The sequence below is a fragment of the Sturnira hondurensis genome, unplaced genomic scaffold (assembly GCF_014824575.4).
Source record: "Sturnira hondurensis isolate 20B ecotype Veracruz unplaced genomic scaffold, ASM1482457v3 Scaffold0009244, whole genome shotgun sequence".
NCBI classification, from domain to species: domain Eukaryota; kingdom Metazoa; phylum Chordata; class Mammalia; order Chiroptera; family Phyllostomidae; genus Sturnira; species Sturnira hondurensis.
The window spans coordinates 6938596-7003244 of record NW_028081875.1 but is presented as its reverse complement, the minus strand read 5'-3'; the positions used below and the strand labels follow the sequence as shown (position 1 = coordinate 7003244).

At 39.3% G+C, this 64649-nt stretch overlaps 1 protein-coding gene across 1 annotated transcript; it reads left to right on the top strand.

The window, feature by feature from the left end:
• Positions 1–10673: 10673 nt before the first annotated feature.
• On the top strand, positions 10674–45569 carry ZNF133 (zinc finger protein 133). Its single transcript, XM_037057039.1, has 5 exons — positions 10674–11062; positions 12319–12391; positions 31393–31519; positions 31648–31743; positions 43655–45569. The coding sequence occupies exons 3-5, from the start codon at positions 31399–31401 to the stop codon at positions 45253–45255; spliced, it is 1818 nt and encodes a 605-aa protein (XP_036912934.1). The 5' UTR covers positions 10674–11062; positions 12319–12391; positions 31393–31398; the 3' UTR covers positions 45256–45569.
• The last annotated feature ends 19080 nt before the right edge of the window (positions 45570–64649 follow it).

The following is a 64649-nucleotide window of genomic DNA, read 5'->3' as shown; positions in this document are numbered from 1 at the left end:
CCCTAGAAGAGACCCTGTAAGCCAATAATCTGCCTCTGTGCCAAAAAAAAAACAAACAACAACAAAAAAAACGCCTGCTTTATGACCTGTATATAAGGACTTAGCTGTAAGCGCTAGGCTCGAATCCCAGATGAGCCCCCAGTGGGCACAGTGTCTCTGGAGGGATCGCCCCTGCGCAGGTTAAACTTGGCCAATAAATTAACATCTTTGAATCCCTGAAAGTCTCCGATATTTGTTCTCGTGGTTGGTGGATCTAACATGCTGACATCAGAAAGTCATAGCTTTGTAACCATAACAAAACACATCATTGGGTCAATTGTCAAATTGGAATATGGGTGGCAGGTTATGTAAAAGCATTGCATTGGTGTTAAAGTCACTGAACCAGGTAACTAATGTGGTAAACACTGACATATCTAAGCATCAGTGGTGTGTGCCACCTACAAATGGTTCAAGAAAAAAAGTATATATATAAAATGAACAATATAAAATATATGTATAAATGGGGAAGAAATGTGGATAGGCAGAGGGAGAAGGAGAGAGAGAGAGAGATCGAAAGAGATGAAGAGAAAGCTTGCTCACCTGGGCAAATAAGAGAACCTGGGGGAAAATGTTAGCAATAGGTAAATCTGGGTAAAGTGTGTATTGTTGTTCTGAGTACTCCTTAAGATGCACCTAGGTTTTAGAGGAAAATAGGAAAAAATTTTTGAAGCAAAAAATGTGGTAAAATATTTAATAACATATATAACATAATATTGCACCAATGTAAATGTAAACAGAACTCAACAGCAGCATTAACAACCATTATTACTCCCAAACTGGCGGTGGGGGGTGTCTTATAGTCTGAAAAATATGGTATTTCTTTCCAAATTAAAAAATTCTACTGATTGGCATGTTTTTCTAAGCAAATCATACACTATCAGGAACAAAAGGGCAATAAAGCTTACAAAAAACAGCTGGTATAAGGCTGGAAATTAGAGAGGAATGTGAAAGCAGCTGTTGGGAACCACTCTGCCTGGTTTCAGAAGCTTTAATCCCCTGTGGCTAAGATTGAAAAAAAGACCTTGGGACCATAAGCCATTAAGGAGCCAAAGCTTATCTCTCTAGCAGGGGCTCAGCCTTTTCCCCCTGTACTTCACCCTGCTTGGCCCTGAGCCTGACTGATTAGCCAATGATGGGTAAGATTCCTCAAGGGAGGGACGACCTATGACAGGCACAGTCACAAAGGTACCCTAAGGGAAGAACTTGGGGGGCTATACCCAAAAGGAAATGATGGACCCTTGCCCCTCGGCTTTGACATAGCCTGAGTCCTCATTCTCTCTGCAATAAGTCTTCTAATCTTTTGGCTGCCTTACTTCCCCAGCCTGACTTAAGCCTGAAACAATGCCAGAGGTGGGTGCAGCCTTGTGCTGGAATGGGCAGGTTCCCTGGGGCAATCAGGCCTAAGAAAGAATGCATAAAATCTTATGAAACCTACTTTGCTAATACCCTCAATTCACACACACACACACACTTACTTATTTTTAAAAAAATTTTTAATTTTAATTGTTGTTCAAGTACAGTTTTCTGCTTTTTACTCTCATCCCAGCCCAGGGTTTAATCTCAATTTAAATGATAAGAGTCCAAGCATTGAATGAGTTTGTTTCCCCAAAGTTTTATGGCCCTTTAGCTATCTGACCCTGACTCAAAATAAGCCCTTAGAGTTCTTTGAATGGTATCTATTGTTTGATCATTGCTGCCCGATAATGATTGATGAGCTTTATGTATATGCCCTGTATTCCTAAGCAAATTAAGCCCAATAAAAGCCCATTGAGGAACAGGCTCCTGGCCTTTCTCCTTTGAGAGATCAGCCACCTTTCTTTCCCAAGCAGATCTGGTCTTGGTAGGCTTATTCTCATCCAGGGTGGCTGGGGTGGGTGCTTTGGGTGAAACACCCCCCTCCCCACAAGCAGCAATAATGAACTCTAGCTAACAGGTACTGAGCCCTCACTCCAAATCAGGCATTCTATCCACTTCACAAGTTTTATCATTTCACTGGCTGTTTTACTTGAAATTTATTTGTGACTGTTTCTTTTTGCTATTTTTTCTAACTTAGGTTGAAAGCTTCGTTTATTTTCTTATATTTTGTCCTTTCAGTAATAAAATCATTTAACACAATGGATTGCTATCATCAGAATCATGGTTTTCATATAAAATATTGTTTTGTTTCTAACACAAAACGAAAAACTACTAGGGCTTAAGGAAAAAAAAGCTGAGTTTGTTATATGCTGTACATACCATTGAAAAAACTTCCTAAATTGCTGCTCATTGAGGGAGAAATTTCACATGTTTTAGAATGTTACAAAGTAAAATAAGTGTTTTTTTGAGGCTATTCATCCAGGATTGAAAGTTAGCAGTCTGAATAGATTAGAATGGATCCATAGAACTGCTACATGATTAGTTAAGAGAGGTTCCCTTTTTAAGAGGTCAAGGTAAAATCTTGGGTTAAATTCTAGAAGGTTTTGGCCTGATGAAGTCATTAAAGTCCATGGTTCTTTAACAGATTTAGCTGAGTGGAGACAGAATTCAGTTTTATTATCTTCTAAGTAAGTGTTGGTGTAAATGAAATACTTTCCATTTACTGTTCCTCCTTTCAGTCCTTTCTTTTCTCAAAATGATGGTGTGACCACAAAACAATCAAAACAATTCAACAAAAATAGCTGAATTATCAGGTTTCAGTTCTACAGCTCCACACTGTTTTCAGTGTCATTCTCATTGGATTTCTTTGTTGTTGTATTTTTATCAGTCACTTCAACTTCCTTTTGATACAGAGTCACCTGTGGTTTCAACTGATAGGTTGGTAGCTCTGTCGAAGTATTTAATATTCTGGTAACAGTATACAAGACAGTAGCAACAATTAGGAATAAGGATAAAAATAGCCTAACTAACATTTGTAGAGGATCCTTCAGCCAACTTCCTATTTGGCCAAATCACATCATGTAAAAAAAAATTGGACAGTTGTGTTTTTCCTACCTGAGATAATCAATTGGTTTGTTCTTGAACTTTATCATTCATGAGTATTTATCCAAATACAAACAAAAGTAATAGCCAACACACAAATGTTAGATTGTTTGATCCATAAATATCCCAAAGCAATTCTTTGTCCAGCATCTTTGCAGCAAATGATTTAAAGCTGTTCTGTTGAATTTGTATAATAGACACTGATTTCATGGTCACAATTTCCATCAAAGGGACATGTGTCACATGTATCTTACTCAATGCAAGCACTCAAAAGCTAGGGACACAAAGCAATGGAAACCAGTGCCTCTGGTATGCACCTCTCCAATGCCTTCTCGTAAGACAGTCCTTCAACAGTTACATGGATGAGAGATGATTAAGTCATTTGAGATCTCAGCAGGTATAGTCATATTAAACCAAATAATGCCATAAAAACATTCTTCAGGGGTAGATTTCTTCCTGTCTCCAAAACTGGCATTGTGTGGTGATCACACCTTGGCATGAATATCTCAAGCCAGGAGGGATACAACCAGAGTAAATTTAGTACATTCTATAAATGTATTTATCAGATATCAGAAGTCAGTATCACAAAATATGCCTAAGGTTAGAATTTAAAGGTGTAATTAATTCAACCTGGACATTAAATATTATGTGTTATTAGTTATGTCCTATAATTTAACATCAACATAATTGTATATAACAAAGTTTTATGGAAAAAACTTTGAAAAAAAACCATTGAAAAAACTTTCAGCTATACTAAAACACTGTATAGCTGAAATATTCATGTTGTATTTTCAAGGAAGAGTAAAACTTTTAATCCATTAAATGAACTTATTTACCTCAAACTGTTATTAAATATCTTATTGTATTTACCTATGAGGTATATTTTTTGTGATTAAAAGACATAAATTAACTTTTTAAGTGGGTAAATCTTATCACAATAGCTGATGATTTTTAAAATAGAATATCCTAATAAAAAGTACCTACCTCATTGGTATTACAGAGAAAGTGTGACAAATCCAATGCTCACTTACAGTTCCTTATGCAGCTATGACCTTAATAATCTCTCCACTTAACTTTATTGAGGCATTATTAGTATACAGAAAACTGCATATAATTAATTAATACAATTTGGTGAGTTTGGATATATGTACACACTTACTATACCATCACCACAATTAGGTAATAAATACATTCATCATTCCCCAAAGCTTCCCTGTGTCCTGTGTGTGATTGTTTGTAACCTGAGATTTACCCTCTTGACAAATATTTAAATAGGTAATACCTTATTGTTGACTATAAGCTCTATATTATTTTGCAGATCTCTGGAACCTACTCATTTTATATAACTGTAATTTTATACCCATTGAACAACTCCCCGTATTGCCCTTCCCCAACATCCTGGTAACCATCATTCTATTGTCTACCACTATATTTTTGACTATTTTAGATGCCTCAGATAAGAGAATCCATATAGTATTTGTCCTTCTGGGACTGGGACTGATTTATTTCACATAGCATAATGTTTTCCTGGTTCATCCATGTTGAGAGAAGAGTTTTGGTTTGGAAAAATGGAATTCCTGCTTCTACATGAAGAAAAGGCAGTGAATGTATGATTTGGTTAAGGTGCCATTTCAGAACTCAGAACTAAACTGGGAGGGAAGCCCAGAATGTGGCATAAAGGACCTTCTGAAGAGAAAACCCTAACCAGTGGAAAAGGGGATGAGTAGAGGAAGAGGAGGCACAGATTAGCAAGACAACACAGTAAGTCTACTCCTTGTTGGGTGGATAAAAATCTCCCCCACTTGAAACAAGAATATCTAGGAAGAGAATTCAGCCTGAAGAACAGGTCTGAAATGTAGACACACACGCACACACACACACACACACACACACCTATTCTCAACTGTACCAAAAAAAAAAACAAAACCCCAGACTCTCCTAAGGGGGCAGGGCATATAAAAAAGGACATTGTTATTGTCTATTGTCAAGTTCACTCCAAAGGCAGAGCTGTCAGCTCTGCCTGGCAGCTGCTCCACCATTTGCCTTTTCTGCATTTAAGGTGCTCAGTGGGTCAGATTTTAAGTTCTGAGGGAAGCTATTGTTACCTAGTGAGGCCAGCCTGCTGTAGTCATCCAGCATCAACTCTTTGTATAGGTTCTTCTGTGCAGGACTCCATAGCCTCCACAGCCTCCACATTTCCTAAAATACATAGTCACATTCCTAAAGGCCATAAAAGCCTTCTGTACCAAACACAGCTCTACTCACTCTGTTGCCAGTTTTGGTCATGGCTTGAAGTAGGGGAGCAAGGAGGCTGCCCTAGAGAAGGGAAGGAAAATATCTAGATCCTACTGCTTAGATTACAAAACCATTAACTTGACCAACCTGGAGAGGGTGAGCACTTACCAATGATCATACAACCAACTGGGACCAAATGTCCCAAGCTAAATGGTCTCTATCGAACCAGCATAATTTGTCTAGTCTAGGCCCTGTTCTGGTTATTATGGGGTTTACAAGCAAAAATAGAGTTCCTAACCTATTTTTCCTCCAAGATTTTTATTTATTTATTTTTAGAGAAAGGGAAAGAAAGAAACATCAAATTAAGAGAGAAACATTAATTGGTTGCCTCTCTTATGTTCCCCCATGCGAAAAAAACCCACAACCCAAGCACATGCCCTGATAGGGAATGGAACTGGCGAACTTTCTTTTCACAGGACAGAGCCACACTGGTCAGGGCTCAAGATGCTTTGAATACAGGAAAATTACATATATAGAATATATGGTCATAGTCTTTCTCAGTTTTAGGAATTTGGAGTTAGTTGACCTACTATATTTTGCTGTGTATAATGCTTACTATTTTGCCTAAATTTTTGTGCAAAAAATAAGGATGCCCAGTATACATGGGTAGTACTACTAATTCCATATATATATATATGTTTTTAATTCTTTTATTTATGCTTATGCATTAAAAGTGTAACTCTAGAGGACAAGATGGAGGCATAGGTAGATACACTGTGCCTCCTTCCACAACCAAAGGAAGGATAACAACAAATTAAAAAAACAAACAAACAACCAGAATTGACAGAAAATCAAACTGTATGGAAGTCTGACAACCAAGGAGTTAAAGAAGAAACATTCATCCAGACCAGCAGGAAGGACGGAAATGGGCAGCTGGGCAGAGAGAACTCAGCAAGGAGGTGGCTGGAGGACTGGAGCAAGCAAGGCAGTGGCTGGTGGAGTGGGCAGTCCCACATTCACATGCAGATAAACTGGGAGGAACAACTGGGTAATGAGACAGACTGTGCAACCCAGGGTTTCAGTGCAGTGAAATATAGCCTCAAAACTTATGACTGAAAAAAACCTATGGGGGTTGTGGTGGCAGAAGAAACTCTCAGCCTCACCAGAGGCTTCTTTGGAGAGACCACAGCGTCCTAGAAAGTACACAAACCTACGCTCCTGGGAATCAGCACCAGAAGGGCCCAATTTGCTTGTGGGTAGTGGAGGACACCACTGAAGGCCGACAGAGAGCTTAACAAGCAGTACTATTCCCTCTCAGACCCTCCCCCCACATACTGCGCCACAGTGCAGTGACCATGGGCTGACCTGCCCTGGTGAATACCTAAGGCTCCACCCCTTACTGCATAACAGGAGTGCCTAGGGGGGGAAAAAAAGACCCAAGTGAAAGAATAGATCAAACTCCAGAAAAAATACAACTAGGCGATCAAAAGATAGCCAACCTGTCACATGCACAGTTCAAAACACTGGTAATCAGGATGCTCACAGAAATGGTTGAGTAAGATCGCAAAATAGAAAAAAAAAAGTGAAGGCTATCAAAAGTGAAATAAAGAAAAATGTACAGGGAACCAACAGTGACAGGAAGGAAACCAGGACTCAAATCAATGCTTTGGGCCAGAAGAAAGAAACATTCAACCAGAACAAAATGAAGAAACAAAAATTCAAAAAAATGAAGAGAAGCTTAGGAACCTCATTAAGAACCTCCAGGGCAAACTTTAAACGTTAAAATATCTGAATCATAGGGGTGCCAGAAGGAGAAAAGGAAGACCAAGAAATTAAAAACTTATTTGAACATATAATGACAGAGAACTTCCCCAACCTGGCAAAGGAAATATACTTCCAGGAAGCTCAGAGAGTCCCAGAGAGGTTGGACCCAAAGAAGCATACTCCAAGGCACATCAATTAAATTACTCGAGATGAAAGATAAGGAGAGAATCCTAAAAGCAGCAAGAGAAAAGGAGACAGTTACTTACAAAGGAGTTTCCATAAGGCTATCAGCTTATTTCTCAGAAGAAACCTTGCAGGCAAGAAGGGGCTGGAAAGAAGTATTCAAAGTCATGAAAGGCAAGGACCTTCACCCAAGATTACTCTATCCAGCAAAGCTATAATTTAGAATAGAAGGGCATATAAAGCGCTTCTCAGGTAAGGTCAAGTTAAAGGGGTTCATCATCACCAAGCCCTTATCACATGAAATGTGAAAGGGACTTATCTAAAAAAAAGAAGATAAAAATAGGAACAGTAAAATAACAATAAACTCAGAACTATCAACAACTGAATCTAAACAAATAAACAAACAAAAAAAAACAAACTAAGCAAACAACTAAAACAGGAACAGAATCACAGAAATGGAGATCACATAGAGGGTTATCAGCAGGGAAGGGGAAGGTGGGAAGTGGGGAAAAGGTACAGGGAATAAGTAGCATAAATTGTAGGTAGAATATAGACAAGGGGAGGTTAAGAATAGTATAGGAAATGTAGAAGCCAAAGAACTCATATGTATGACCCATGGACATGAACTAAGTGTGGGGGTAAGGCAGGTGGGAGGGGGTGTGCAAGAAGGGGAATAGAGGGAGAAAATGGGACAACTGTAATAGCATAATACATAAAATACAATAAAAAATGTAACTCTGGAAAGCAATAACAATATCCCTATGGTCAAAAATAAATGCTAAAATTCTTTTATGATATGAAAAACAAGTATTTAAATATAAATAAATAAATAAATAATTGAATTTAAAAATTAAAACACAAGATTTTTAAAATGAAGTTCTGGGCCCAAAACATGGGTGCACATTATACATGGGAGTGCATTATAACAGCAAAATATGATAACTATATTAGCTTCAAGGATATGAGTCCCTGAATGGATTAAATCTTTGCTACCTAGTGTGTTCTGAGTATAAGCTTAGTCGATATCATCTGGAAGCTTGTTAGAAATGCTGATGCTTGGGCTCCATCACAGGCATGCTGAGTCAGAATCTGTATGTTTTCAAGATCCCAGAAGATATGCACACATTTCAGTAATAGCAACACCTAATCAACAACTAAACTTCTGATTTTCTAAAGCAGGGTTTTCCTCTACATTATCATGTCACTTTCCTTTCTTGGGGTGAAAGTAGCTTTGTTATGAATAATGAATGCCAGGGCCCTCCCCCAAACTCATAAGTCTCTTGGAGGTGGTGTTCAGGCACTGTATTTTTGTGAATCGAAGTACCCGCTGAGCTAAAGCCAGCCCTAGTATTTTTAAAAGCTTCCAGTACACAGCTGCTGTTTCTTGCTTGATCTTTGGTTTGGCTTTGCTTCTTTTTCTTCAGAGTAATTAGCGAATCCACTGCCATGAGGGCGAAGACAAGACCCTCATAAATATCATTATCATCGACCATGTGGACTCCGGAAAGTCCACTACCACTGGGCATCTTATCTACAAGCATGGGGTTATCAATAAGAGAACCATCAAGAAGTTCAACAAGGAGGCAGCAGAGATGGGCAAGGGCTTCTTCAAGTATGTCTGGGTGCTGGACAAACAAGGCAGAGAGAGAGTGTGGCATCACCATGGACATTTCCCTGTGGAAATTTGAGACCAACAGATACTACACAATTTATCAATACAATCTTCACTGTGAAACGTTTTTTAATTACATTAAAATTTTTATTTATTTTTTATTTTATGTTTTTAAGATTTTTATTTATTTATCTTAGAGGGGAAGGGAAGGAGAGAGAGAGAGAGAGAAACATCAATGTATGGTTGCCTCTCATGTGTTCCCTGCCTAGGGACCTGCAACCGAGGCATGTGCCCTGACTGGGAATCAAACCGCGATCACGTGGTTCGCAGGCCCGAGCTCAATCCACTGAGCTACACCAGCCAGGGCTACATTAAAATTTTTAAAACAAAAATAAAGGCTTTCAGGTGTAGCCAGGGTCAGAGGAATCTCAAGAAGTCACCATAGGATAGAGCTCAGGGAAGCTTTCATAAAAGAGAGCTGGGAATTTGGTCTTGAAGGATTGATAGGGTTTAAAAGAGTCAGGGAAACAAGCAAAGTATTCCAGATGGGGTGTCCAGTGGGGTAGAGTGGGGTGGAACGTACTATAGGGAAGGAGGAGATGGAGAAAGAAGAAGGAATATTTTTAGAAAGGAGGCAATCTATATTTCTATGTGAAAACTCTTAATTATCAAATGCTGAGAACTTTCAGATATGAAACACAAGGCTGGTTAAGCCAAACATCTGTATGCCACATGTGTATAGCTAGAGGACATCCTCACTTCCGTGCATATAAGCACGGAAAATCAGCCAATCCAACACCATTTGCTACTGAAAACCGTTGTCACAGTGGCTCAGACCCAGAGACTGGCTTTTCTCCAACTTTTCTCACCCATTGTCCTCACTAGAACTCAGCTAGGCCTTTATCTTGAAAGTCTTCCTTGGTCTCCATTACCAGGACTTTGAGACCCCTGCATTTCACATACAATACAGCGCGCATCACTGGACATTTAAACACAGATGCCTCTGCGCTGTTACTCTGAACCCCTGTGGGCCAAGAGCTAATTTTTAGGCAAGTGACTGAGTCAGTTGGGGCTGTGAGAGAGGTCGTGTGACGGTTCTAAGTAAAATTAGGCATTCATCTATGGCCAGGGCGGAATTGAACTCACTACAAACAAGGCAGCCTGGGGGTAAGAGGGATTGGATTCATCCTGAGAGAGCTAAGAAGACATTTTAGAAAAAAATTCTTCTAAAATTTTCCTGGTCCTCTGGAACACGTAGAAATTTTTTTGCCCTAGAGAAAAGGTAAGTTTCAGAAAACCTACCTAAATAAGGTAAACAAAATTGAGAGGATGCCCTCCCACAATGAAATGGGGGTTTGCTCTCCAGCTCCCCAGTTGAGGTGTCCGGGATGGCACCAGCGCAGCCCTGTTCTCAACCAGAGCTCTCTCAAAAGACCCCCGACGGCCAAGTCGACAACGGGTTCAGCCTGTTCATATTTGCCAGGAGGGAAGTGAGTTTCTTCATAATTTTGCGGACTTCGACAGAAGAAAAAGGTCTTAAGGTACCCGCAATGGAGTGTTCCGGTTGAGGATATGTGTTCAGACTCCGGGTCTAATTTGCTCGGTTGAACTCCCTCTCTCAGCTTTGTCCTCGCCATGGGTTTAATGGAGTTAAAAAGATACGCGAATTGGACGAGACCACATCTGCCCGGCGCTCAAGGGATACCAGCTCTGTAACCTGCAGCAGGAGCTGGGAAAACTCACTGCCGAACTACCACAGACTCTTGTCAATCCCCAATTTGAAAAGTAGCCTCCCTTACACGTCATTTCTGCGCCCCGAGGGTCAGGCCCAGTACAGGCTGCGGAAGTCATTTCAGGCGTCACTGGGGAGTGAACTCTTAAGAGTGAAGGGGTAAGAGAAGGGCTGCAGGCACGACGAAAAGCTGTACCCATGGCCCCGTACATGTTTTGTGAACGCGGTTTTAAGAAAAAAGAGGGGAAATCCAGATGCCACAGTGGTCATTCTACTGTGACCGAACCAAGTTATCCAGAAACGGCTCCCTTAGAGGCTATTGGGAGCCGCCGGCTGTCTTTGCCCCTCCGGTTGCGCCAAGCATCCTGGGAAGTGTGGTCCTCGCGTTATACCGCGGATTTTGGGTAGTGTAGTCTCGCCGCGTTGCTGGAGTAGCTAGGTCCCCAGCTGGTGGCTGGATTGACCCCTTGTTCTTTGGTGGCGCTGGTGAGTGAGGCTCTCGCGGCACCTTTACCTCAGCCGTGCCCCGGCTCAGCAAGGTAGGTCTAAAAGGCCTGTCTGTGGGCTGAGGGTGAGGATGGTGCAGATGGCGGGGGTGTGTGTGTGTGTGGGGGGGGGGTAGTGTTGGGGACGCGCTGTAGTGGCTCAGGCCGTGCTCTACCGGATGTTTTATTTGGGGGTCTGGGCGCGCATCTCCAACCTGGGTGAAGCTCAGCCTCGAAGCCCAGTGGTGGTGGGTGCTGGGCTTCGGCATTTCGTGCTAGGGTTCCTGTGTGTTCGGCCTTGGCCGAAATAGCTATGCCGGGAGAGGAGGGAGGGGGTCTCTTATGTCACGAGTCCCGGGGTTTTGAGACACTAAGTAGGCTACCTCCCCCTTACCTTCACGTGGTGGAGTGAGGCCTTCCACTGGGGTTTTGCTGGGCAGCACCACTACCCCTCTGCTTTGCTGAGACGGGGTGAGGGGTTGGCAGGCTTGGTCAAACATCCCTGGCTTGGACCATGTATTAGAATGTTCATTTTGGCGCGATGTCAGGGTCTCAATTTGACAGGTTTGCCCCTGGGTTCGGGCCTTGAGGGAAGAAGTGGGACTGGGGCCCACTGCGCAGGTTTTTCAAAGATCCGGAGGACTGTCACTAACCACAGGAATCACGGATTCCCACATCTCACTGTGGGTAGGCTTTGGGATTTTAAGTTTCATTTTAACTTTTTATTACAGAGAAATTTAAGACAGAAGTAGAGAGAACTCCACAGACCCATTGCCCAGATTCAGTGCTTATCACCTTGTGACCACTCCTGGTTTCATTTCAAACTGGTACACTGAGGCCCCTTACAACCCATAGTGGTTTCTTATTACTGCCCTGTTGAAGAGCATGGCCTCCAGGCTCTGCCACTTTATAGCTTTGTCCCCTTGGTCAAGAGACTGACCTCAATGTGCCTCAGTTTTCTTATCTGTAAAATGAAGATAATCATACTTCATTGGGTTGTGAGGATAGAATGAGGTAAAACTTGTACAGTGCCTGAAACAGTCTCTTATGTACTAGATAGTGCCAGATCGGTATTAACTTACTTATTAAGAGCAGTGGTGAGAGAGGATCAGCTCAGGGTCAGTGTCAGTAGCATGTCTGGGCAGGCAGTGTTCACAGCCCAGATATCAGCTCTGTTCCCAGTAAGGTGCCAACAGTCTTTTCTAATGTGACAAGTCCATTCCTAATGCTTTTAGGGAAGAGGAAGCCCTATCCTAAGAGTTTCCATAGACTCTCTTGAAGCTTTTGGTTCTTGTTCTGCCCCACTACAGCTCCTGCCTACCTAGAGAGAATTGTGTAGTGGGCAAAGGGAGGACTCCTGAGCTCCTGACAGCTCAGCTTCAGGTAGGTTCCTACTTATCTTTTGCATGCTGAACTGCTGGTGGGTATCCTTTGCTCAATTTTGAAATCTTGTAGCCTGTTGTATCCCATCCAGTGATCAGAGCCTCAGCTGGTTTCCCCAGGAAACAAGGCCTGTTTGTAAGGGTGATGATTTTCATAGGGACTGTTCTTCAGACCTGGTGTCCTCATTCATAACCTCTTTGTCCTTGCTTCAGCATTTCTTCTGTCAGCATTTGTTCAGACTGCTCACTTCCAGGGCTTGTCTTCTTGTGAAGTTATCAAATGCTATATTCTGTTCTTTTTTCCACCCAGTGCCCCAGCAAATTGTCATATCATTTTACCTTGAAATACTTTAGTAGGCATCTCTAAAACTCAAGGACTTATTTTAACACAATCACAATTTTATTGTTACATCCAACAAAATTAATATTTATTTCCCCAATTGTTTGGATTTTTTTTTTGTCAGTCAGAACAGCCCTTCTCAGAGGTACAAGAGGAAGACACATCTGGAATTTAGCATGGTGGTTTTCTCTGTCTCTACCTCTCTTTCTTCCCATTTCTTCTGATCTAGCTGATCTAGATTAATAGCTGCAACTGCTATAAGTGGTGCAAGCTGGGCCTCTTGAATTTTCCTTGCCTCTTTTTTCCAAATCTACCTCCCATTTGTTTGGCTGTTGTGTCCTCTCAATTCCACCTAAGTGGTACCTCTAGATTCCTCCTCCTCCTCATCATTGTCTCCACTCCTGTACAGCCCTAGCTTCCTGTTTCTTTTCTACGTTCTTGTCCCTTTTTTCTCCCACCTGTTGAGTTGGGCTCCTAAAGTATAAATACAATTATGCATGCTTAATAATAGGGATATGTCCTAAGAAATGTATTGTTGGGTGATTTTGTCATTGTGTGAATATTATACAGTATGCTTACACAAATCTAGATTGTATAAACCTACCACACACCTAGGCTGTATGGTATATCCTATTTCTTCTAGGCTATAAACCTCTATAGCATGTTACTGTACTAAATACTGCAGGTAATTGTAACACAATATTTGTATATATGAACATTCTAAACTTGGAAAAAATACAGTAACAATATAGTAAAAAGATAAAAAATGGTGCACCTATACAGGGCACTTACCATAAACAGATTTTGCAGGATTGGAAGTTGTTCTGGGTGAGTCAGTGAGTGGTCACTGAATGTGAAGTCCTAGGGCATTACCGTCCACTGTTGTAGACTTTGCAAATAATGTACACTTAGATTACACTAAATTTATACAACATGAGAGTAAGTCAAGCACAAGAGAAAATGATGCAATCAAGAAATGCAGTAAGGCCCTGGCTGGTGTAGCTCAGTGGATTGAGCGCGGGCCTGCGAACCAGATGATCGCGGTTCGATTCCCAGTCAGGGCACATGCCTGGGTTGCAGGCCAGTTCCCGGCAGGGGCCAGTTCCCAGCAGGGGATGCATGAGAAGCAACCATACATTGATGTTTCTCTTCCTCTCTCCTTCCCTTCCCCTCTAAAGATAAATAAATAAAATATTTTTTTTAAAAAAAAAGAAATGCAGTAAGCATGAGAGGTATGAGGCTGCTGCTAGCATAATATGGCATACTGTTTCACAGCAAACTTTTTTTAACGTAAGTAGAAAGAGGTACATATGCTCTCAAACAACAATAAAAGTATAGCATAGAAATATGTAAATTAGTAATAGTTATTATTATCAAGTACTTGTACCATACATAATTATATGTGCTACACTTTTATATTACAGGCAATACAATAGGTTTGTTTTCACCAGCATTACCAGAAATACATGAGCAATGCATTGTGCTACAACAGTGTTGCTAGACAATAGGAATTTTTCAGCTCCATTATAATCTAATGGGACCACCAACATATATGTGGTCTGTTGTTGACTGAAATGTCTGCAGTACATGATGTACTAACTTGCCATTTAGCCTGCTAGAAAGAGACCTAATACTTTGTTTAGCTTCTGTTCAAACTGCAAAGTCAGACTGCCCGGGTTCAACTCACAGCTTCACCATATTCTAGCTTTGCAGTCATGAGCATGTTACTTTACCTCTGAGCCTTCTTTTCCTTACCTGTAAAATGGGGGTTATCAGTGGTGTCTACCTCACAGGGATTGGTTGTGATAACAGTTGGGAATTATCAGTGGTGTCCACTTCATAAGGATTTTGGTTGTGGTAACATTTGTGATGAGGTTAAAGTACCTGGTACGTAGGAAATACTAAATAATTGTTTGTTAGGATTATTATTATTGCTTCCAACTTCTCCAAGTCACCTTTTCAGTCTCCTGCCCCATACCCACTCTTGTCAGATCTTGTTTTACAGCTTCATGGAAATATATTCCATGGTATGCTTTTATTTTTCCATGTCTCTGCTTCAGCATAAACTCTTGCTGATTGAGCACCAGTGGGATCCCACTGTAGAACATTCCTGAATTTCCCTAGGTAGTATTCCCAGTCTCTCTGTCAGCAGCAGAACACTTGATGCATCAGGACTCCATGGCTCTCAAGCTGCATCATTACTGTCTAACTATCCTACTGAACTATGAGGTGGTTCTCTGTGAGTTGGGCACTTCATCTTGTTCCTTTTGGGCCATTAATACAATACCTGGGACCTGCATAGACTAACTGGGTGATACAGTGTGAAGACGTGAGTTATCTTTGCTGGTTGGGAGGGAAGGTCACATGGGGAGTCTGATTGGTAAAGTGTACACTTGGCATTCCTGGAGTGAGCCCTAAATCACAAGTTAGTGTGGACTTGATGTAAGGGGAGAAAGGATCCACTCAAGGGTTTTCAGGACAGCAGTAACCGTAACTTGCCCCTCCAACTCTTGCCTTGTGTCTTTCCTTCCTGTTAGAGCTAAACTCTTTGAAAGAATTGTCTATACTTGCTGTCTCTATTTCTGTCCTTCCACTGTCTTTTAAATATTGCAGTGAGACTCTTACCTCACCCACTAAAACATACTCTTGTTGAGGTCACCAATGCTTTCCCTGTGACTAGATGCCAGAGTCAGTTTTCAGTGACATTTTATGTAGGCAAATACTTCCTCCTTCTTAAAATACCCTTCACGCAGTTGCTCCTGGTTTCCAGCTTTTTCTGCCTCATAGTTTGTTTCTCCTCTGTCTCCTTCATGAGCTTCTCTTCTCCCAAATCCTCACTGTGGAAGGTACTGGTTTATTTCTTAGATCTCTCATCTTCTCCAGCTACACTCTCTCCTTGGGGTCTCTATTCAGTGTCAAGGCCTTAAATGCCATCTCTCTGAGGTTCAGTCTAGACCTCTCTACCTTCAGCTCCAAATTCTAGTTTCTTATTGTCTACTTCACATTTCTGCTTGGATATCTCATGGGTGCCTAATGTCTCCAACAACAAACTGATCACCTCCCCCAAACTTGCCCCACCCTAGTGGAGTATAGACAACTCTTTCAAGGAGTTTAGCTCTAAAAGGGAGCAGAGACATGGCACCTCCTTCCTTCAGATTGCTCAGGCTCAAAACCTTGGAGTTATACTTGACTTCTTTCTTGCTCTTACCCTCTATCCCCAATAAGCAAATCTGGAATCTGGACTCTTAATAATCTCCAACCTCTGGTCTTTCTACCACAGTCAAGGCCACCATCTTACCTGGATGTTTATAGCCTTTGCGTGGTCTCTGCTTATTCCCTTGGCCCCCAAGATATTAATCAATACAGCAACTGCAGGAATCTTTAAAATGTCAGTAAAATCATGTCATGCTCAAAATGTTCCTGTGGCTTCTTGTCTCAATCAAAGTCAAAACCAGTATCTTACAAGATTAGATAATATCTCCCCCCACATTTACCTTTGAACCTCATCTTTACCACTTTGTCTTAGATACACCACAGCAGCATAGTGAACTGTCTCTCTACCTTGACCATGCCAGGCTGACTCTTTCATCAGGGCATTTCCCTTGGCTGTTCTCTTGTCTGCATTGCTCTTTTTTTCAAAGTTATTCATTTGGCTTATTTCCTCACATCTTTCAGAATTTTACTCAATCACCTCCTCAGTGAGGCCTTCCCTAAATACTATTTAAAATCCCCAAAACCTACTCAACTTCTTTTACTTCTTTTTTGTCTTGCTTCTATATTTCTCATCTCACTCATCACTAACTGATGTATTTTATGTATTAATATGTCCATCTTCTTCCCCCTTGACTTTAATATCAATATCAATGAGGACAGGAGTTTTTATCTTTGTTAACCTCTGAATCCTGTCTAAAATGGAGCCTAGAGGCTTCTAGTCAAAGATGGTGGGTAAATGTGGTACTTACCTCCTCCCACAACAACATCAAAATTACAACTAAACTATAAAACAAGCATCATTCAGAACTACCTGAAATCTGCTGAATGGAAGCCTTATAACTAGGAAATTGAAGAAGAAGGCACACTGAGACTGGTAGGAGGGGTGGAGATTTAGAACAGGCTGGTCCTACACCCATGTGCAGTGGATAAAAATCAGGGTGCATATCTCGGCTGCAGAGGTCCCCCCTCTGGAGAGGGGCCCCAGCTCCACATCAGGTCCCACAGCCCAGGGTACCAGTGCCAGGAAGAGAAGTCCCCATAACTTCTGGCTATAAAAACCATCGGGGATTGAGGCTTAGAGAGACAGAGTCTTCTGGAATCCCAGGCAGTTCCTCTTAAAGGGCCTGGGCATGGACTTACTCAGACTCATTCCGTCTGAGCTCCAGTGCTCGGGCAGCAGCTCAGAAGGCACACAAGGCATACGAATAATCTGGTATCAGACCAAGAGCTGGGGGGACAGCTTTCTCCCAGAGAGAAGTACTGGCAGAGGCTATTGTTCCTTTGATGAGCCCTCCCCCGTTGGAAGGCAGGCAGGTGCTGTATCGGAGACTTCATCAACCTGGCTCACACTGTTTGCCCCAACCTGGTGATTCCCTAAGGCCCTATTCACCCAACTTTTAGGCCCACCCAAGCTGTTTCCAGTGGCTTTTCCATATGAATGGCCTGTCTTGACTTATGCTTTAATGTTTCCTAAAAGCTTTCAAGCAGCACCTTGCCTCATTGTGCCCCGTACCATTTGTTAAATGACCCTAGGCCTGGCACTAGCAACAGTGGGCCTTGGTTTACAGGCTTGGCCTTGCCTGGGCACCTCCAAGATCAGCACACGTAGCAACCATCTGCAGATCACTTTGTACTTCATGCCAGGTGGACCCAGGCAGAACACAAACAGCGGCTATGTTGGCCTGCACCTCCCTGGAGGCCCCAGAGCTAGCACACCCAGTGTGGACAGCTTCAGACCAGGTTGAAAGACCACTACCCAACCACTCCATAAGCAGTATACTCAAGGGGCAGACTTGGCACTAGAGCCCCACTGAAGTAAGACCTGCTCTGTGGGATAGACCCCTGCACAGCTGATCTTCCATGGTGGTTGAAGGTCTTTGGTTGGTGGTCATGGCTAGTCTTTGCAGCCATCCAGCTTAAGGATAAGTCCCTCCCAGTTATGTGCCAAAGGCAGTTAAGGCTCACCTGTAAGAGGAGGGTACACAGCCCACACAGAGGTACACCTCAAGCGCCCAGCTTGGGTGATTGGGGAAGCTGTGCCACTGGACCCTAGAGAATACTTACTACCTAAAAACACTCTACCTCCCTGGCTGGTGTAGCTCAGTGGATTGAGCGCGGGCCTGCGAACCAGGCGATTGCGGTTTGATTCCCAGTCAGGGCACATGCCTGGGTTGCAGGCCAGTTCCCAGCAGGGGACACACGAGAGGCAACCATACATTGATATTTCTCTCCCTCTCTCCTTCTCTTCCCCTCTAAAAGATAAATAAATAAAATCTTTAAGTGTCTTAAAAAAAAATAAAGACACTCTACCAAGCCCTGAAACGTAGCAGCTCTACCTAATAACATGGAAGCAAATATAGGTGGGTTGCCAAAATGAGGAGACAAAGAAACACGTTCAAGTGAAAGAACAGAACTCCAAAAAAAGAACTAAACAAAGTAAAGACAAGCAATCTACTAGATGCAGCGTTCAAAACAATGGTAATAAGGATGCTCAATGAATTTAGGAGAAGAGTTGATAAACTGAGTGAGGACTTCAACAAAGAGATAGGAATCATAAAAGTGGACCCAGACAACATATAAAGGAACCAGTCAGAAACATTAAGAATACATTAACTGAGATGAAGAATATGTTACAGGGAATCAACAGTTGAGTAGATGAAACAGAGGATCAAATCAGAGATTGGGAAGATAAGGAATCAGAAAAGACCTTTAGAATAGCAAAAAGAAAAAAGAATTTAAAAAATGAGGATAAGTGTAAGGAGTCTCTGGGGCAACTTCAAGCATACTAACATTTGCATCTTGGGGGTACTAAAAGGAAGAAAGAGAGAGCAAGGAATTGAAAACCTACTTGAAAAAATAATGATGGAATCTTCCCAGACTTGGTGAAGGAAATACATATACAAATCCAAGAAGCACATCAAACAAGATGAACCCAAAGAAGCCCATACCAAGACACATCGTAATTAAAATGCCAAAAATTAAAGACAAAGAATTCTAAAAGCAGCAATAAAAAAGCAATTTTGTCCACAACGGAGCTCCCAAGATAGTCAGCTGTTTTTCAACAGAAACTGTGTACCAGAAGGGATTGGCAAGAAATATTCAAAGTAATGAAAAACAGACCTAGAGCCAAGATTATGCTACCCAACAAAGCTATCATTTATAATTGAAGAACAGATAAAGAGCATCCCAGATAAGAAAAAACTAAACCACCAAACCACTATTTGAAATGAATAAAGAGTTTTTTGAAGGAGGAGGATAGGGAAGAGAAGGAGATAAAAGATAAGAACAACAAAATGGTAATAAATACATATCTATCGACAATTGAATCTGAAAAGCAAAATGAAGCAGAACAGAAACACTCAGATATGGAGAACATTTTGATAGTTTCCAGATGGGAGGGTGGTTATGGGATTAGTAAAAAGATGGAGGGATTATGAAGTAAAAAATTACAGAATAGTTGTGGGGATGTAAAGTACAGCATAGGGAATATAGTCAGTATTATAATTATATGCAGTGTCAGATGAGTATGGGATTTATTGGGATGATCACTTAGTAAGTTATGTTATGTTTAATCAATTGTGCGTATACCTGAAACTAATGTAACAATGCATGTCAACTATAATTGAGAATACTGGGTTGGCCAAAAATCCATATGGTTTTTTCCATAAAGTAAAAGACACATTTTTCATTTTCACTAGTTACTTTATTGAGTATGTCAGCTATCTTCTATGTGGTATAATAACTGCTCTCAATGTCTTGATTTATTGCTATTAACTTTAATTGTTGTACCCGACCATGGAGCATCATCCAGCAAGAAACTTCACAAACCACTTTTGATACATTCCATCAGTCACAGAACCTTCCCCATATACCACACAAATCTTTTTGTGTGTTTCAGTTGTGTTTTTACCTTCCTTGAAATAATAAAGCATTATATGCTGAAAATACTGTTTATTTTCTTCCATCTTCAGAATTAAAATGGCTACACAAAAATTCACCAATTCTGATAGTTTTAAATATTTGTTTATTTTATTCAGACAGTGGGAGAGAAATATCAATGTGTGGTTGCCTCTCATGTGCCCTTCACCCCCAACTGGGGATCTGGACCACAACCCAGGCACGTGCCCTAGACTGGGAATTGAACCAGTGGCCCTTTGTTTCCCAGGCTGGCATTGAATCCACTAAGTTACACCAGCCAGGGCTGATAGGTTTTTTTTTGTTGTTTTTTTTAATGCACGCTGATATTGCATCTGTCACAATAAAATCTAACAGTTGTTTCGAAAGAAGTTAGACAACTAAGTGCTACCAGAGCCATCATGTGGAAAAAAACTAATGAACTTTGTGAGCAAGTGAATTAAAAAAAAAAAAAAGAAAGAAAGCAGAACAAACTCTGAATTATGTTATCTAGGAGGAGATAGATATTGTGCATGGAATCACCAGTATCTTAACTAAACTTGACACTTGCTGTCATTTTGTGATCAGTAAGTGTGATAATAGCTATCATACTTCCTAATGATAGGAACTATGCTAGGTACCTTTTGCAGATGATTCTCATTTTCAGACAAGAAAACTGAGGTTTAGAAAGGTCAAACTGTGCCAAATTTCCTAAAGAATTTAAAGAATCTTCACTCAGTGATAGTAGAGAAATGTGAAAAAAGATGATGAGTCAAGTTTACATCTAGTTACCCATTGTTATACTACAAATATTATGATTAGGTATTTAGAGATTTAAAAAATGTTTAGTTAACCCTGGCTGGTGTAGCTCAGTGGATTGAGCATGGGCCTGCGAACCACACGATTGCGGTTCGATTCCCAGTCAGGCACATGCCTGGGTTGCAGGCCAGTTCCCAGCAGGGGACTCACAAGAAGCAACCATACATTGATATTCCTCTCCTTCTCTCCTTCCCTTCCCCCCTAAAGATAAATAAATAAAATATTTTAAAAAATGTTTAGTTAAATCTCTCCTAACCAAAGCAATGTCTCTTGCCATTATTTTTGGCCAACAGGGAGCTGCCTGTGGAAAGTGGATGGTTTTGCTCTGAAAAATCAAATGCAGTAGATTAAAACCAAAGCAAAAACAAAAAAAGCACCGCCACAAAGTTTGTCTTTATTTTCATTTCATTCAAATTGAACAGATGCAATGGGATCTAGACTTTTTCATATTCGTATTTTGCTTTGCTTCTTGGTTCTGGAGCAGGATTCCTGGTTCTGTTTGAATTTATTTTTCTCTTAGGTATCATTTGCAAGACTATATGGAAATTAATATAGAGAGTGTAATTCTATTCAGTTGAGCAGTGTAATTGTCCTAATATGACATAAAACAATGCTAGTTTAGCCCTGACCATGTGTCTCAGTTGGTTGGAGACACATGCACTGAAAGGTTACCAGTTCCATGCCCAGTCAAGGCACATGCCTGGGTTGCTACTTCAGTCTCCAGTTGGGGAGTGTTCTGGAGGCAGCTGATCAATGTTTCTTACACTGATGTTTGTCTATCTCTCTTCTCCCCTCTTCCTCTATCTCTAAAATCAATGGAAACCTGTCCTGGAGTGAGGGTTCAAAAAATGCTATTTTATTAGTATCATAAAAAAAACCTTTAAAACATGAGTTTCCTTAATGTCAGTGTACTTTTTTTAAGTCTAGAGGGAAGACAATTTACATTTAGTAACTGCTGTAATATTTAAAATGAAAGGTCATTTGAGGGTCTCACTTCTTTTCATCTCTTTCAATGTAAGGGCAAAGTTAGATGCTTGATTCATGTTTCATTTATGTGTAATAAAGTACATGAAATAAAAATAAAATAGAGCCTATCTTAAAGTAGGAGCTTAAAAATGGAAACTAATTCAAAATGTGAATATAGAGCTATTCTGGGAGGAATGGATGAAGCCAACTGGGATGTTGGGAGATAGTCCCCAGAGACTCTGCTGTCAGGAGGGACTATTGCTAGCTGATGTGGTGTGAAGGAATTCAGAGAGTTCTCAGAGGTGCAATCATTTGGCCTTGGTAATTGATATGATATAGCAAGTAGGCAAATAGGCATGGTACCTGATAAGGCATGTGGATGATAGGAAAGGTGCTTCTGTCATTAAGAAACCTGAGAACAGAGCCCTGGCTGTTGTGGCTCAGAGGATTGAGTGCCAACCTGCCAACCAAAGGGTTGCCAGTTCCATTCCCAGTCTAGGGCATATGCCTGGATTGCGGACCATGTCTCCAATAGTAGGCATGCCAGAGGTAACCACACACTGATGTTTCTCTCCCTCTCTCCCTTCCCCTGTCTAAATAAATAAAATCTTAAAAAAAAAAAAAGCAAGCAAGCATACTGAGGATAGAGGAGGCACAGTATGTCTGCAAAGATTCTGATTATTGATTGCTGCACAACAAACAACCTTAAAACTTAGTGGTTTATAAGAACCAGCATATTATAATCTCTCACAATTCCTTGGATTTACCAAGATCAGCTGGGTGGTTGTCCTCTGAGTTATAGATCTGGCTTATGGGTGAATATAAAATTTTTGGTTCATAATCTCTTTAAGTTTTGTACATTTTTAAGTTCTGATAAATGTAGCTGCATTGCTGCTTTGCTTTGAATGATATTTTGCCATATATTTTAAAATATGGATGGTAAAGTATATGCAACATAAAATTTACTATTTTTAACCATTTTAAGTGCATCATTTAGTAGCATTAAGTACATTCATATTTGTACGACCATCTCCACCTTCCATATCCAGAATTTTTAAAATCTTTTTAAACTGAAACTTAGGACTAATTAAACAATAACTTCCATGTTTCCCCTTCCCCTACACTCTCTCCATCATCATTTCTGTCTATATGAGTTTGATTGCTCTAGGTACCTCATAAGTGGGAGAATATAATATTTGTCCTTTTGTGTCAGGTTTAGTTTACTTAGCATAATGTCTTCAAGATTCATCCATAAATGTTTGTCAGGATTTCTTTTTTTAAGGCTAAAAAATGCCCTATTTTGTGTGTGTGTGTGATGTCACATTTTGTTTATCCGTTTATTTGTTGATGGATACATGGATTGCTTTTATGTTTTAGTTGTGTTTTTTTTTAAGATTTTATTTATTTATCTTTAGAGAGGAAGGGAAGGAGAGAAGGAGAGAAGGAGAGAAGGAGAGAAGTATCAGTGTATGGTTGCCTCTCGTGAGTCCCCCACTGGGAACTGGCCTGCAACCCAGGCATGTGCCCTGACTGGGAATTGAATCGCGATCGAATGGTTCACAGGCCTGCGCTCAATCCACTGAGCTACATCAGCCAGGGCTTTAGTTGTGTTCTAATGCTGCTATAAATATGTGTATACAATTATATTTGAATTTCTGCTTTCAGTTCTTTTGAGGATATACCCAGAAGTGGAATTGGTTTACCATATGATAATTACATTTTTATTTTTTTAAAAACCACTGTACCATTTTTAATACTGGCTGCCCCATAGTACATTCCTACCAGCAATACACAAAGGTTGAATGATGATCTTTTTTTCAATTACAGTTTACATTCAGTGATGTTTTGTATTACTTTGAGTTACATAGCATAGGGGTTAGACAGGCGTATACTTTACAAAAGGGTTCATCCAATATTTCAAGTATGTACCTGGCAGCATGTATAGTTATTACAAAATTATTGACTATGTTTCCTATGCTTTAATTTACATCTAAGTGAAATCCTATGGTATTTGTCTTTCTATGACTTATCTCACTTGGCATAATATCCTCTTGGTCCCCTTATGATGTCACAAATAGTAATATTTCATTCTTTTATGGCTGAGTAGTATTCTACTGTATATACATACCACTGCTTTTTTATTCACTCATTTGTTGATTGGCACTTGGTTTGCTTCCATATCGTGGCTATTGTAAATAATTTTGCAATGAACATAGGGGTGGATATGTTCTTTTAAATTAGTGTTTTGGGTTTCCTCAGATATATATCCAGAACTGGAGTCACTGGGTCATAAGGCAAATCCATTTTTAATTTTTTGAGGAACTTCCGCACTATTTTTCACAGTGGTTGAAGCAATCTGCATTAGGAGCAACAGTGCACTAGGGTTCTTTTCTATACATTTGCCAACACTTATCATTTGTGGGTTTATTGATGCTAGCCATTCTGAAAAGTGTGAGGTGATATTTCATTGTGCTTTTGATTTGCACTTGTCGGATAATTAGTGACAGTGATAATCTTTTCATATGTTTATTGCCCATCTGTATGTCCTCTTTGGAGAAGTGTCTATTCAAGTCTTTTGCCCATTTTTTAATTGGATTATTTGTTTCTGGTGCTGAGTTTGAGTTATTTATAAATTTTGGATAGTAACTCCTTAAAGATGTATCATTGACAAAATATTTTCCCATTACTGGTTGATTTCAGTCCCAAATTAGATAAACAAATGAAGGCTACACTAAGTGAAATGAAGCAAAATGCACAGGGAACCAATAGTGATGGAAAGACTCATCAATGGAGTGGACCAGAAGGAAGAAAGAAACAACCAAACAGAAAAGAAGGAAGAAATGAGAATTCAAAAAAATGAGGAGAGGCTTAGGAACCTCCAGGACATCTTTAAACGTTCCAACATAAGAATTATAGGGGTACCAGAAGGGGAAGAGGAACAGCCACAAGTGGAAAACTTATTTGAACAAATAATAAAGGAGAACTTCCCCGTCTGGCAAAGGAAATAGACTTCCAGGAAATCCAGGAAGTTCAGAGAGTCCCAAAGAAGTTGGACCCAAGAAGGAATACACCAAGGCACATCATAATTACATTAGCCAAGATTAAAATGAAGGAGAGAATTCTAGAAGCAGCAAGAGATAAGGGGAGAGTCACCTACAAAGGAGTTCCCATCAGACTGTCAGCTGATTTCTCAAAAAAGACCTTACAGGCAAGAAGGGGCTGGAAAGAAGTATTCCAAGTCATGAAAGGCAAGGACCTACATCCAAGATTGCTCTATCCAGCAAAGCTTTCATTTAAAATGGAAGGGCAGAAAAAGTGCTTCTCAGATAAGGTCAAGTTCAAGGAGTTCATCATCACCAAGCCCTTATTATATGAAATGCTAAAGGGACTTATCTAAGAAGAAGAAGATGAAAAATATGAACAGTGAAATGACAGCAAACTCACAGTTATTAACAACCACACCTAAAACAAGAACAAACTAAGTGGACACCTATAACAGGAACAGAACCACAGAAATGGAGATCACATGGAAGGTTAGCAACAGGGGAGTGGGAAGAGGTGAGAGGGGAAAAAGGTACAGAGAATAAGTAGCATAGACAGTGGGAGGAAAATGGACAGGGGGAAGGCAAGAGTAGTGTGGGAAATATAGAAGCCAAAGAACTTATGGACATGAACTAAAGGGGGCGAATGTGGGTGGGAGGCGGTGTGCAAGGTGGAGGGGAATGAAGGGGGAGAATGGAACAACTGTAATGGCATAATCAATGAAGTATATTTTAAAAAGTTTAGAACTAAAGACTAAATTAATAGTAAGAATATAGCAAAAGATATTTTATGCAAATAATAACCAAGAGAGAGTAGAGTGCCTACACTAATATCAGACAAAATAGACTTTAATTCAAATATTATGAGATAATATTACATAGCATATTAAATTATATGCTATGTATTGAATTATATAGCATATTAAAAGCATCCAATTGATCAATTGGAATTTATTCCTGGAATTCAAGGATGGTTCAACATGTGAACATCAGTAAATATACCACATTAAAAGGTGAAAGACAAAAACCATATGAAAATCTCTATTAATCTATAAATATTTGATAAAACTCAAACACTTTTATGATAAATACTCAGAAACAAACTAGTAATAGAAGGAAACTACCTCAACATAATACAGGCCATGTATGAAAAACTCACAGGTAACATATTTCATGATGAAAGACTGAAAGCTTTTCTCATAAAGATTAAGAATATGACAACTATGCCCAATCTTGCCACTTCTGTTGATGATAGTACTAGGAAGTTCTAACCACAGCAAATGCAAAAGAAAGAGAGAGAGAGGAGGGAGGGAGGGAGGGAGGAAGGAAGGAAGAAAAGTTATCTCAATTGGAAAGGAAGAATAAAAGTTTCTTTTTGCAGATGATGTGGTCTTAAATAGTAGAAAAGATTCCAGATACACAGCCCGCAAAAACCCCTGTTAGGACTAATATATAATTCAACAAAGCAGCAGGATATAAAATCAGTGTGTAAAAATCAGTTGCATTGCTATACACTAACAATGAATAATCTGAAAGGAAATTAAGAAAATCTCATATTACATCAAAAAGAGTAAAATATTTAGAAATTAATTTATTCAGGGAGGTGAAAGACTTGTACATTGAAAACTACAAAACATTGCTGAAAGAATTAAAGAAAGCACAAATAAATGGAAAGACATGTTTATTGGTTGGACTTAATATTGCTGGTGAGAGTAGTACCCAAAGTGATGCAGTGTAATACCTATCAAAATCCTAATGACTTCCTTTTTATCTGAAATGGAAAAATTCATTTAAAAATCCATTAGGAATCTCAGGGGACCTTGAATAATCAAAACAGTCTTGAGAAAGAACAAATTTGGATGATTGACAGTTCCTGGTTTCAAAATTTATTACAAAGCTATAGTAATACAAACTATACAATACTGGGATAAAGACAGATACAGATGATTAGATTAGAAAAGAAGAGGGCATTATTGAGGATTTCCTCAATAATGGTCAAATGATTTCTGACAAGAATATCAAAACTATTCAATGTGGAAAAGATACTCTGTTCATTAGATATTGCTGGACAAACTGTATACCTTAATGGAAAAGAATGTTAATTGGACCATTAACACATACCATGTAGAAAAATTAACTCAAAATGGATCAAAGACATAAATAGGTAAGAGTGAAAACTATAAAACTTTTAGGGGAAATATAAACTATGAACTCATAGTGGAAAATTTCATGAAGTTGGATTTAGTGATAATTTCTTCAATATTACACCAAAGGCCCAGGCATTAAAAGAAAAAAAAAGTACATTGGATTTGAAAATTAAAACCTCTTATGCATTAAAGAGAAAGAATATATTTGCTAGTCACTTAAGTGATTAATATCCAGAATATATAAAGAACTACTGTAACTCAGCAAAAAAAAAAACTGAACACGCTATTGAAGAATGAGCACAGAACTTTAATACACATTTTTGTAAAGAAGATATACAGATGTGCAATAAGCACATGAAAGTATACTAACCAACACTAATCAGGGGAAATGCAAATCAAGACAACAATGAATTACCACTTTACACCCATATGATTTATAAAAACAAAACAAAACAACAACGCAGAAAGCAACACATGTTGGAAAGGATGTGGAAAAATTAGAACATATTTGCACTGCTAGTGGGAATGTGAAACAATGCAGTCGCTATGAAGAATACTATAATAGTTACTGAAAAAATAAATATCAAATTACCATTTAATATGTTAATTCCACCCCTGGGTATATACCCAATCCAAAAGGATTGAAGGCTGACATTCAAACAGATAATTATATACCTGTGTTCGTGGTACTGTTATTTACAGTAGTTAGAAGGTGGATACAAACCAAATACCCATTGATGCATGAATGATAGATACCTACAATTGAATATTTTTTAGCCTTGAAAAGGAAGGAAATTCTGAGTACATTATTCCACATGAATGAATGTTGAAGACATTATGCCAAGTGAAATTAGTCAGACACAAAAGGACAACTATTGTATGTTCCCACTTATTTGCAGTACATAGAATAGCCACACACCTAGACATAAAAAGTCAAAATGCTGGTTAGCAGGGTTGCAGGGGAGGAGGGAGTTATTGTTTAATGATTACAGAATTTCAGTGTGGGATGATGAATGAATTCTGGAGGTAGATAGTGGTGATGGTTTTACAACAATATGAATATACTTAATCCTACTGAAATGTACACTTAAAATGATAAATATAGGTTCTGGCCAAGATGGAGGTGTAAGTGGAAAGGCTTCACTTCCTTGCACAATCAAAAGAAGGATAATAACCAATTTAAAAACAGTAAACAACAAGAACTGCCAGAAAGTCGAACTGCATGGAACTTCAAAAGAGTTAAAAAATATTCATTCAGAACCATAGGAGAGGTGCAGACAGGCAGATGGGCAGAGAGAGGCAGTGGACCATGCCAGAGGGGGAGTGGGGGTTGGCTGACTGGGAAGCTAAAGACTCAAAACCTCTGGATGTAGAATCCTGTGGAGATTGCAAAGGAGGGAGAAACTCCCAGTCTCACAGGAGAGCTGGTTGAAAAGTGGGGCTAGAGCTGAGCAAGCAAATGGCATTTTTCTCTCTCTGACCCTTCCCCCACAGACAGCACCACAATGCAGTAAAGATGGTTGCTTGGCCTTGGTGAATACCTAAGGCACTACCCCTTATAATATGGGGGTTCTCCGCCTGCAGGGCCCTCCCAGCTGCCACAGATGAGAATGAGTCTACCAAGACATGATCAGCTTAGGGAGGAAAGGTGGCTGATCTTCAAAGGAGAAGGGCCAGGAGCATATTCCTCAATGGGCTTTTATTAGGTTCATTTTGCACAGGAATACAGGTAAAGCTCATTAATCATTGTCAGGCAGTAATGATCAAACAATAGATAACATACAAAGAACTACCAGCGCTTATTCTGAGTCAAGGTCTATTAGCTAAAGGGTTACAAAACTTTGGGAAACAAATTCATTTCCTGCTGGACCCTTATCATTTAATGGAGAGCATTCTTAGCAAAGCAGGTTTCACAGGATTTTATGTATTCTTTCTTAGGCCTGATCACCTGGGGAACCCGCCCTTTCTAGCACAGGGCTGCACTGCCCTCTGTCATTATTTCAGGCTTAAGTCAGGTAGGGGAAGTAAGGCAAAGAGGTTAGGAGACTTCTCACAGATAGAATGAGGACTCAGGCTATGTCAAACCTGAGGGGTGAGAGTCCATCACCCCATGATCGTGCTTGTCTTAGGTCGTTCCTCCCTTGGGGAATCTTACCCATCATTGGCTAACCGATCAAGTATTGTTGGCCAGGCAGGGTGAAGAAAAAGGAGCAGAAGTGGTGCCCCTGTCAGGGAGATAAGCTTTGTCTCCTTAGTGGCTTATGGTCCGAAGGTTGCTCACTCAGCCTTAGCCAGGGGGCGGAGGGGTTACAGCTTCTGAAACCAGGCAGGGTAGCTCCCAACATTATAACATAGCAGGTGCACCAAGATAAAGAAATATGGCCCAAATGAAAGAATAGATCAGAATTCCAGAAAAAGAGCTAAGCGACAAGGAGATAGACAGCCTATCTGATGCAGAGTTCAACATTGGTAATCAGGATGCTTACAGAATTGATTGCGCTTAGTTGGAAACTGAAGGAAGAAATGAAGGCTTATACAAAGTGAAATAAGGGAAAATATACTGGGAACTACAGTGAAGGTAAGGAAACCTGGACTCAAATCAGCAGTTTGGAAGAAAAGGAAGAAATAAACATTCAACCAGAACAGAATGAAGAAACAAGAATGGAAAAAAACTGAGGGAAGCTTAGGAACCTCTGGGACAACTTTAAGTGGGGGAATCATGGGGGTACTGGAAGGAGAAGAGGAAGAACAAGAAATGGAGAACTTAGTTGAAAAAATAATGAAGGAAAAACTTTCCCAATCTGGCGAAGGCAATAGACTTACAGGAAGCCCAGAGAGTCCCAAAGAAGTTGGACCCAGGGGAGCATAAACCAAGGTACATCATCATTAAATTAGCCAAGATTAAAGATAAGGAGAGAATCTTAAAAGCAGCAAGAGGAAAGGAGAGAGTTACCTAGAAAGGAGTGCCCATAAGACTATCAGCTGATTTCTCAAAAGATGTGACTGAAAGGAGCTAGAAATATTTGAAGTCATGAAAGGCAAGGATCTACATCCAAGATTACTCTATCCAGCAAAGCTATAATTTAGAATGGAAGGGCAGATAAAGTGCTTCCCAGGTAAGGTAAATTTAAAGGAGTTCATTATCACCAAGCCCTTATTATATGGAATGTTAAAGAGACTTATCTAAGAAATAGAATATCAAAAACTATGAAGAGTAAAATGACAATAAACTCATGCCTATGAACAACTGAACCTAACATACAAAAACAAAAAGAAACTAAGCAAACAGCTAGAACTAGGAACAGAATCACAGAAATGGAGATCACATGGAGGGTCATCAGTGGGGAGAGGGAGAATGGCGGGGGAAGGTACAGGGGATAAGAAGAATAATTGATAGACATAAAATAGATGGGGAGGTTAAGCATGGTACAGGAAGTAGTGAAGCCAAAGAACTTACATGTACAACCCATAGACACGAACTAAGTGGGGAGGATGCTGGAAGGTGGTGGGGTGCAGGGCAAGAGGCGATAAAGGGGAAGAAAGAATTGGGACAATTGTAATAGCATGATCAATAAAATATACTTTAAAATAAAATGATAAAAATAGTAAAATTTTTGTTGTGTATACTTTACAGTAAACATAAAAACACTACAGACAGCTTGCTATACTCCCCCTATGCTGTATTTTACCACTAGGTGCCTTTTATTCCTTTTAGGTAGTCCTCCCTGTTCAGATTGTAGCTTCCTCTCATCCTTTGTTCCTAGTGTCCACTTCTCTCCCTCATCTGGTTGTGATTCTGGCCCGTCCTTCAAGACCAAGTTCTTGGGCCTCTCCTGAAGTCTTTCCTGATATATGTATTCCACTGTGCCCTTCATTTTGAAATAGTGTTAAGAGTATGAGTAGAAGTGGGCAGGGGGTGAAATGGGGTATAGAAATGAATTTGTAGACTGAGTGTCCAAGAAGGTCTGTTCTGAGCATCCACAGTGTGAGGCTCTAAATTTGTTGTTATCCACATTTCAGAAGTGAGAAAGGCACTAGTTGATGGGCCTCAAACCTATACCGTGTGATTTGATTCCCTCCTGTTCACCACTTCCCACTTGGGCCTCTCAGGTCTGAGAAGGCTTGGGGACAATAGGATTTAGAGGAAGGATGAGCTGTAGTATAGTCTATGTCATTATTGAATATGAATTTTAGTCAATCAGATGATACAATATTGATTCATTTGGTTATAAACCTTTTAAATTCTTAAAACTCAGAGAGTCTGTTATGCTTGACTATTGTTTAATTTTTATGTGTTGTCCGTTCTTCTCTCTGCCTAGATTTAAAGTTCCTGACAGGGATTCTTTTGTATATATTATCCAAAGAGCTCACCCAGGATCTTGAATTTATAGATTATCAAGTGCTGCTAACTGGATAGTAACAGAGGTTTAAAGGTCTTGAAACACACAGCACCAGGGTCACAGTCAAAGGCAGGACCTATATATCTTTCCTACCTTCACTAGGGAAACCTTCTTCCTGCCCCTCACTATGAGTCATAGGCAAGTCTGGCTCCTTGGTGAGCAGGACTTTTTTTGTGTTACAGGCACACATGGCATTCAGGGATGTGGCTGTGGATTTCACCCAGGAGGAGTGGATGCTTCTGAGCCCTGCTCAGAGGTCACTGTACAGGGAAGTGATGCTGGAAAACTACAGCAACCTGGTTTCACTGGGTAAGCCTTAGTATTCCAATTCATGCTGCTAGGCATTTTTGGGTATGCCTGAAGGAGCCATCTTGCCTTCTGACTTGGCCCTTGAGTCTATAACTTGCAGCCACCTTGTTTTCTTTTCCTCTGAGCAGGAATTCCATTTTCTAAACCAAAACTCATCACCCAACTGGAGCAAGGGAAGGAAACCTGGAGAGAAGAGAGAAAATGCCCACCAGCCACCTGTCTGGGTGAGTGGGAACTCTTGACAAATGGATCATAGAGTTGTGGGCAGGTCAGGGGATGGGGTGTAGGAGGCATTACTCAAGTGCTGGAGAGGAGATGTTCTTACTTCCAGGCTGCCATTTGCATTGCCTGGCATAACCCTTCCAGACCTTCCTTCTTATACCAGTACCGGGCTTTCCTGGTATGTCTTTCTCCACTAGAAGCCTTTCTTCTACTAGAGTTTCTCTCACTACCCTGCTCAGTTTTCTTCCATAGTCATAGGCTTCTTTCTTTTGTAACTGTTTTTTAAAAAAGATTAAGTGAGAATATGAGGAGGGAAAAAAACAGAGTAAGCTAAAGAAATAAGGCAAGCCCGGGAGGTGGGAGGGGAAGGAGGAAGGCTAAAATCCAACTGAGAAATTGAAATGGAATTCTTAAAAAACTGTGAGCCAAAAAGAGTTTACATTTTCAAATGGTTATATAAGTAACTATATAATATCCTCAATTTTACCTCTTACCCTCAAAGCTTAAACTATTTGCTTCTTACTGTTTAAGAAAAATTTTGCTGACCCGTACTATAAGAAATTATGATATATAGCCCTAATTTTTCTTATTCATTTTGGCCACTTTATATAAGGATGTAAGAACATTGCAATTGCACATTTCCATTTGCCCCATCCTCCAACATCCTTTATTCTGTAGTTGTTGTTTTATTACACCTACATACATTGTAAATTCCCTAGTAAAATATGTATTTTTATCAAAAAAAATACTCTTTTATATGCATTCAGATAATTGATCATTTTCAATACTATTCATTTTTTTCAATCTGGAGATCTGAGTTTCCACCAGGTATCATTTTTCTTTAGCCTAAAATACTTGTTTAGCATTCCTTGTGTTGGAGGTAGCAGTATATTTGCATATATTTTGTTTTTCTTAATGTGTTTTTCTTCTTCATTCTTTTTATCATTGTTGACAGGATGACATATGTCTGCCATTCTCCCCACCTTTGCTTCCTTCCACCTAGCCCTCAACTCCCCCTAGCCTTCACCACATTGTTATCTGTGTCCATGGGCTATGCATATATGTTCTTTTTTTAAATTCTTGTGTTTTTAATTATATTTTTATTGATTATGCTATTACAGTATAATCCTAATTTCCCCCCTTTTCCCACCTCCATCCAGCACCCCCCACTCACTCAGGCAATCTCTACACCTTGTTTATGTCCATGGGTCATACATATAAGTTCCTTGGCTACTCCATTTCCTATACTGTACTTTACATCCCCATGGCTATTCTATAACTATTTATTTGTACTTCTTAATCCTCTTACCTCTTCACCCATTCCCCCACACCAGCCTTCTGTCTGGCAACCATCAAAATGGTCTCCATATCCATGATTCTGTCTCTTTTCTTCCTGTTTGCTTAGTTTAATTTTTAGAGTCACTTGTTTATAGACACATATTTTTTCTATTTTATTGTTCATAGCTTTGATCTTTTCATTTTCTTAAATAAGTCCCCTTAACATTTTGTATATAATAATAGTTTGGTAATGATGAACTCCTTTAGTTTTCTCTTGTCTGGGAAGCTCTTTATCTTCCTTTTTTCCAAATGATAGCCTTGCTGGGTAGAGCAATCTTGGCTATAGGTCCTCGCTTTTCATGACTTCGAATATTTCTTGCCAATTCCTTCTAGCCTGCAAAGTTTCTTTTGAGAAATCAGCTGACAGTCTTGCAGGAACTCCTCTTTAGGTAACTAATTGCTTTTCTCTTGTTGATTTTAAGATTCCCTCTTCATCTTTTACCTTTGGCATTTTAAGTGGGGTGTCTTGGAGTGGGCTTCTTTGCATCCATCATAATTGGGACTCTCTGCTCCCTGGACTTGCATGTCTATTTCCTTCACCAAATTAGGGAAGTTTCCTTTCACAATTTTTTTCAAACAGATTTCTAGTTTCTTACACTTTCTCATCTCCTTCTGACATGCCTATGATGTGAATATTGGACCTCTTAAAGTTGTCCCAGAGGCCGCTTATATTATCCTGATTTTTTTGATTCTTTTTTCTTGTTCTGATTGGTTGTTTTTTTACTTCCTGTGTTCCAAAATTATTGATTTGATTCTTGGCTTCATCCACTCTACTGTTGCTTCCTTGTAAATTATTCTTTTTTTCAATTAATGTATCCTTTGTTTCTGACTTTTTTCTGGATCTTTTTTATGCTTTTCAGGTCCTCACTATATTCCTTGAGCATCCTTAAAATCAGTGTTTTGAACTCTGCATCTGATAAATTGCTATCTCCATTTCATTTAGCTCTTTTTCTGGAGTTTTGATCTGTTCTTTCATTTGGGCCATGCTTTTTTGCCCCTTTGTGTTTGTTTCTGTGTATTAGATAGAGCTCCTTTGACTCCATGTCTTGGTAATATGGCTTAATATAGTAGGTGTTCTGTAGGGTTCAGTGACACAGCCTGCCCTATCACCCAAGCTGGGTACTCGAGGTGCATCTTTCAGCTTAACAATAACCCACAACCTTCAGACCACCTTCGAGGTGCATCTTTCATATGGGCTGAGTATACTATCCTCTTATAAGTCGCCTTGATTGCTATTGGCAGGTCAGTGGGAGCTGCAAGGATTGGCTATGACCCCTTACCACCAAGCTCTGCTCTCTGTGGAGGATCATCTATGCAGGGGCAGGACAGTGGTGCTTTGACATGGTCTGTAGCTGTCCACGGGGTACACAAGCTCTGGGGTTTCCTGGATGGTTCAGCCAGGGTCAGCCCCCACCTGTTTTTTCCTCAGGACCACCATTCCTGAGATACAAAGCAGACTGAGATGGCTGCTACTCATGCTGAGCTTGGAGATTCCCAGGTGAAGCCAAGCTGTTAATCTAGGCTAGCTGTTGCTAGTACTGCACCTGGGTCTCACTGTGGCCAGCTGTTCCTTTTTTGAGAGGATTTAGGAAATTGGGGAGAATGAGCCCAAACCAGCCATTCATATGGAAAAGCAGCTTGTGTGGCCTGGTAAGTTGGGTGGGGCAGAGTCTCTGGGAATCTCTAAGGAGGGTCAAACAGTATTAGCCAGGTTGATGGAGTCTTAGATTTAGCATGAGCTTGCAGGCTCTGTTGGGGTAGTGTTTAGGAAAGGGACAATGGTTTCTGCTCGCCTTGATGCCAGGAACTTCAGTTTTTCCCTCTGTGCCACTGGTGCCTTTTAAGCTGCTACCCCTGTGCTGGACTTCAGAGGGATTGAGTCTGAGTAGGTGAGTCTGTGTGGGGGTTCTTTAAGAAGAACTGCTTCGTGCTCAAACAGTGTCTTCCACCAACTCAGTCCCCACTGGTTTTTGAAGCTAGAAGTTGGGGGGACATATCTTCCTGGTCCTGGAACCCTGGGCTGGAGAGCCTGGGGTGGGGTTGGAACTCTTTGCTTTTGAGTCTTAAACTTTTATTCGCCTCACATGGGGGTAGGACCAGCTTGTTCTGTGTCTGTGCCCCCTCCTACCAGTCCAGATGGATATGGTTTCGTTCATTCTGTATTTGCCAGACTTCCATTCAACTTTGTTTCTGACAGTTCTGAGTGATTGTTGCTGTATGTTTTAGTTGTCATTTTGATATACTTGTGTAAAAAGGCAAGCCATGTCTGCCTACACCACCATCCTGACCAAAAGTTGCATATATGGCCTTTTGCTAATCTCTTCTAGTAACTCTCACCACTTAACCTTCTGAGATCTGTCAGTTCACCTTCAGTCTTGAAGGATATTTTCACTGCATATAGAATTTTAGATTATTTTATACATCATTTCAGCACTTTTAAGATATTGTTCCCATTTTGGCCTCCGTTGCTTCTGATGAGAAGTCAGCTGTCATTTCCATAATTGTTACCTTGCTCTTTTGTAATATTTTTCCTTCCTTCTGGCTACTTTCAAACCTTTCTGTGTATTTTTGGTACTCAGCAGTTTGACTATGATGGGACTGTTTGGGCATCCTTTTCTTTGTATTTTCCTGCTTGGGGTTCACTGAGATTTTTGAATCTGTAAATTTATGGCTAGAACCAAATTTGGGGAAATTTCAGCCATTTTTCCTTCACATGTTTTTTTATTTCCCTCCATTCTCTCTTTCTGTGACTACGATTAAATGTGTATTAGTCCTTTTGACATTGTCTCACAGGTTATGAACCCATATTTTGAAATCTTTTTTTCCTCTCTGTTGTTCAGACTGGGTAATTTCTATTAATCTTTCTGCAAGTTTACTGTCTGTTCTGTCATTTTCAATATGCTGTTAAGCCCTAGACAGTGTATTTTTCATTTTAGATATTATATTTTGTGGTTTTGCCATTCCCATTTACTCTTATTATTTTCTGCTCCTATTTCGTATCTGTTAATTAATGATGAGCAGATTTGCTTTTATCTTCTTTAATAGAATAAATAACTCATATACTTAATGGATATATTCTTAAATGAAAAAATTGCAGAACAGTGTTCAGTTTTTGGTTAAAAAAGAGAAGCATATGAAAAACCATATACCACTATGTTTATGTGAACATAGAAGTCTGTATTGTTATTTACCATAACTAGTGATTACCTAGGTGGGGATAGAACTGGAGAGATTGGGACAAGGGTTTCTGGGATTTTTTCATTCTACTTGGGATTGTTTTTAAATGATAGACGTATAGGTAACTTTAAAGAATTATGTGTGTTTTTAATTTTTAAACTACTTTCCACAGTTTTATAAATGTTTAATCCACAGAGAAATATATGTTTTCTTTTTTTTTACTTTAATTATTTTTCAAGTACATTTTTCTGTCTTTTACTCCCAACCCAGCCCACCCACCCATGCTCCCCATATCCCTCCCCTATCCACCCGCCTTGGTTGTTGTCTTTGTGTCCTTTATACTAGTTCCTGTAAATCCTTCCCCTTTTGCCCTGAAATTCTCTTCCCTCTTCCCTCAGGTTGCTATCCCCCTGTTCTGTATTTCAGTGTCTTTGTTTTTATTTTGCTTGCTTGTTTTGTTGCTAGCTTCCTGTTAAAGGTGAGATCATATGGTATTTGTCCTTCAACGCCTGGCTTATTTCACTCAGCATAATGCTTTCCAGTTCTCTTTCCATGTTGTTGCAAAGAGTAGTAGCTCCTTCTTTCTTTCTGCTGCATAGAATTCCATTGTGTAAATGTACCATAGTTTTTTTGATATATTCATTTACTGACGGGCACCTAGATTGCTTCCAACTCTTGGCTATTGTAGATTGTGCTGCTATGAACATTGGGGTGCATAGGTTCTTTTGGATTGCTGTTTCCGGGTTCTTAGGATATAATCCCAGCAGTGAAATTGCTGGATCAGAAGGCAAGTCCAATTTTAGTTTTCTGAGAAAATTCCGTACTGTTTTCCATAGTGGTTGTACCAGTCTGCAATCCCACCAACAGTGAACTAGGGTCCCCTTTTCCCCACAACCTCTTCAGCACTTGTTGTTTGTTGCTTTGTTTATGATGGCCATTCTGACTGGTGTAAAGTGGTATCTCACTGTGGTTTTAATTTGCATCTCGCTAATAGGTAGTGATATTGAGCATCTTTTCATGTGTCTCTGGATCTTCTGTATGTCCTCCTTACAGAAATGTCTGTTCAAGTCCTTTGCCCATTTTTTAATTGGGTTGCTTGTCTTCTTATAGTGAAGTCGTGTGAGTTCTTTGTATATTTTGGAGATTAAACCTTTGTCTGAGGTATCATTGGCAAATATGTTTTCCCAAACAGTTGGTTCTCTTTTTATTTTAATAATGTTTTCTTTAGCCACGCAGAAGCTTTTAATTTTGATGAGATCCCATTTGTGTATTCTTTCCTTTATATTCCTTGCTCTAGGGAACATATCAGTAAAAATATTGCTGCATGAAATATCTGAGATTTTCCTGCCAATGTTCTCCTCTAGGACTTTAATGGTGTCATGGCTTAAATTTAAGTCTTTTATCCACCTTGAATTTATTTTGGTGTATGGTGTAACTTAGTGCTCAAGTTTCATTTTTTTTTTGCATGTAGCTGTCCAGTTCACCCAGCACCATTTGTTGAAGAGGCTATTTTTACTCCTTTTTATGTCATTGTCCCCTTTGTCGAATATGAATTGACTGCAGAGAGTTGGGTTTAATTCTGGGCTCTCTGTTCTGTTCCATTGGTCTATGTGCCTATTTTTATGCCAGTACCAGGCTGCTTTGATTACAGTGGCTTTGTAATACAGTTTGATGTCAGGTATTGTGATCCCTCCTACTTTGTCCTTCTTTCTCAAAATTGCAGCTGCTATTTGGGGTCGTTTATGGTTCCATATAAATTTTTGAAGTGTTTGTTCTATGTCTGTGAAGTATGTCATTGGTACTTTAATAGGTATTGCATTGAATCTGTATATTGCTTTGGGTAGTATGGACATTTTGATGATATTAATTCTGCCAATCCATGAACATGGTATTTGTTTCCATTTGTTTGTGTCTTCCTTGATTTCTTTCTTCAGTGTTGTGTAGTTTTCAGCATACAGGTCTTTTACCTCCTTGGTTAGGTTTATTCTCAGATATTTTATTTTTGTTTTTGCTATATCGAATGGGATTCTTTTCTTGATTTCTGCTTCTGCAGATTTATTGTTAGTATATAAAAATGCCTTTGATTTATGAATATTGACTTTGTATCCCGCTGTTTTGCCAAATTTGTTTGTTAGGTCAAGCAGTTTTTGGGTAGAGTCTATAGGATTTTCCATATACACTATCATGTCATCTGCAAACAATGACAGTTTTGTTTCCTCCTTTCTGATTTGGATGCCTTTTATTTTCTTATCTTGTCAGATTGCTGTGGCTAAAACTTCCAATACTGTATTGAATAGAAGTGGTGAAAGTGGACAACTTTGTCTTGTTCCTGATCTTAGTGAAAAGATTTTAGTTTTTGCCCATTGAGTATGATGTTGGCTGTAGGTCTCATATATGGCCTTTATTATGTTGAGGAATGCTCCCTCTATTCCCACTTTGCTGAGTACCTTTCTCATAAATGGGTGTTGTATCTTATCAAAAGCTTTTTCCCTGTCTATTGATATGATCATGTGATTTTTGTCTTTGCTTTTATTTATGTGTTATATTACATTTACTGATTTACAAATATTGAACCATCCTTGAATCCCTGGGATGAATCCCACTTGATCATGGTTTATGATCTTTATAATGTGTTGTTGGATGCGATTTGCCAATATTTTATTGAGGATTTTAGTGTCTATGTTCATCAGTGCTATTGGCCTGAAGTTTTCTTTCTTTGTTGTGTCTCTATCTGGCTTTGGAATTACGATGATGCTGGCTTCATAAAAAGAGTTTGGGAGTTTTCCATCATTTTGGACTTTTTGGAATAGTCTGTGAAGAATAGGGGTTAGCTCTTCCTTAAATGCTTTGTGGAATTCTCCTGTGAAACCATCTGGTCCAGGGCTTTTGTGTGATGAGAGTTTTTTCATTACTGCTTCAACTTCATCTGCTGTTATTGGTCTGTTCAGGCTTTCTACTTCACTGAGTTTTGGAAGATTATATTTTTCTAGAAATTTGTCCATTTCACCTAGGTTTTCAAATTTCTTGGCATACAGTTCTTCATAGTAATTTCTTACAATCCCTTCTCTTTCTGTGGTATCAGCTGTAATCTCTCCTCTTTCATTTCTGATTGTGTTTATTTGGGTCCTCTCTCTTCTTTTCTTGATGAGCCTACTTAAAGGTTTGTCTATTTTATTTATCTTTTCAAAAAACCAACTCCTGGATTTATTGATCCTTAGAATTGTGCTTTTAGTCTATGTCATTTAATTCTGCTCTGATCTTGGTTATTTCCTTCCTTTTACTTGCTCTGGGCTATCTTTGTTGTTGTTCCTCGAGTTCTTGCAGGTGTAGGGTTATTTTGTTTGAAATGTTTCTGTCTTCTTTAGGTAGGCCTGTATTGCTATGAACTTCCCTCTCAGGAATGCCTTTGCTGTGTCCCATAAGTTTTGGGTTGTTGTGAGTTCATTTTCATTTGTTTCCAGAAACTTTTTTATTTCTTCCCTAATTTCATTCTTGACCCATTCGTTGTTTAATAGCATGCCATTCAATCTCCATGCTTTTGGGTGTTTGGGGTTTTTTCCTTTGGGATTGGTTTCCAGTTTCAGTCCCTTGTGGTCAGAGAAAATGCTTGGTATGATTTCAATTTTCTTGAATTTGTTGAGACTCGTTTTGTGTCCTATCATGTTGTCTGTCTTTGAAAATCTCCCATGTGCATTTGAAAAGCATGTGTATTTAGCTTCTTGGGATGAAGGACCCTATATATATATCAGTTAACTCCATTTCATCTAGGGCATTGTGCAATGCCACGATATCATTGTTGATACTTTGTTTGGGAGATCTGTCCATTTTTGACAGTGGGGTATTAAAATCCCCTACTATAATTGTGTTACTGTCAATATCTTTCTTGAAATCCTCTAAGATTTTATGTATATATTTGGGTGCTCCTATGTTGGGTCCATATATATTTATGATGTTAATGTCTTCTTGGTGGATTCTTCCCATGAGTAATATGAAGTGACCTTCTAGGTCTCTCTTTAAGGCCCTTTTTTTGAAGTCTATCTTGTCTGATATGAGTATTGCTATCCCGGCTTTTTTTTCTTGTCCGTTTGCTTGGAAAATTTGTTTCCGGCCCTTCACGTTCAGTCTGTGTAGGTGTTTTGTCCTGAGGTGGGTCTCTTGTAGGCAGCATATGTGTGGGTCATGCTTTCTTATCCATTCAGCTATTCTGTGTCTTTTGATTGGAGCATTTAATCCATTTACATTTAATGTTTTTATTGGTAGGTACTTATTCATTGCCACTTTTGTACCTGTGTTCCTCTTTGTCTCTCTTTACCTTCCTTAAAGCAGTCCTTTTAGCATCTCTTGCAGAGCTGGTTTGGTGGAGATGTATTCTTTTAGACTTCTTTTGTCTTGGAAGCTCTTTATTTGGCTTTCTATCTTGATTGAGAGCCTTGCTGGGTAAAGTATTCTTGGTGTCAGGCCTCTGATTGTCATTACTTGGAATATTTCTTGCCATTCTCTTCTTGCTTGGAGCGTTTCCATTGAGAAATCAGTAGCTAACCTTATTGGGGCTCCCTTGTATGTTACTTCCTTTTTCTCCCTTGCTACCTTTAAGATTCTCTCTTTATCTTGGAATTTTGCCATTTTAATGATGATGTGTCTTGAAGTGGGCCTCTTTGGGTTCCTCTTGGTTCGGACTCTCTGTGATTTCTGGATTTGGGTGACTTTTCCGTTCATAAAACTAGGGAAGTTTTCCCTCATTATTTTTTCAGATAGGTTTTCTATTCTTTGTTCTTCTTCTTCTCCTCTGGTATCCCTTTTATTCAGATGTTATTAAATTACATATTGTCTTGCATTTCTCTTAATCTCTCTTCATTCTTTCTGATCCTTTTTTCCTTTTCTTGCTCTTTCTGTGAGTTTTTTTTCTACTTTGTCCTCCAACTCACTTCTGCCTCATTGATTCTGCTTTTGATTTCTTCAACTGTGTTCTGCAGTTCAGAAATTGTATTATCCATTTCCTCTCGCCTCCTGCTGATAGTTTCTATTTCCTTTTTCATGTTGATATAGTTTTCTTTGAGATCGTTGTATCTCCCCTGTAGTTTCTGGTGCCTCATTTTGAGCTCTTTGAACTTCCTGATAACCAGTGCTTTGAATTCAATATCTGATAGTTGACTTGCCTCTATTTCACCTAACATTCTTTCTGAGGCTTCCTCCTTTTCTTTCATTTGAGGATTATTTCTTTGTCTTCCCATTGTCTGTGAGACTCTTCTTGTTAGCCTCAGCTTCTTTAATTGATCTTTTCTGACTTCCTGGGTTTATGGTGTGAACTTCTGTTGTGGAATGTCTGTGAAATTCAGTGGTGTAGTCTCCTTAGGTTATCCTGGCATTCTCCTCTTCCACCTACTCCTTTTTTTGAGTGTGCATGATCAGTTGTTGGGGGAGGCAAAATGGTTTATGACAGCGAGAGAGTGTTTTGTGATAATTACATGTTTTCTTATTTTGTGTAAGAAATTTTCTTTTGCTATTTTACTAAATTTAAAGAGAGTCTTACAATTAATTGTCCTGGAATCAAGGGATTATAGCTTATATAATGAAATTATTTCTATTTTTCACATTATATTCTTATTTTTCATCTACTAGGAAGAGTCTTAACCCCCAGAATATCATTGTAATTTATTTGAAATCCTCCATTTATTTCTGAGTTTTTGCCTTATATTTTACTTTAGTAAACTTAGGTATATAAAAATTAATCACAACTTATTGTCATTTATTAATGAAATTTTTAACATTAAAATTCTTTTTGTTCTATGTGATATTTTTCTTTCTGTTTAGTCTTAGCATTCACTTTGTTGTGTATTTTTTGGCATAGTATTTCTGTGTTCATCTTTTTATTTTAAAAAATAATGTGATTTCAGTGTTCTTTTAAATAGTAGCATGTAACTGATATGACATTTTATGCCAGATGAAGTGTTGTCTTTTATAATGGGACTGTGGCCTTTTCACATTTACTGTAATAACTGATAAGTTTCATAGGAGTCATTTAGGAGCTGACTATGGGACAGATGCATAGGTGCTTGACTACAGTGATAGGAAAGGTCCAGGTAGAGGAAGTAAAGGCTACCAAAACAAAATACCACAGAATAGGTGGCATAAACAACAGTTTATTTTCTTACAGTTCTGAAGGCATAGAGTTCTTGGACATTTATTATTTTTTAAATTTATTTAATTATTTTTCAAGTACAGTTTTCTGTCTATCACTCCCATCGCATCCCACCCACTGTGACATTTATTGTGTCAGCAGGTTTGGTTGCTCATGAGGCCTCTCTCCTTGGCTTGCAAATGGCTGCCTTTTTACTATGTCCTCACATGGCCTTTTCTCTGTGCATATACATCCTTGCTGTCTCTCCCTCCTCTTGTAAGACATCATTTGTATTGGGTTAACCCCACCCTTATGAGCTTTTTTTTTTAACATTAATTACCTCTTTAAAGGCCCTATCTCCAAATATAGTAGCATTTTATATAGGATGGAATTATTCTGGAATGTAGATGGGTGCACAGGTGGTTTTTAAAAGTTCAGATCATTGATCAAGGAAAGAATCTTCAGGGAAATCTGGTAAGATCTGTAACTGGTTTTTCAAATTGTGTGGTTATTTATTGCCTTCAGCTGACTAGAACTAGTTGTGATGAGACAATACATTTAATGTTAACATCTACACGAGGGGTACTATAAAAGAAAGTTTTTCTTTTATATTGATTTCTGAGGAAATTTTTATTTAAATTAATTATGGATATTATCAGGACTTGAATTGGTCAGGACCAGGAAGGAGCATCTCTTAAGGCTATTTTTATTGCTCATTGCTGAAAACCTGCTGCCTTTTAGGAATTCTGGCACATAGTAATCTTCTAATAAATACTTGTTAGTGAGTGGGGAAACTAGTTCAGGCATCTCTCACATGTTCTCTTTAGCTACTAGGAGTTCTCCAGACTGCTCTCTCAATCTATCCCTTTGTCTTCATAGGGAAATTGGGAAAGACATGACATTTCCACATGGGTACTCTGGTTAGAGATCTCTCAGTCAAAGACAGTGCTTGTGGACACAGCTTACATTAGTGTTGATGGATGTGAGTTAGAAGATAATTGTAGTGGAGGGGGAGAAGACTTGCATGTTCACCCTATTCACAAAGCCAAAACTGTGATGCTTTTATAGTCTGATATGTAGGTTTAGGAGTAGGTTTTCTGGATGTAATAGAAGATGTTGTGATAGGCTAGAAAAGTAGTCATGTAAAAGAAGGTCTTATTTGGGTATCACTTTAAGTTTTAAGTATTTTGGAGAACATTTGAGTCTCGACATCAAAATTGCATAATTACTTGGATTTCCCAAATGAGTCTCAGTTCTGACTTAGACTCTTCTTTCTACAGGACAACCAAAGCCAGAACTCCACCTCTGTGCTTTCTGCCCTCCAGATCTCTCTAGTCAGAAGTTACACATGCAGCACGTGTTGTGTAATCATGTCCCCTGGATGTTCCCATGCTTGTGTGCAGAAAACTACATTCTGTCAGCAAATCTGTGCCAGGGGAACCAGAAAAAGCAGCAACAAGCCTCTGATCCATGTTCCTGGAGTGATAAAGCAGAAGGTCAAGAGAGAGAAGGGATCAAGCCTTCATTTGGAAAGACAAAGAAAAGAACTTTAGCAGTATTTTCCAAGCCACCCCAAAGGCAGCCAGTCAGCTCTAGGAATGGCATTAGAGGGGTGGAATTAGAGGCCAGTCCTGCTGAGATGGGGAGTCCTGAGGAAACAGACAAATTGTTGAAGAGGATAGAAGTCTTAGGATTTGGAACAGTCAATTGTGGAGAATGCGGACTGGGCTTCAGCAAGATGACCAACCTGCTTAGTCACCAGAGGATACACTCAGGGGAGAAGCCTTATGTGTGCGGGGTGTGTGAGAAGGGCTTTAGTCTAAAGAAAAGTCTTTCCAGGCACCAAAAGGCACACTCAGGGGAGAAACCTATTGTGTGCACAGAGTGTGGACGAGGATTTAACCGGAAATCAACACTCATCATACACGAGAGGACACATTCAGGCGAAAAGCCTTATATGTGCAGTGAATGTGGGCGAGGCTTTAGTCAGAAGTCAAACCTCATCATACACCAGAGGACACACTCAGGAGAGAAGCCCTATGTTTGCCGGGAGTGTGGGAAAGGCTTTAGCCAGAAGTCAGCTGTTGTTAGACACCAGAGGACACACTTAGAAGAGAAGACCATTGTGTGCACTGATTGTGGACTAGGATTCAGTGATAGATCAAACCTCATCTCACACCAGAGAACACACTCAGGGGAGAAGCCTTATGCCTGCACGGAGTGTGGGCGGTGTTTTAGGCAGAGGACAACCCTTGTCAACCACCAGAGGACACACTCAAAGGAGAAGCCTTATGTGTGTGGAGTGTGTGGACACAGCTTTAGCCAGAATTCAACCCTCATCTCACATAGGCGGACACACACTGGGGAGAAGCCTTATGTGTGTGGGGTGTGTGGGCGAGGCTTTAGTCTGAAGTCACACCTCAACAGACACCAGAACATACACTCAGGGGATAAGCCTATTGTGTGCAAGGATTGTGGGCGAGGCTTCAGCCAGCAATCAAATCTCATCAGACACCAGAGGACACACTCAGGGGAAAAGCCCATGGTGTGTGAGGAGTGCGGGCGAGGCTTCAGCCAGAAGTCAAACCTCATTGCACACCAGAGGACACACTCAGGGGAAAAGCCATATGTGTGCAGGGAGTGTGGGCGAGGCTTCGGTCACCAGGCAGGTCTTATTAGGCACAAGAGGAAACACTCGAGGGAAAAGCCTTACATGTGCAGACAGTGTGGACTAGGCTTTAGCAATAAGTCAGCTTTAATCACACATAAATGGGTACATTCAAAAGAGAAGCCGTTTGTACATAGAGAGTGTGGTCAAGGCTTTATCCAAAAGTCATACCTCATCTTACATCAGATGACACACCAGGAGGAGAAACCTTAGGTGTGCAAGACATGTGGGGAAGGCTTTAGCCACAAGTCTCACCTCAATAAATACAGGAGGATGAAATCTCTCCACCAGCTGCCACTCCACACTGACCCTGAGACCTATCTGGGGTAATTTTCTGACCTGTTACACTTTTGAAAGTGAAGATGGTGGCAAGGACTAAGTAACCAAAATCTTTACACTTTTATGGAGTACAAAAATGCATTCCATAAGTGGTCAAAGGTCATTTGGCTTAGTTTACTTCCTTCACACTAAGTCTTTATGTTTTGTGGCCTTTTGTTCTAATAAAATTTGCTTCTTTACAAATCTGTGACCTTTTCTGTATACCTCAGTTACTCACCTATAAAAATAGGGGATAAGGAGTGGTACAGATATCTTGAATTCCTAAGTCCACTATTTCACAAGAATTCAGTTCCTTGGAAGACATAATAACTGAGTTACTGGTATACTTATTAGAAAGTCTGGTCTCTTGTATAGGGAGAGAATTTAGGAAATGTGTTCAGGGATTTCAGGTGAGGGGAGGAAATCTTCCAGAAAATATACCTTCCTCTGGAGTCTACTTTCATCTGGAACTACTCTCTTCTCTTGGCTTCTGTGACAGTTCCCCTGGCATCTCTCCTTGTAGCTCTGAGATGTCTATTGTTGTCTGTACTGAATCATCTCCTAACCAACTTTTTTGCTTTTGTCAGGCTTTAGTCCCTAGTTCTGACATGGAGCCTGCTTAACAATACAATGTCCTAAGCACTCCATCCCCAAGGGGTCTTTCAGTTATGGCCAAACAATTCCTTGGTCTTAGAGCCTTGGGTCTCCAATCACACCCATATCAGACCACCCCTAGCTATATTTTCTTAACAGCACTCAAAATATGGCCTTTAACACTGTTCTTTCCTCCGTCCTCAATAACAGGGCTAAGACTCGAAGCCACACTCCCAAATTAGTCCTGAAATATGAGGGTTTCATAGTCATGCTCCTCATTGATCCCTCCCAGGCCTAGTCTCTATGCCAGCCATCTTGTAACTGGTCTAAGGTCTCGTAGGCACACACACAATAGTTTTCCAGTTTTACAAGGCCAAAGATACATATTTGAAGTTTCTTAATATAACCTCCTTCACTGTGTTTCTGTCCAAAAGTTTTGCCCAAAACTTTGATCATCTCAAGGATGATCATCTCATATATGATCATCTCAAGGATGCAGGTGTAATACCTTTTTTTAAGACTTAAGAAGATTTAAGTGTGCAGTTCCTAGGCCCTCTCTAAACTACACAAAAGGGTTTCTATGAATTTCAAGGATATTATCCTATAGCACTCTGACATTCAACCCAAACCCAAGAGGGACTTGACTTGAAGAGCTTTGTAGACATAGTGTTGGGCAACCCGTGACATTTGCAACAGAAACACCAGCTTAGCTGAAAAGTACAAAGAAACCCCATTGGACAGGGAGACAGGCTAAGAAATGTACTAAGCTGCAAAAAGGTCATTTTTTATGGAAAAGGAAGAATAACTCAAAGAGTAGACACAAAAGCTATGGAAAATTACTTCCAGGGGCAGTACAGTGCACAAAACAAAGCCAGTGGCATGTGTCCAGCTGAATTTCTGGAATTCTATGAACTAGTACCTGTTGTGTGTATACTAAATCCCCATTTTCTTGAAGCATTTACTGTAATTATCCTATCCCTGAATCAACACTGAATATTTAGATATGCTTCTTCAGTCACAAATCTTCAAATTAAGCATCATCTGTATACTCTAACCTGATTTAGATAAAAAGATCCTGAACTTCGAGCCAATGCCATAATGGGTTATGGCTTTGAGAGGGTCTTAGGGATGAGTATATATATCACATGGGACGGACATGAACTGGTGTTCAGAGGGTGGACTGTGAAGATAGTCCCCAAGATGGATGTCATTAGTTCCTTCTCATATAATCTCATACATATATGATTACATAGAGACCAGTTACTCTCCCCAGGAATTGGCTGGCATTAGCGACTTGCTTGATCAGCAGAATGTAGGATAAATGATATTATGGGACTTCTGATGCTATTTCATAAGAAGCCATATAGCTTGAACTATACTCTTTGAACCCTGATACCATGCTGTGAAAACCTCAAGCCACATAGAGAGACCTCATGGAATCACTCTGGTCAACAGCCCCAGCTGGGCTAGCCAACAGCGAACAATGACTGCTATATGTTTGAGCCATCTTGGAAGTCCCACACTGTCAATTTTTCAGACCTCAAGTAGAACCACTCTGCTGAGCTCAGTGACTCTAAACAACTGAGGGATAATGATAGTAAAATTGTTGTCTTAAGCCATATATTTTAGTATTGTGTGTTATATAGCAATTGTAACATCTTTATAACATACGACTGGCTTTTCTAACTGATTCAAAATCTTGAAGCCATAAGGGAAATAAGTCAAGTTTGGCTACAGAGAAATAAATTCTGAAAGGAAACCCCCATCTTCAGCCAAAACAAAAGACAAACTGGAGAAAAATAATGTCATTATTACAAAGAAATATCACAAAGAAATCTGCATAATATTTCTAGACATAGAGTTTTAAATTTTTTTTACTGTCCATCTTTTTTTTGTTTTTTTCCCTTTATTTAATTCTTGTTCAAGTACAGTTTTCTGTCTTATATTCCCAGCCCTGCCCCACCGTGCTCCCCACCTCCCTCCCATTTCCACCCCACCTTAGTTATTGTCCATGTGTCCTTTATACTTGTTCATGTGAGTTTTAAAAATTAATGCAACAAAAAAAATAGACTGGTTAGACTCAGGAAGATCACAATATAGAAAGTCTTTGTTTTTTTTTATTTTAAGATTTTCTTAATAGTCAAAATACAAATGAAAACCACACAGATGCCAATTACACCTATCAGACTGGCAAAAATTACAAAATTTGAAAGCATTTTATTGTAGACTGGAGACAAGTACACTTATCATTAATCTTGGGAATATAAATTGGTGCAAGTCTATGGTGGACAACTTGGTGATTGCTATCAAAGTAAAAATTTATATTTCCCTGGAGCCCATAATCTCACTTAATGGAATTTATTCAATAGCTATACATGTTCATGTGCAAAATGGTGTGTATTTTTAGTTAAGTAGTATTTTCAAATTTTAGTAAAGAAAAAATACGCATCAGTTGAGGAACTCATTAAATAAAAGTCAACCATGCAGTATGTTGCTGTTATATTGTCAAATAATGAGAGAAATATCTCTATGTAATTAAATGAGAGAATCTCTAATATTAATCAGGGGAAGATTGGGGGCAGTATGAAAACACTATGTCTAGCCTGCTGTTTTAGGTGTAAAAAAAGCAGTAGAACAACATATTTTTAGAACTAAGTTAAAGAATTTATACTTTGCAATGTCAAAGCTTACTTACTAAAGCTCACCAGTCAACTAACCATTGGAGTTTCTTTTTTTTTAATCAGAGTGGATTTTCTTTTTTTTTTAAGGCTTTATTTATTTATCTTTAGAGGGGAAGGGAAGGAGAGAAGGAGAGAAATATCAATGTATGGTTGCTTCTCGTGAGTCCCCTGCTGGGAACTGGCCTGCAACCCAGGCATGTGCCCTAACTGGGAATCGAACCACGATCATGTGGTTTGCAGGCCTGCGCTCAATCCACTGAGCTACACCAGCCAGGACTTCAGTGGAGTTTCTTAATCAAAAACCCTACTGCTGAATTTTCCTCCAGAATAGCACAGGAAATGCAAATTTAAAAAAATATAAATTTAAATAATTTAATTTGTGTACCAAAACTTAACATGCTTGATTTTCCTTCTAAAATGGCCCAGAAAGACATTACCACACTGGTCTTGCAAAATCAATTTTTTATCCAATTGCATGAAGCCTTAGGAAATTTTTGGAAATAATTTTTATGGCAGATTTTCCTAAGATGACCCAAGTATGTGATTTTTCGTGTGTGTGTGTGTGTGTGTGTGTGTGTGTGTAATTGTTAGAGCAGTATGGTTATAAATTCTAAATTCTATGCTACGTATATTTTGTTCTTTACAAAATGGCTGAGAAATACACTTTTGCATCCAAACTTACTCAAATTAGTGGTTTGGTGGTGCACAAATCCTATGTCCAATACTCCCCCAAATGGACAAGAAACATACTAAGAATCCAACTTCATGTAAATAATGGAGTGTTGGGAAACAAGTCATATGCCAAATATTTGTTCCCAGATGAGCTGGCATTGCATTTTCAGCCAAATCAACTCAAATTTAGGAGCTTATTAGAAGTAGGTCCTGCAACATTGTTTTCTTCTAAAATATGCAGAAAATGTGACTTACTCAAGTTCACTCAAATGTTTCGTACATAAGTCCTATGCAAGATTTCTCTTTTAAATGGCCTGGCAATTTGAATTTTGAAATAGGCTCATATAGGATTTTGGAGTTATTGGACATAATTCCTATGCCAGATTCTCCTGTAGAGTGGCCTAAAACTGTGATATTTCATACAAATGTTCTCAAATTATGGAGTTTTGGTAAGCTCTGTCCCATATTATTCTTGAAAATGTCCATAAAATGTTACTTTTTATTAAAATTGACTAATATTGGGAAGTTTGTTAGACATAAGTCCTGTGCCAGACTTTCTTCCAAATATTGTGATCCCCAAACATGATACTTTTAAAACCCAACTTAATTCCAAAATACAGCTTCTTGGATGTAAGCTCTCTGCCAGCTTTTATCTTTTTAAAAAATAGGGCTTTTTAAGACATATCCCGTGTGATTTTCCAAAAATGGTTCAAAAGGATAGCTTTTCTGTACATAACCATATGCCATACTTTTCTTCCAAAATACTGTAAAAACAAAATATTTTATACAAATATGCTAAATATTGGTTTTAGACATGAATTATCCGCCATAATTTTTTTTTGAACATGGCCCTGTAATGGGGGATTTTTAAATCAATATTCAAAATGTGAAGTTTTTTGACATAAGTCTTAAAGTAGTTTTTATTTTCAAAATGACCTGAAATACAATTTTTTATTCAAATTTGCTTCAAACTCTAGGTTTTGGGTATACCAGATTATTTTTTCAAAATGGCTTGAAAAATATGATTTTTTCCATCAAAGATTACATAAATCATAGATTGTTTTTGTTTGATAGGTTTGAGTTCTGGTGCAGTAAATTACAGTTCAGCACTGGTGGGGAAAAGTGTACAAATGTATACCATATATACCAATATAAATGGTTCTCATGATCTGAAAATGTCTTTACTAAGGGAGTCAGTATCTCTGAATATGTGTAAGGCTAAACATCTATTTCAATGAGAGTCTTTTGTATGCTATTAACATAGTTTCTATTCTTTAGCTTGAGGCTTGAGTCTTTTTTCATTCTTTTTAGAGCCTAGTGTCTCTTATTTTTCTTATATTCAATAGTATCAAACACCAAGTTCATAAAAATATATACTAAAAATGATCTAAGAGTGTCTTTGGTTCCAAACTTCCTAACATTTTTCTGACTTGTTTTTAAGAAAATGACACACTTCTAATTGTTGTAAACAAGATAAAATTTAGCCATACAGGAGTGATGTCACTGAAAATGGTAGAATAAAAAACTCTAAAACTCTGCCCCATCAAGGGGACAGATTCATAGCAGAGCAGGATGACAACTAGTTTGGGGGTGGGGGGACAGTTAGGAGATGGAGGGATTGAGCAAAAAGGACAAAGAACTCATGGACATGGACAACAGTGTGGTGATTGATGGGGGAGGGAGGTATAAGGGGACTAAATGGTAATGGAAAAAAACCAATAAAGATTAAATTTAAAAAAATCTTCCCCTCCATAAAAGTACTGAGTAAGTTGGCAAAAAATTGTTAGAATCAACTTTTTCAGAACTCTGGAATCTATTTTTTTTTAACATAAGACCAAGGAACGCTAAATAGAGAAGGAAACCTTAGACTTTGGTAACAGTGTGCTATGGTTAAATCTTATCCACCTAACATCTTCCACCCCCAGCGAAGCAGAAGCCATAAAGACAGTAGTCCATATTCTGGGTGAAGGTTGTTGGTACCAGAGGGAGAAAGATGGACTTTTCTTCCTAAGGAATTGTGGTTGTGGGATTTGATCCATTTGGTAACTCCCTGAAGGACTGGCTTAAGGGTTTGCCTTTATTTCACCTAACTTGGACTTTCCACAGGGCAGAAGCGTTGAAAGCATTTAAATGTAAATATATTAACCTCAGCCACCTTAGGCAAGAGATGACAGAGGAGGAAAGCAATAGACATCCAAAAAAAGTAAAATTTAAGAAAAGACATACTTGGTGAAATGAAGGCTTAAAAAGGCCTACATATTTACCAGGAAATCTAGAAGGCCACTTGTATGCTCAGGGCTGGACATATGCTCATAAAAGCATCCTAATGCTGAGAAGATCCTAATATTTAAGTTATGGTTGAATTTTAAGATCCACAGAAAGAGAAATAAAGGCGAAAGCAGACTTTTAAATAGGCTAAATATTGAAGAAATGCCCCACGCAGAGCCAGCCTGCAAAACTGGTAGTGTATTTTGTATTTTTGGTTCTAGGAGTGTAAAGAAATTGCTGTGAAATCATTAGCTGACCACTGAGCTAACAGAACAGGGATTTCAATGGCTACACATGACAAAGGATAGTCTTTACAAAAATGGTTTAGAAAAATCAATAAACAACCCATAACAAGAAGCAACAAGAAGACCTGGCAAGGGAGAGTATCTGATTTCTAGGGTTGCACATTATATTATTCAACACTCCCAGTTTTTAACAAAAAATAATGAAGCACACAAATAAATTATAAACAATTCGCAGTACAATAAATTAATAGAAACTGTTCCTGAGGAAGCCCAGACATTGGACTTACTAGACCAAGAGGTTAAATCAACTGTCTTAAAATATGCTCAAGAACTATAAGAAACCTAAACAAAGAAATAAAGAAAACCAAGGAGAATGATGTGTCACCAAATACAGAGTACCAATAAAGATATAGAAATTATAAGATGGAATGCAACAGATATTCTAGAGCTGGAAAGTATAATAACTGAGATGAAAAATTAAAGAGGAGTTCAACAGCAGAAACAGCAAAATTGAAGTAGGTCAATTGAGATTACCAATTGAGATTATCAAGTATAAGGAGCAGAAAGAAAAAAGAGTGAAGAAAAATGAACAGAACCTCAGAGAACAATGGGATACCAACCAGCATACCAACATACACATAATAGAAGTCTCAAAAACAAGAAAAGGGCAGATGAAATAATAACCACCAATCTCCCAGTGTGGTGAAAGACATGAATCTACACATTCAAGAAACTCAATATACTCCAAGTAAGTTAAATACAGAGATCCCACCAAGACACATTGTAGTAAAATTATCAAAATAAAAATACTGAGGATTTCAAGAAGATGGTGGCCAAGTAGGTGGAAGCTGAGTCCAGTTGCTTCTGCTGCAAACTCAGATACTTGGCTGATCTGCCCACAAAGTGAAATTCTTTTTTTTTAAATTTTATTATTATTATTTTTTAATATATTTTATTGATTATACCATTACAGTTCTATTCCCCCCCTTCATTTCCCTCCACCCGCACATTCCCTCCCCCACCATTCTCCCCCCCTTAGTTTATAACCACNTTCTCTCCTTCATTTTAGTCTTGTTAGAATGTATTTATGTAATTATGATGTGCCTTGGTGTGTTCCTTCTCGGGTCCAACTTCTTTGGGACTCTCTGAGCTTCCTGGATTTCCTGGAAATCTATTTCCTTTGCCAGACTGGGGAAGTTCTCCTTTATTATTTGTTCAAATACGTTTTCCACTCGTGGCTGTTTCTTTCCCCCTTCTGGTACCCCTATAATCCGGATGTTGGAACGTTTAAAGATGTCCTGAAGGTTCCTAAGCCTCTCCTCATTTTTTTGAATTCTCATTTCTTCATTCCTTTCTGGTCGGATGTTTCGTTCTTCCTTCTGGTCCATTCCATTGATGAGTCCCAGTTTCCTTTCCATTGCTATTGGTTTCCTGGACATCTCCCTTCATTTCAATTAGTTTAGCCTTCATATGTTCCTCTAATTTGTGACTATAATCAACCAGTTCTGTGAGCATCCTGATAAATAGTGTCTTGAATTGTGCTTCTGAGAGGCTGGCAATTTCTCAGTCGCTTAGAGTTATTGGCTCTGGGACTTTGAGTTCTTCTTGTGCCATCTTTTGGGCTGTTCATGCCTGTTCCGTAGCAGGATCGGAGCCCTAAAGTGTTCACTAGAACAGGGCAACTAAGTTGCTGGGTTGTGATGTTGTATGTGGGGGTGGGGTCAAAGAGGGACAATGGCGTCCCATCTGCTGTCTGCTGCCTGCTGCCAAGGCCCCCACCAGCGCCGCAGCCTCCACCATCACCAGGCCCAAGCGTTTCGTTCCACTGCACGCGAGTGTGCCACTGCCGTCAGCCTTCCACCACTGGGTTTGATCCCTGGGGCCTGCATGGTCCGTCTCACTGTGTGCAAATGTGGGACCTTGGTCAGTCTGCCCCACACCCCAACTGGTTCTGGGCTGCCTGTGCGCCTAGGTCGGGGGATCTGTCCTGCCTGACCCAGCTCTGCTGCTGGCTCCACCTCTCTTACCGTCCCCGTTGAATGGTTCGTAGTTGTCGGACTTCCGTATAATTCAGTTTTCTGGTCTTTGGGTGTGTCCTTGTTCTTCAAACCTTTGTTGTATTAAAACTTGGTTGTGGGAGAAGGCACAGTGTTTCCACCTATGCCTCCATCTTGGCGGAAGTCCACAAAGTGAAATTCAATGGAATCTTAGCTGATATGAAGTTTGGAAGCCAAGAAGAACAGAAGACACTTCACAACAGGCAGTGCAGAGATTTTATAGGTTGAAGGGGAAATACTGCGTGTGTGGCACCTACAGTCATGGAGAGCCTGGTCAAAGATTTCAGCTTTGTTGCCCCCTCCCCTCCTAGGGCAGAGTACCCTTAGATCTAGGCTGGGAGTAACATGGATACACAAAGTCAGGGAGATTCAGGCTACACACACAACAAGCAGCACACCCATACTGCAATGGCAAATGCCAACCAAGAGAGTGCTAGAGAGAGGGACTCTACCTGCACTTGGGTCAGATGGAGGCAGTCTATGGCCAGCCAAGACTGTGAGAGACTTTTGGCTTTTTGGAAAGGGGGTGTGCATGGAAAACTGGACAGTGACTCAGTACTGCAGTGTGTGTGCCCAGAAAGACTTTTGAAAGGGGAGCTGAAGCATGTTGGGCAGGGATCCCATGCATGACTGCTCTGCCAGCAAAAGGAAAAAACTGAAAGCACAGTTTGCTCCCACTGAATACAGCTGGACAGAGAGATCAGAAAGGTGCACAGCAAGGGGAAATTTCAGCCCATGCCAGTGCAGGTATAGCAAGCTGGAGTCTGTGCAAAGTGGACAGTTCAGAACTGTGTCTGTTGTGAAGGCAGTGGGCTGGGAGCTGGATGGATAAGAGTTGAGCACCTGAGATTATTTATAGCAGAGGTGTCAAACTCATTTTAACTGGAGGCCACATCAGCTTTGCAGTTACCTTCAAATGGCTGAAATAATTTTAGGACTGTATAAATGTAACTATTCCTTAACTGTTAAGGAGTTGAGATTACATTTGGCCCTTAGAAGGCAACCATGAGGCTGATGTGGCCTCCAGTGAAAATGAGTATGACACTCCTGATTTATAGCCAGGAGAGCTCCTTTGTTTGGTCAGCAGACATCTAACATCCAGGAAGGGAAGGACTCATCCAGGAAGGGAGGAGCCTCCACCTCCTGCAGGATTGCAAGCACCACCCCACTACATCTAGCAGGTAAGCTATACAAAACAGGAAGGACAGAACCCCCTTCAGGGTGCATATCTGCAACAGAAAGACAGAAAGAGGAATGCCTAAAGGGCCCATTTTAGAGTTATCTCAGGCAAACAAAATACACTGGTTCCTGGGGCTCTGTTCCACTGAGGCCAGCAAAACAGGGAGATCAGAAATGAGTGCAGTAAGGGGAAATCAGGGCCCCACCCAATCTCAGCTGGCATACAGAACTGCCATCAACACCAAACAGGAAAGAGCTGACCCTATGACACAGATTGGTAGTTCCCTTGAATCGAACAGCTAGTTCATCAGAAACTATATTGGAAATAAGCTGGGACAGACCAAAATGGGAGGTATAGGGGTGGGACCTGTAATTTTCCCAGAAGACTAAACAGGGTCTCCCAGGGGAGACCAGGGGTCCCACCCTCCTGATCACAATAGAAGCCCCCTCTAGAAACAGGTGAAGGTGATACAGGTGGTGCAGCTAGAAGTTGGACAACCCACTCTGGAACCATGAGCTGATCAAAATCCAGAGGCAGAACCAGAATGAGAAAACAGAAGGCAAACACTGAACTCTGCTGAGACAAATTCCACCTTGTTCTTCAGAATTTGTGTTATTTTCGTTTTTTCTTTCTCATAGTCTTTTAATATTTCTTCTTTTGCTTCAATTGTATTCCAAGTAATTCACTGTTCTTTGTCTTTTTATTCTTTATATTTTTGTTTTTTATTTTATTTTTATTTCAAACATCACATTGTACCCTCCCCTTATCTTACTCCATTTTCCCACCTTCCTGCCCTTTCTTATTTTCATTGTAAATTATATTTTCCCTCAATCTATACCTTGTTCCTATTCTTTACTCTTACTATTTCTTCTCTCTCTATCCTCTCAAAATCATCTTTCTTCCTTTAGTCAGCTCACATTCTCTTTCCCCTTCTTATAATATTTTTATTTTTCTTTCTACCTTTTTAAATTGTATTTTTTAATTGTGGATATTATAGTTATTTCTGTCCTTCAATTGTATTCCTATTTATTTGTTCACTTTTTTAAATTGCAGATTTTACGGGTTACTCTCCCCCATCTTACTCTATTTTGTCTTCTTCTTGCCCTTGCTTATTTGAGTTTGGAATTTTACTTCTTCCCTTTCTTAGCCTGTATTCTATCCTTTACTTTTATTATTACTTCTCCCTCTATCCTTTCAAAATCATTTTTCTTTACTGTAGACATCTTGCACTCTTTTTTCTCCTTTGCATAATATTCTTATTCTCTTTTCACTTTTATTAACCTTTCCTCAGCTGTCATTGTTATTGGCCCTGTTGTGGTTTTCCTGTAATTTTGTTCCCTTTGGATCACTATTTTTTAAATTTTATTTCAAACTTCAACTTATACACTTCCGTTTTCTTACTCCATTTTGCCATCATCTTTCCCTGTTTTACTTACATTTTAAATTTTATTTTCTCCCATTCTTAGCCTTGTTTCTATTTCCTACTCTTATTGTTTCTCCTCCTTCTCACAATAATTTTCTCTCCTTTAGTCATCTCATATTCCCACTTCTCTGTCTTATAATATTCCTAATCTCTTTCTACTTTTATTAATCTTTGCTCAATTGCTATTAATATTGCTGATGTGGTAGGGGAGTATTTTTTCTAGGGTGGGTTTGGTTTTCTGGTGGTATTGCTTTGTTAACCAGCACCTATACTGTAGCATACAGTAGTGGGGCTTGTAACTCTCAATGAGCCTGCTGGAGGGGAGAACCTACCAATGAGTGAGCCATAAATAATCAGATCCCAAGTACAATAAGAGAGCCCACATAAACTGAATAAAGGACAACCCTAAAAGACCCATATCAGGAGATCAAAGAGACTGCGCCACTGAGTCCCACAGAGTTCCTACCACAGAAGTCCATCCCACAAAGACATGCAAGAAAAGCAGAGCAACCTGACACACAGAAAATAAAATTCACCTAAAAAGGGGAAATAAATAACACCCAATCAAAAGTAAAGGAGGAATCAGAAAAAGAGCCAAGTGAAATTGAGGCAAGCAATCTATCAGATTCAGAATTCAAAAGAATGTTTATAAGGATGCACAAGGAACTTAGTGAGAACTACAAGAAACTTTATGGGAGATATAAAGAACTTATATCATAGGGGGCTATAGCACCATGAAAAAGGACATAGAAACTATGAATAAAAACCAGGAAGAAATGAAAAATACAATATCTGAAATGAAAAATACACCAGAAGGAATTAAAAGCAGGCTAGATGAAGCAGAGGACCAAATCAATGAGCTGGAAAACAGTATATAGAGAAAAACAAAACAAAAAAAGGAATCAAAAGAATGACTGTACATTAAAGGAGCTTTAAAGCACAACATGGAACAACAATATTTGCATCATAGGACTATCAGATGGAGAAGAAAAGGAGCAAAGGATAGAAAACCTGTTTGAAAAACTAATGACAGAAAACTTCCCTAACTTGGTAAGGGAAAAGTCATGCAACTCCAAGAAGCATAGAGGGTCTTAATCAAGATGAACCTAAAGAAGCCTACTCCAACACATGTCATAATTAAAATGGCAACATTCAAAGACAGAGAGACAGAGAGAATCTTAAAGGCTCCCTTAAATGCGAGGGAGCTCCAATAAGGATATCAGCTGATTACTAAACAGAAAACCACAATCTAGAAAAGTTTGGCACAAAATTTTCAAGGTAATGAAAGGCAAAGTCTCACAACCAAGACTACTCTTTCCAGCAAGACTCTCACTTAAAGTGAAATGTGGGACTTCCAACCAAAGTGGAGGTGTAGGTGGAAACACTGGACCTGCTCCCACAACCAAATTTAAGGACAACAAAGATCTAGACACAAAACCACAACCAAAACAGACAGAAAATTGGACTGTACCGAAGTCTGACAACAACAAACCATTCATCCAGACTGGTAAGAAGAGCAGACCTGGGGGAGCAGGGTCACTGCAGGAAAAAGCGCTGGCTGCCAGACCAACCCAGGTGCACAGACGACAGCAGTTGCCAGATCCCAGGCGTGGGGTGGCAACGGGCAGACCCAGTGAGGGCACAAGACAGCTGGCTGACTGTGGTCACACATTCACATGCAGATAAACCAGGTGAGAAAATGAACAGTGAGACAGACCGTGCAATCAAGGGCCCCACTGCCAGGAAATAAAGCCTAAAAGCACTGATTGAAAAAACTTTCAGGGGTTGAGGTGCCAGAAGAGGCTCCCAGCCTCACAGGAGAGTTCATTGGAGAGACCCACAGGGTCCAAGGATGTACACAAGCCCACCCACCTGGGAATCAGCACCAGAAGGGCCCAATTTGCTTGTGGAGGCAGCAGAAGGGACCACAATCTGAAAGAGAGAGTGGAAAAAACACCATTGCTCCCTCTCTGACCCCGCCCCCAGTCACAACCCAGCAACTGGGTTGACCTGCCCCGGTGAACACCTAAGCTTTTGCCTTTCACACATAACAGGCATGAACAGACCATAACATTATGGCTCAAGCAGAAGAACAGCTTAAAATCCCAAGAAATAGCCAGCCTATCAGATGCACAGTTCAAAATACTGCTGATCAAAATACCCACAGAAGTGGTTGATTTTAGTCGCAAATTAGATGAAAAAATGAAGGCTACACTAAGTGAAATGAAGCAAAATGCACAGGGAACCAATAGTGATGGGAAGGAAACTGGCACTCGAATCAATGAGTGGACCAGAAGGAAGAAAGAAACAACCAACCAGAAAAGAATGAAGAAACAAGAATTTTTAAAAAAGAGGAGTGGCTTAGGAACCTCCAGGACATCTTTAAATGTTCCAACCTCCGAATTATAGGGGTACCAGAAGGGGACGAGGAAGAGCAGCAAGTTATTGAAGAGCAGAAAGGTTATTTGAATAAATAATAAAGGAGAACTTCCCCGATATGGCAAAGGCAATAGACTTCCAGGAAATCCAGGAAGCTCAGAGAGTCCCAAAGAAGGTGGACCCAAGGAGGAACACATCAAAGCACATCATAATTACATTGCCCAAGATTAAAATGAAGGAGAGAATTCTAGAAGCAGCAAGAGATAAGGGGACAGTCACCTACAAAGGAGTTCTAATCAGACTGTCAGATGATTTCTCAAAAGAGACCTTACAGGCAAGAGGGGCTGAAAGAAGTATTCCAAGTCATGAAAGGCAATGACCTACAACCAAGATTGCTCTATCTAGCAAAGCTTTCATTTAACAGATAAAGTGCTTCTCAGATAAGGTCAAGTTCAAGGAGTTCATCACCACCAAGCCCTTATACGAAATGCTAAAGGGACTTATATAAGAAAAAGAAGATGAAAAATATGAACAGTGAAAGGACAGCAAACTCACAGTTATTAACAACCACACCTAAATCAAAAGCAAACTAAGCAAACAACTAGAGGAACAGAACCACAGAAATGGAGATCACATGGAGGGTTATCAACAGAGGAGTGGGAGGGGGAGAGAGGGGAGAAGGTACAGAGAATAAGTAGCATAGATGGTAGGTAGAAAATAGACAGGGGGAGGGCAAGAATAGTATGGGAAGTGTAGAAGCTAAAGAACTTGTGACACATGGACATGAACTAAAAGGGGGAATGGGGGAGGGGGTGTGCAGGGTGGAGGGGAATGAAGGGGGAAAATAGGACAACTGTAATGGCATAATCAATAAAATATATTAAAAAAATAAAAATGATTTAATCCATAAAAATAAAATGTGAAATAAAGACTTTTCCAGATCAAGCAAGGACTTTAAGGGATGCTAAAGGGAATGCTATAAAAAGGAGGAGAGAGACAGAGAACCACAGGTACAGAACATATGGCATTGAATAAGTACCTACCAGTAATAATCTTAAATGTAAATGGGTTAAATGCTGCAATCAAAAGATAGAGTAGCTGAATGGATAAGAAAACATGATCTGCGTATATACTGTCTACAAGAGATCCACCTCAGAACAACAGATTTACACAGATTGAAAGTGAAGGAATGGAAAATATATTCCAAGCAAACTGACTTGAAAAGAAAGTCAGCCAAAATAAACTTCAAACCAAAGGCCATTAAAAGAGACAAAGAAGGTCACCATATAATACTTAAGGAAGTGGCCCAACAGGAGGATATAACCCTTGTAATCATATATGCACCCAAAGTAGGAGCAACTAAATATACAAAGAAAATCTTGGAGGACTTGAAGAAAAATATTGACAATAACACTGTCATCATAGGGGTATTTAATGACCCACTGTCAACAAAGCATAGAGCTTCTAAGTAAAATAACAAGGAGGATATTGTGGCACTGAGTGACACTCTCAAATGGGCTTAATTGATATATAGGAACCTTTCATCCCAAAGAAGCAAAATACACATTCTTTTCAAACGCACATGGAACATTTTCAAAGATAGACCACATGACAGGACACAAAACAAGCCTCAACAAATTCAAGAAAATTGAAATCATATCAAGCATGTGCTCAGATCACAATGAATTGATATTAAAAACCAACCTCAAGGAAAAGACTCAAAAACATTCAAATACATGGAGACTGAATAACATGTTATTAAATAAAGAATGGGTCAACAATGACGTCAAGGAAGAAATAAAAAAGTATTGGGAAAACAATGAAAATGAACACACAACAACCCAAAACCAATGGGACACAGCAAAGGGAGTCCTGAGAGGGAAGTTCATAGCAATACAGGCCTACCTAAAGAAGATAAAAAATTTGAAATATACAACCTATCCCTGTATCTACAATAACTGGAGGAACAACAACAAAGAAACCCAGAGGAGAAGGAGGAAATAATCAAGATCAGAGCAGTATTAAATGATATAGAGACTAAAAGAACCACTCAAAGATTGATAAATCCAGGTGCTGGTTCTTTGGAAAGATAAACAAAATTGACAAACCTTTAAGCAGATTTATAAAAAAAAAAGAGAGGTGTTTCACCTCTCTTTTTCACCCATATAAAACCTGAAATGAAAGAGAAGCTACAGCTGATACCACAGAAATACAAAAGATTGTAAGGAATTACCATGAACAACCACTTGCCGAGAAATTGGACAACCTGGGTGAAATGGACAAATTTCTAGAAACATGTAATCTTCCAAAAGTGAATGAAGAAGCAGAAAGCCTGAATAGACTGACAATAGTGAAATTAAAGCAGTAATCAAAAAACTCCTAGCACATAAAAGACCTGGATCAATCAGATGGCTTCACAGGTGAAGTTTACCAACATTTAAGGAAGAACTAACTCTTATCCTTCTCAAATTATTTCAAAACATTCAAGAAAGGAGAAGACTCACAAACTCTTTTTATGAGGCAAGGGTCATCCTAATTCCCAAACCAGGTAAAGCAACAAGAAAGAAAGAAAACTAGAGACCAATATCTCTGATGAACATGGATGCTAAAATCCAAATCCTCAACAAAATTTTGGCCATCCATATTAATACATTAAAAAGATCATACACCATGGTAAAAAAGGATTCATCTCAGGGATTCAAGGATGGTACAATATTTGCAAATCAATAATTGTAATACACCACATAAATAAAATGAAGGACAAAAACCATATGATCATATCAATAGATGCTGAAAAGCATTTGATATGACTTCTGGCCAAGATGAAGGCATAAGTAGGTATATTTTGCCTCTTCACACAACCAAAACAAGAACAACAACAAATTTTAAAACAAAAACCAACCAGAACAGCCAGAAAATTTAACTGTATGGAAGTCCAACAACCAAGGCATTAAAGAAGAAACATTCATCCGGAGTGGTAGGAGAGGCAAAGATTGGCAGCCAGGGCAGAGAAAACAGGTGGCAAGGCAGTAGCTGGAGGACCAGGCAGTCCTACATTTGTGTGCAGAAAACCAGGAGGAACAACCTGGGAGTGAGACAAACCAAGCAACCCAGGGTTCCACTGTGGGAACACAAAGCCTCAAAACCTCTGACTAAAAAAACCTGTGAGAGTTGCAGCCAGGGAATACATTCCAAGCCTCACAAGAGAGTTTGTTGGAGAGACCCACAGAGTGCTAAAACATACACAAACCCACCCACCTGGGAATCAGCACCAGAAGGGCCCAATTTGTTTGTGGGTAGCAGGGGAAGTGACTGAAAGCTGGTTGAGAGCTGAAAAGGGGCATTATTCCCTCTCTGACTGCCCCATCCACATACAGTACCACAACTCAGCGAAGTGGGTTGCTCTATCTTGGTGAATACCTAAGACTCCATCCCTCACTACATAGCAATTGTGCCAAGACAAAGAAAAATGGCTAAAATCAAAGAACAGAGCAAAACTTTAAAAAAAAAAGGCAATGAAGAGATAGCCAAACTATCACATGAAAAGTTCAAAACACTGGTAATCAGGATGTTCACAGAAATGGCAGAATATGGTGACAAAATAGAGGAAAAGGGAAGGCTGTGAAAAATGAAATAAAGGAAAATGTACAGGGAACCAACAGTGAAGTGAAAGAAACCAGGACTCAAATCAATGGTTTAGAGCAGAAGGAAGAAATAAACTTTCAACCAGGACACAATGAAGAAACATTAATTTTTAAAAAAGGAGGAGAGGCTTTGGAACCTCCAGGAGAACCTGAAATGTTCCAACATTGGAATTATAGGGGAGGCAGAAGGAGAAGAGGAAGAGCAAAAAATTGAAAACTTATTTGAGTGAATAATGAAGGAGAACTTCCCCAATCTGGCAAAGGAAATAGACTTCCAGGAAGTCCAGGAAGCTCAGAGAATCCCCAAGAACTTGGACCCAAAAGAGCATGCACCATGGCACATCGTAATTACATTACCCAAGATGAAAGATAAGGAGAGAATCTCAAAAGCAGCAAGAGAAAAGGAGACAGTTACCTACAAAGGGGTTCCCATAAGGCTATCAGCTGATTTCTCAAAAGAAACCTTGCAGGCAAGAAGAGGCTGGAAAGAAATATTTGAAGTCATGAAAGGCAAGGACCTATATCCAAGATTACTCTACCAAACTAAGCTATCATTTAGAATGGAAAGGCAGGTAAAGTTCTTCCTAGATAAAGTAAAGTTAAAGGAGTTCATCATCACTTAGCCCTTATTATATGAAATGTTAAAGGGACTTATGTAAGAAAAATAAGGTGATCAAAAGTATGAACAGTTAAATGCCAACAAACTCACAACTGTCTACAACTGAACTGAAAAGATAACAAAAAGAAACTAAGCATACAACTAGAACAGGAACAGAACCACAGAAATAGAATATCACATTGAGGTTTATCAGTGGGAGGTGGTTGGGGGAGAATGGGAGGAAGGTACAGGGAATACGCATAAATGGTAGGTAAAAATAGAGGGGAGATTATGAATAGTATAGGAAATGGGAAGCCAAATAACTTGTATGTATGACCCATGAACATGAACTAAGGGTAGGGGGAATGCTGGTGGGACATGGAGGTGCAGAGAAGAGGGGAATAAAGGGGAGAAAAACCTGGACAACTATAATGCCATAATGAATAAAATATACTTTAAAAACATTTGATAAAGTCCAGCACCCATGTATGATTAAAAGCATTCAGCAAAGTGGGATAGAGGAAGTATCCCTCAACTCATAAATGAGAAACCTACAGCCAACATTATACTCAAATGGGCAAAAACTAAAAGCTTTACCTTTAAGTTCAGGAAGAAGACAAAGGTATCCATTTTCACCACTCTTATTCAACAGAGTACTGGAATTTCCAGCCACAGCAATCAGATGAGGAGAAAAAAAAGACATCCAAATCAGAAAGGAGGAAGTAAAACTCATTTTTTGTAGATAACATGATAGTGTACATTGAACCCTATAGTCTCCACCAAAAAAGTAATCAACCTAATGAGTAAATTTGGCAAAATAGTGGGGTACAAAGTCAATACTCAGAAATCAATGGCATTTTTGTACACCAACAATGAAATATCAGAAAGTGAAACTAGGAAAAAATCCTACTTACTATAGCTAAATAAATAAATAACCTAAGAATTAAACCTAGCCAGGGAAGTAAAAGACCTGTACTTTGAAAATTATAGAACACGGAAGAAAAAAATTAAGGAAGACACAAATAAGTGGTTGAATATATCATGTTCATGGATTTTAAGAATTAACATCATCAGAATGTCCATACTACCCATAGCAACCTATAGAGTCAACACGATTTCTATTAAAATACCAATGGCATATATCATAGATCTAGCACAAATATTTCAAAAATTTATATGGAACCAAAAAGACCCTAATAGCCTCAGCAATTTTGAGAAAGAAGAACATAGTAGGAGGAATCACAATACTTGATATCAAACTAGGCTACAAGGTCAGTGTAATCAAAATGTCTGGCATTGGCAAAGAACAGACACAAATGAATGGAAGAGCATGGAAAACCAGAAATAAACCCAAGTCTCAATGGTAAATTAATATTTGACAAGGGACCATGAGCATACAATTGGGTAAAAATAGCCTATTCAATAAATGCTTTTGGGAGAACTGGACTGGTATATGCAAAAAATGAAACTAGACCACCAACTTCCACCATATACAAAAATAAACTCAAAATGGATAAAAGACTTAAATATAAATCTTGACACTATAAA

What these genes read in the sequence shown, in the direction of transcription:
- ZNF133 (XM_037057039.1), top strand. Translation starts at nt 31,399, where the DNA reads ATGGCATTCAGGGATGTGGCTGTGGATTTCACCCAGGAGGAGTGGATG. An exon ending in CAGCAACCTGGTTTCACTGG is followed by an intron (nt 31,520 to 31,647) that starts GTAAGCCTTAGT and finishes TCCTCTGAGCAG; the next exon opens with GAATTCCATTTTCTAAACCA. An exon ending in CCCACCAGCCACCTGTCTGG is followed by an intron (nt 31,744 to 43,654) that starts GTGAGTGGGAAC and finishes TTCTTTCTACAG; the next exon opens with GACAACCAAAGCCAGAACTC.